The following is a 72089-nucleotide window of genomic DNA, read 5'->3' on the forward strand; positions in this document are numbered from 1 at the left end:
AGCTCAGAGACTAAAAACATGATGAGGCATGTAGCTTCTGAACTAAGTCTGAGAGTAGGAAACGGTGCTTTGGAAAAATGTTAATTTTTACTCTTTTTTGGGGTGCCAAACTTGTGATTTTGCATGTTGATGATTTCTGGCCTATATTTTTTAGGTTTAAATGTGTGAAGTTTTTGTTGAAGTTCTCACCTTGATTCCCTTTTAGGAAAGATTCGATAGAATGATTTATTTAAGAGCAAGAATACGTTCATGTTTTTAGCTATTTCTGCAAACTAGTTGCACTTTTTTTTTCTTTTTCTTTTTTATTTTCTGTTTGAAAGAACACATTTCTAGCTTTTTTTTCTTTTTTTTTTTTTTCTAGGAAACTAAGCTTTTGCTTTTTGCCTTTTTCTGGTAGTCTCTGTATGCTGCCTCTGTGCTCTTCCATTGCTTAATGCGGTACAGGGACTTCAGTCCATTGTGGGCATACTGGAACATTTATATGTCTTTTTATACATGGCAGTGATGTCAGAAATACTGATCCCAAGAACAAGGTGGTTTTAAACAGCATGGTGCAGCACCTCTCCTGGTTTTCCCTAGCAAATGCTGTGATAACATTCATTCCACTTTCACAACAAGCTCATTCAGATGATAGTATCTGAAGATAACTGTATTCTACTTTGCAAATATACCTTTATTCTTCACAGATTTGGGAAAAAAAAAAATATTGCAACAAAGACTGAGCAAGAGTGCAACAGACTTCTTACCCTTCACACAAACTGAATTCTGAATTCAGATTTACAATTTAGTTTGCAATCTTTGTTATAACAGTACGCTTCTATATTGCAGGTATATGTTTGAAAGATGGCAGAATATCCAACTAAAAGCAAGAAAGGCTTGTTGAGATTTCATGGGGAGCAGGGCAAGCAACTTCACTGGCTTATTCTCACACGCCACAACCCTTCCACCTTTCTTACCACCTTCCACTGACTTCTGCGAAATCCTCCTGCTTCTTTTGCCAATACTTTTGCTTTATTTAGTCCACAGTGGCATTTTTTAAGTTAAAGAATATGATCTGACACCCCAAAACACTCTGCAACAAAGCAGATCCAAATTAGACTCTCACCAATAAGCAACAAGTGCAGCTATCTTGTCTGTCTGTGATAGGAGGTAAATCTTAGAGATTAACCACACATTGGTAAGAAATGTAGTTGTCACTCATTCAACATTGTACCCCATCCTTTTTTTTCCGTGGCATGGGTGTGATAAGATTGGTATTTAGGTACCAGCTGCTTTTGGAAACATCTGCAGGCAGTAGAGCAGAAGGTAGAAGTTGTTTTAATTCTAGTTCATCTGCAGAGAAAAGCTGTTTACTTAACTTTTATTTTTATGGATTGAAGGTTAAATTTAGCAGTACCTCAGGTTAATCATAGGTAATTATGTTGTACATCTGCCCCCAAGCATGTCTCCGAACTGTCATTTTCTAAGATTGCTTGTTTTCTGGTGACAGAGTAGGTGTTCAAAAACACAAGTTTTTAGAATTTTTTAAACCAGTCAGCACAATTTAAGTCAGATATAATGACAAGTTGAACATTTATATTTGATAACTGATACTGAAAGGCTAATATTTGCTTAAATATTTTACTTAAATCCAACATACCACATCATTGAAACATAAGTGGTTTATTGTTTAATTAGTTAAAAGTTATGAAAATAGTGGGAAGATGTTATAGAGGCAACAATAAATATTTGCAGTTATAACCTTCACTTATATCATATATCTCAGTGTGATGTTCTTTAAAGTACTGCTTCAGTTTCAGAAACTCTACCCCTGGACAGTTTATTATCTCTCAGCAGTTTATTCTACATAGCTTTTCCTGAGCACAGCAGGTACACTCTCTTGATGACAAATTTATTGTAATGATTAGACAAAATACTTACAAAGTCTTTGACAATAATAAAACATAAATATACACGTTAATAGAATTTTCTTGTGTACCTTCAAGGGTTTTCCTCATTTCTGAAGAGATCTGGGGAGAGGAAAAGAAGGAAGTAGAGGGGACTTCCTAACAAAATCATAGAATCATAGAATCATAGAATATCCTGAGTTGGAAGGGACCCTTAAGGATCATCAAGTCCAACTCTTGACACCGCACAGGTCTACCCAAGTTCAGACCATGTGACTAAGTGCACAGTCCAATCTCTTCTTAAATTCAGACAGGCTCGGTGCAGTGACCACTTCCCTGGGGAGCCTGTTCCAGTGTGCAACCACTCTCTCTGTGAAGAACCCCTTCCTGATGTCCAGCCTAAACTTCCCCTGCCTCAGCTTAACTCCATTCCCGCGGGTCCTGTCGCTGGTGTTAATGGAGAAAAGGTCTCCTGCCTCTCGACACCCCCTTACGAGGAAGTTGTAGACTGCGATGAGGTCTCCCCTCAGCCTCCTCTTCTCCAGGCTGAACAGGCCCAGTGCCCTCAGCCGTTCCTCGTACGTCTTCCCCTCCAGGCCTTTCACCATCTTCGTAGCCCTCCTCTGGACACTCTCCAACAGTTTCATGTCCTTTTTATACAGTGGTGCCCAGAACTGCACACAGTACTCGAGGTGAGGCCGCACCAGCGCAGAGTAGAGCGGGACAATCACCTCCCTCGACCTACTAGCGATGCCGTGCTTGATGCACCCCAGGACACGGTTGGCCCTCCTGGCTGCCAGGGCACACTGCCGGCTCATATTCAACTTGCTGTCTACCACGACCCCCAGATCCCTCTCTTCTAGGCTGCTCTCCAGCGTCTCATCGCCCAGTCTGTACGTGCAGCCAGGGTTTCCCCGTCCCAGGTGCAGGACCCGGCACTTGCTCTTATTGAACTTCATGCGGTTGGCGATCGCCCAGCTCTCCAACCTATCCAGATCCCTCTGCAAGGCCTTTCCACCCTCATTCGAGTCCACAACTCCTCCAAGTTTGGTGTCATCAGCAAACTTGCTCAAAATGCCTTCTATTCCTACATCCAGATCGTTTATAAAAATATTGAAAAGTACCGGCCCTAAAATGGAGCCTTGAGGGACCCCACTGGTGACCGCCCGCCAGCCTGACGCAGCCCCATTCACCATAACCCTTTGGGCCCTGCCCGTTAGCCAATTGCTCACCCATCGTATGATGTTTTTATTTAGCTGTATGCTGGACATTTTGTCCAGTAGGATCCTATGGGAAACCGTGTCAAAAGCCTTGCTGAAGTCCAAAAAAATCACATCAGCTGGTTTCCCTTGGTCCACCATACGGGTGATCTTATCATAAAAGGAAATGAACATGTCTCCTTGCTCTGACCATAATGGAATTTGAGCTACATATGGGACAGGGGAATAACAACTAAAATAAGATTAAAAGAGATTATATATATTTATTTTTCAATGGTGGTAAAAAAAATATAACTCATAGCAATTTATTGTGGAAAACAAATGCACTATTAAATTTTGACTTTTCAAAGAACATCCTGGACAGACTGGAGAGCTGGGTGATCACCAACCACATGAAGTTTAACAAGAGCAAGTCCCGGGTCCTGCACCTGGGACAGGGCAACCCTGGCTATACATACAGACTGGGCAATGAGGTGCTGGAGAGCAGCCCCGCAGAGAAGGATCTGGGAGGTGTGGTTGACAGCAACTTAAATATGAGCCAGCTGTGTGCCCTGGCAGCCAGGAGGGCCAACCGTATCCTGGATTGCATCAAGCACAGCATCGCTAGTTGGTCAAGGGAAGTGATTGTCCACTCTGCACTGGTGCGGCCTCACCTCAAGTACTGTGTGCAGTTCTGGGCACCACAGTACCAGAAGGACATGAAACTGTTGGAGAGTGTCCAGAGGAGGGATACAAAGATGGTGAAGAGCCTAGAGGGGAAGACGTATGAGGAGCAGCTGAGGGCACTGGGCCTGTTCAGCCTGGAAAAGAGGAGGCTGAGGGGGAGTCTCCTCATTGCAGTCTACAGCTTCCTCACAAGGGAGAGTGGAGGGGCAGGCTCCGACATATTTTCCTTAATCACCAGTGATAGGACCCGCAGGAATGGTGTCAAGCTGAGGCAGGGGAGGTTTATGCTAGACATCAGGAAGAAGTTCTTCACCGGGAGGGTGGCTGCACACTGGAACAGGCTCCCCAGGGAAGTAGTCACTGCACCTAGCCTGTCAGAGTGTAAGAAGCATGTGGACTGTGCACTTAGTCACATGGGCTGAATTTCTGGGTAGACCTGTATGGTGCCAGGAGTTGGACTTGATAATCCTTATGGGTCCATTCCAACTTGGGATATTCTATGATTCTATAATATTTTCCATGCAATTTTTTTATGTCAAAATACTGAATGCCTACCTACATATTTTGTTATCTCTGTATTTAATATCCTTCTCCATCTTTTTTATTAATGTTTATCTTACATAGTTTTCTACAAATTATATCCTAAAGCGATGTCCCTATTACATGAGTTGAACCTTTGTATAACAATAGAAGAAAACCAAACTTTTATGTCAGTTGCAATCATCAGTTCATCTGTTGTTACTCAGAATATATTCCCTTCATTTCCTCAAAACCTGAGTACCAGATATGAAGACTATGGAAAACAGTCAGAGTTACCACATTCATCCTTTTGACAGTGCATGTGTAAGATAAAATCTTTACAAAATTTGTGTTTTGAGGCTGTATTTTAAATGGCCTGAAAAACTGATTTCCTGCATGAAAAGAGAAGTCATATTCAATAAAGGAATTACATATCCAAAAGGAAAAGACAAATAACAAAGTTACTGGAAAAAAAAAAAAAAAAAAAAAAAGGAGAGAACAATTTAGATACATTTGTAATTAATAAACAGGGAGGGATTTATCTTTGTTATCTTGTCAAGTTACAGTTATGAATGAAGACATTGAGCTCTATGATGATAAGGGAATTCCAATGAAGTTATGTCAACAGGAGAATTGCTATCCTAACTTATATAAAGAATGACAGTTCTTTCCAATGCTTAATTTTCTTACTGAGAAAGCTCTGAAAAGCACTTGGATTAAATAGCTATATTAACTAATTAAAATCTATGTGTTGCACTTAGATAAAAAAAATTGTGTGTACTGTGCCTCATAAACTCCCATGAATGGTAGAGCTCCTGTAATTATAAACCTCTGTGAGCACATAATCTTAAAACAAATATAAAAATATCATGTTTAATATTGTATTGTGTTTAATCATTTCATCATGAAAAAGAATTTGTGAAACTATTAATTTTGAATTCATTACCACTTTCTCAATATACATGCAAAGTTAGTGTTGTGTTGTTTTTGGTTTTTTTTCCCACTATATATCATTGTGTTCATTAAGATTTTATTATTTAGTAATCAGTATCTGTATACCTGAAACATTGCTTCATCAGAATACAAGTCAAGTAAAAAGACTGTTGGAACCAAAAAAATATAAAAATAAATATAGCCTTTAATTTAAACTATCCTTGCTTGTATAAGTAAATTCGAGAGAGAGCAAATTTAACCTTTTGTCTTCCTGTATAACTCAGTTGTTTGAAAACCAGTTAAAGGTTCATAAATGGCAAATGAATATTAGTATTAAAAATAAACTGAATTTTCATTGAGTTTATCATTTTTAGGCTAATAATACAAAAATTAATTTCATATTTGACTTAGGATGGAATATGGAATAGTCTTTAATCAAATTTTATTTTTCTATTGCCTGCAGACTTGTAGTGCAATGCCCCATATAATACAGTCTCACTGACCACACTGTTTATTTTATTCTGCTTCTGTATCAGTTTTAGCTACACTAGCTCAAATAGATCAGTCACCCACTCAGATTAAGACATTCTCAGCAGTTAGTCATGACTGGACTCAACAAAGATCCAGCTGTCCAGAACTTTTCAACTAACTGTCTCCCAGCCTACATCTTAAACACTGACTTGGGGCATGCAGGTAGCAAGGTAGCGAGAAAAATTTGGACTATTTTTTTTCATTTCAGTTCCCATTTGCTTGCTTTTTTTTTTTTTTTTTTTTTCAATTAATGTTGCTGAATGGTGTAAAAGGACTGGGATTTTAGATTTTTAGAATTAGGTATAATTCAATATTTATCAACTCATTTATGCCTATAAATAAAAACTTGCATGAAGATCAACAAAGAATAAAATACATGCCTCAAAATCATTTTTAAAATAATAATTTTTCAAAAGTAAAATTTTCATGGAGATGAACACAGGCATTTGATTTTGCCAAGTAATCTTTTCTTGACGTATTCACAGTAGATAGACAGCCATAACATTTGAGAATGTGCTTACAGCATGATATAAAAGCTACTTTTGTATGCTGCTCTAAGCCTCTTCTGAAATTATGACCTGAGAGCTAGAAATCCCAGTCCTGTCAGGAAAATCCCAGTCCTACCAGATGCAACTGACCTAATGTTACTGACTGCAGACAGAACCAAATGGACGTAACACAGTTATCCAAGGCAAATAAGCTATCCTGGACACCAGGATTAGGCGAGTCACAGTAGCAGAAAGCATAGTTTACATGAATGTGCCCCCAGTTCGGTGATGCAGCTGTAGTGTTCTTGGTCTCTGGTCCATTTAGAGCTGGTTTGGCTACCCCTGTTCTGTGCTGCTACAGACACCCTCACGGTTAAGGTTTTCTCATTTTGATTAGTAAGCTAACCCATAATTGGTCACATTGATTTCAGAGAGTCTATTTACTCATGAGGGCTTTTGTAGGATAGCTGAATCTCCCATAGCTGTTTAAACTGAATCGCTCCCTTCTTCCTAATTATGCAATTGTAATTGTAATTACTGTTAATGGAGTTGCACCCATAAAAAACCCTGCATAAAGAGCTCAAGGTATTTATATATCTCAACAGAACTGTAGCACTCAAAAAACTGTAGCACCATGTTTCCATGTTTCTTAATGTCTATTTTCATGAAAAACACTCTTCTAAATGCCGAAAATACATTCTCAGAAGAAAAGAAAGATGAACTTGAGTGAATTGAAAGTAATTTGGGATGCTACGTACCACAGATTCCTACTCTTCTTTCATATTCTAGAGATGTTCAGAACATTTCTTTTCTGCTACTGTTGTTTAAAAGTTATACAAACAAATAAAGTAACCAATTATGTGACTAAGTTTACATCAAAAATGTTGCATTTACTTGTAGATAAAATGGTATCAACTGCAAAAGGGGAATGAGAGCAATTAAACTTCAGCTTAAAACTCATAGTCTTAAATACTACGAGGAAGAATAGAAATGTGTATTTAAAGTGCATTATTTTTTCAGGCTTGGGATCCCCTTCAGTATGTCTGATTTATCTTAACTCTATGTTACCAAAGATTTTAGACAGAAAAAACAATTTACACATCTCTGTATGGAAGTTCACAATAGCACTGCATCAACATAGGAAAATCAACCTTTTTTCAACTTCATTTTGTTCTCTTTATTTTGGGGGACACTATGGATGGTCAAAACATTGCTTTGAAACATCAGAAGAACTTATAAATTCAATATTTGGGAAAAAAAAAAAAAAAAGATAAAATATTTAGTTTATGTTCCAAAACTTTTAAATACATAATATCCCTTCAAGAAGAGACAAAGTAAGGAGGATCTCTTTGTGACTAAATTAAGAAACAAAGAGCTGCACAAGATTCACAGGTATCTTATGCAATACATCCCCAAACAATAGATTTCTTCTTATTCAGTACAAAAGAGAGAGCACCAAAAATTTCCTCTCTCACCCACTCCCCACCACCCAGCAGTCCAAGCTGGCAAGTTACTACTTCTCTAAAGGCAAAACATATCCCAGTGCAACCCTAACAACCAGAGGTAAAAATTTGACATATTTCAAAAGAGCTATGTATATTTCATGGGCAAAACGTTCTCTCCTTATATACAGCAGGCACAAACATAACAAGCATTTGTTGACTGTGTTAATAGCTATCTCCCTGAATACATACCTATTGTCAGAAGGCATTGTTTGAACTAACTCTGTGTGTTTGGTTATATGAAATGGCATATGTCTGAACCCAGAAGGTTGTACAGCGAACAATGCCCTGTCATGTGATATGACATATGTATGTATCCAGGCTATAGAGCTGCCACAATAATAAGGGCGTTTTAGATTTAACAGATGAGTTCTCTATTTACATGATACCTTTAAAAGAACATTTTCTGCTTCTTTGAACTTGCTTTTAATAAGAAGAAAAAAATGTGAGTAGAAAACAAGTTGCCTTCTTCCTCCACTCTGTACATTTTAAAAAGTCTATCAGCATAAGAAAATGTATATGATACTTAACATGACTGAATGTAATTCAACAACTTACTAATTACAGTTTCCTAAGAGATGCCATTTATATGATCCTCTGCTATTTTCTGAAGTGATGCAGTTAAAAAGTTCAGTATCTTGTAGAAACTTCACATTACACAGGAGCCGTGTGAGCTAATCTGATGCAATTCTATCATGACCATGGAAATATATAGTAGAATAACTAAAATGTTATTAAAGCATTGCAGAGAATATTTATTCAGTGAGCAATGAGTCAGAGAAAAGTGAAAGTTCTGGATTTAAATATGCATGCTTTCTTCCATCTTTCTTTGAAATGAACAGTTATTCAAGAAAGCATATCTATTAACAGTAAAGTGTAATTTACAAGTAACAAAATCATGGGGAACTACTTGTAGTGTTTATTAGGAACAGCAAACCCCAGCAAGCATTTACAGGGGCCAGCTGTAAAGTACTAAACACATATAATCCTATCTTGCTACACAATTATGTAATTTTAACTTTGTTAATTAAATATTTATTCTGAAAAGAGCAGGAAAGCATCTGCTGTTATGCCTACTCAGTAGGATCACTTTAAAACTTCATTTACCAAGGATTCACAGTATCTGCAGTGGCTGGAGGGGGAGTACTATCTCCCACTCGCTGGCCACCCTTGCATGGGACCTTCTTCAAGCACATCACTTCACAAACTGTTGGGTCTTAAATGTGCCTGGCCAGTACACCACTTTGGATACAGACTGGAAGTGGATGTGCAGCCCCTGATTGTTCAGAGACATCAAGGTGACATCAAAGTTCATTATTGCTGGATGCCCACCTAAGTCTTATTGGAGATTTTAAAAAGACTTGTGAAATCAATTTTTCATGACAGTCTGTTATATCTCAAATAAAATGCATCTCTGAGTAAAGTACTGTAAGAAGAACACAAGAGAGAAGAAGAAAAGAAATTAGTATAAAACTAATGTTGGGGCTGAGTTTTTGATTTCTTTCTATCATTTTTTGCTATGCATTTTCTCAAGCTCACAATTAGAATGTGTAAGTTTCCAGTGTGGGGGAAGACAATTTTCAACATCTGTAGCAAATTTGACTCTAGCAAGATATCCTAAAGGCATATCCTAAAATTAAGATATTTGATATTTTTATTCATATACTTTATGAGCATCCAGGTCTTCTTCCAAAACAAATACATTGATTTAAAACACATCACTCAATACCGTAACTTGTTCCAGTTGGTTAGTTATCGTCATTTTTTTTAAGTTTGTGCTTCAGTTCCCATTTGAATGAAGTCTCCAGTTGAATGCAGCTTCAGATGTGTCCACCTGTCCACCTACTGCATCTTCTTTATCTTTGCACAATAAAGCAGAGGGGAGTGGAAGGGGAAAAGAGAGAGGAGTTCTTCTATTAAGAAACTCCAAGCAAAGAGGCACTACACTGTGTTTTCTACCTGATGCTGAAACAAAAGATGCGAGAGCAAAAAGTAAAAGCAAGATGGGATCTGAGTGTTTTGGAAAACAGATAAAACTCTTTAACGTGTACTCCTCAAGTCATACAATAGACTGTTATAGACCTTTAAATTTCTGTCCCCTGCAAGAGAGATGAACCTCATTCTTTTTACTGCCAGTGATTTGTTCTCTGCATGAAGAAGCCCAGATGGCATCACCCTATTTTCAAAACTGAGGGCAGGATATAAAGCTGACAGTCATCCTCAGGGAAGAAAAAGCCACCTTGCTTCCCTAAGCCACTTCATATTATCAGGAAAGGAAATATGGACAGAGAAGAAGAGGAATACCTGAAACAAATATAATCGCTGAAATTATCTACATTCTCTTTCAGTATTTGTCAGCACCTCTGATTCATATAGTTTAAGAATAAACATTTTAAAATGATTTAAATTTGAGATTAAAATATACAATTACACAGGATAAAGGTGATCAGAACCTAAGGATCATCATTAACAGTGAGATTCTGCCTGGTTTCTTCCTGATATAGGAATTCTGCATTTTCAACAGAACATTTCCAAATTCTACTTAAATGGTAGGACACAGCTTTTGTAGATCCTGGACCTCATTTCTTTTGTTCATGAGAAAGGAAGATAATCCTTTATCCCTTACCTTTTCCCCTTGACCCTGTTTATTTTATCAGTGATTTCATCACTAATAAAATTGAGATGACAATGTTTTATTATGGTCTATAATACTAAGCTCTTATTAAAACTGTATGGCTGTTTTCATGCAGATAAATAGCTGTACTGCTTTCTCAATAGATACATGAAACTAACCATAAGTTTCAAGGAGCAGGACTTATTTCTAGTCTCTTGCCATCAAAGGTTTTACATATTGGAAGGGAAAACAAAATGAAAGCCTGAGTCAGTAAATAACTTGTATCTTCATATTTTTTGAATCAAATACGTTGTCCAAGGACAATTTATTTACGCTTATGCTAAATTTTGAATAGCTGCATATATTCAAGGTTAGCTTCCTGTATGTCTTTATGGAATAAGCCATGAGGCGTATCTCGGGTATAAGGTTGCTAAATACATTATTTGTAATCTCCTGATAACAAGTTAAATGAGAATGTAAAACGTTACATAAAAATAAATTTACATTAATATATTCACAGTAGCATTCTTTCCTTTGTTTTTCTCAGGTTGTCCTTTGTCATTAAAGAGAAGCACAAGCTATTAAGTTGAAGGCTGAGGTACATTCAATGAAGGGCAAAGCTCCAGCACATTGTGAACAATATCTCAGTAAACAAAACTCTTGATGAAAGAATTCTGGAAGTCACAGGTTGGGGTATGAAAAATAGGCCCATTTACTAAGCGTGTATTTCAAAGTAGCTTGAATATGTTATGAATACCCTACTTAAATATGTTTTTCCTATTTATCAGAAGATACCTTAAAAAAAAAACAACCAACTCTTCAAGACAGTTTTTAGGAAATTTTACTTTTCTAAAATGTTTCTGTGGACATCTTAATAAATTTTCAGCTTCTTCCATTATTCCATGGCAAAATGAAGCCAAATAAAGGAATATTAAGCAAACAAACAAAACACACACACACTGAATTTGTTGCTAATCAAACAACTCAACCCAGATACATCCCCCTATGTAGGATTTGAATGTCAGAGGACTGCTGTACCCATATATTAATTAGAGGAAATTAATCTCAATAGTCAAACATATAATACTGAAAGTTACTACCTACTGAGAACTCAAGTAGAAATTTCTTAAAATCAGAGCACACTATGTTACACTGGAGTGTTCCTTTAAAGGTTATTTCCTAGCTAGCAAATGTATAATGCTCCATCTGCAAACCCTACAGCATTGCAGTACTGTCAGAAGTGCCATATGTGGAAAAGTCAGAATGTTGGCCTGTTTATCTAATATATATATTCCATAGAACCTGTGAAATCAAATGTTAACATCTCTCTACAGATCTGAAAATACATCAGGAATGTTTGTTTTTCTGATTCCCTGTTAAATAAGTGTAAGTGATTTGGAATAGCTAGAATGAGATCATGAACTCTACTACTGTATCCTAGGAAGATCAATTTGCTCTCTTAACCATTGTAGACCTGAATTTTCTGAAGAGATCTATACACTAAAGAAATATAATTGTATGTTTATACTTCTAAACCAACATGAATTTTGGCCAAAATAGTATCTGCAACCTCTGGTCTTTTTATTTCTATCATGTATGCATCTGGGTATAAAAGTTTAAATTTCTGAAGCTAATATAAACTAGCAATTGAGAAAAAGCTAAATTAGTCTGAAAAGTCTGGACTAAAAGGAAATGCTGAATTCTACTTGCTCTTGTTTAATAGAGGGTGGGCAAATAGGTTTTGTTTGTGCTTGCCTTTTTAGTGCCTAAATATATTTTTGTGTAGAAGAGAACAGAAGCCAATTAATAACTGCAGGAATATTTCTTAGACTTTACACCTAGCTTTACTATAGGTCAAGTTACTATACATTTTACAGTAGGTTGAGTTACTGAAACAAAATGGTATTGGAAGGAAAAAGGCGTTTTGATTCCAGACTTTACTTTGGGTAACAAATAAATAAATTAATGCAGATTTGATAAAGTTTCCAGATCTTCTACTCTAAGTAGCTGCTTTTCCTGTGATTGCAGTGACTCTTCAAATAGAACCCTTACAGAAACATGATGTCATTTATTGACAGCCTGTAATGCTGCTTTATAAGTTATAATTCAATAAAGCAATTCGTTCTACGCAAATATTATCTTCTTTTAAAAGAAGGTTTATAACCCAAGGCAGCAAATTAATACATATTTGCCCTGCTAATATATTTACAAGCCATTTCAACTACTTTGTTCGTGCATGAGAGAGTCATCTGAATACTAACTTTGTTTAGAATGGCATTATGAAAAATGCTCAGTAGGAATCAAAGCACTTTTTAAAGACACTGGAAATAGAACCAAACTAAACTCACACAAGACTGTCTCCAAAGTAGGTAAAAAAAGAGCACTCAAGTGTTCAAAGGTCCCTTTCTTACTCACATTAATTCATTCTTTTAAGTCTTTATGAGCTGCTGTGAGTAGTTATGAATCAACAGCTGATACATCAACAAGAATAAAAGCCCATCCCTCCCCTGTAACTCCTAGGCTCCATCGCAAAATACCCATCTGCAGTCCACGCTAGTAGTTATCCCCTGGAGCCTCTGAGAAACCAACGTAAGGGCAGCCAATTTTCTGCTCACAGTTAGTTCTTAGGTGTTGTTTTTCTGGTGGACACCTATCACATAGCTGTTGAATTGCCAAATGGCTTCAATGAGGAATACATTACAGTATCACATGGTGCTAAGCTGAGATGCACAAAACAAAGTAACAAGACTTGCTGGGTTTGTTTAACGTTTTTTCATGTCTAGTGTACAAGGACTGTCTTCTACCAAGAAACGCTGAATTCCATTTTCATTTAAGAAGCATTTGTGAGCAATTTTCATAGATTGACATTTCATAATTTATACATAAAAGCTCTCTATATAAATGCATGCATGCACCCACACATTGACAGAATCAGCCTCAGTTCTTTGACAGATAGGGAAAATCATTTCTCCACTCTTGATTATTTGAAACAGTACCTCTCACTTCTGCTTCTTTGGGCATCTGTCCATTTTTTCAATAGGATAGACACACTCCTTCAATATGTTTTAGTACTGACGGTGATTTGAGTTGTACATACAGAAAGAAGAAAGCGCTTTCAGAACTCATCGAACTCATGGTTTTCATAGTTCATTTTCTATTCCAGGTAGTATTTATCAAAGGCTAGATGGACTGATTTTACTTTCCCCCAGAGTGTATTAGGGAACCATGAGTTACTATTACTCATAATCTAGAAATAATAAAAGTTCAAACACATGAAGGGAATCAGCTCCACCCCTCACCTATTCTCTGATCAGCTCCTTAATTCCTTACCAATGCAGGTAGAAATATATTTTTTCAATGTACAACTAGTATATGTCCAACAGCAAATGTGCGATTTAGAGAACAGCTTTGATTCTGAAGTCAGGGAAGACAAACAGGAATCTCTGAGTGTCACATTTGAAGTGACACAATGCCATTGTAGAAATAGCAAAATCATCAACCGAAACATTTTACACTGTAGAAATAATGAAAATCAATGGTGAGATAAACAGAGAGAGCTACATTGCTATGAAGACCAAAATTTCCCCCAAATAATACAAAAATCTTTCACTTATATGCAATAAAAGAATAGAGCTTTGGATGACATCAAAACAGTCTTTTTACCACCTCCATTATTCCTACCGGGTTTTGGTTTGTTTCTCCAACAGATATATCCAGTGCCTTTTCCCTCTCTTCCTAAACCATGTATTTTCCTTTGGGTTGTGGCTCCTTAAATTCTCATTTCTCCTGACATCTTTCCTTCCAATCTAGATGTTCATAAAATACCCAAATGACAAAAAGAAAAGCAACTGCATGGAAGAAAACCTGGGGAATACAATGAAGAGAAAGTTACTCTTGAGCACTTCACAATTTTATAGTATCTCCTACATGATGAACATAAGCAGACTGTTAAAGACTCATAAAATGCAGCCAAAATAAAACATTTATCCCTGGCATTATGAGGAGGCCTTACCACATCTGAATCTGAAACAGCACAGTGGCAGGAGGTGATACAGACTTACTCCTCAGCTTGTACACAATTTATATTTGCTTCATCCCTCTGGCCAAACTCGTACCCTTCCTGACTGGTTCTGTTTGCTTCTCCAGAACAAAGCTTTCTTATTGTCAAACCTTGTAAGTGTCTCAAACAGCTGATAAATCTTCTGTGAGCTTCAATTCCAACCTCCTTCTGTTGTGTGCACTTTCAGGCAAATTCTTCTGGATAGGAGAGAAGGAATTAGAAAACATTGCCAGTTTTCAACCTCTTCCTATTTTCTGCTGAAGTGGGTCCTCGAGAATTGAGCTGGGGGCTTTTTTGTTTGGTTGACTGGTTTACAAGAAAGGGCAAGGAAAAAAAGGCTGAACATATTGCTCTTTTACCTTCCTTCCTCACATTGTTACGAGAAAATAAGGAGAAACGAGACAGGCCCACAGCCACCAGGCTGCTTTCAAACTACAGAAGAAATAGTTCTTCTCCCTAAAAATGCATGCAAGAATAGCAAGAACACCTGTTACTTTGGTTACCTTTGTTACTTTTGTCCAGCAACACCATGCTGCAACACAAATCTGCATGGAAAAGGCTGCCATACCAAACAGCCATTTCTCTTCATCTTTTAACTTCAACTTTCTCTTCGTTCTTTTATGAATCACAAAGCAATATTGCTTTCAGAAATAAAGTAAATGTAAGTAATTAAAAGGAAACCCATTCTGAAAAAAATCACACTCAATACTTTCTCAAAATGCATAATTTGTATGTGTGGCATGCAAAACATTTCTGTTTTCAATTCAAAAAAAAAATTTTTTTCAATAAAAGGTTTTTGAATAACAGTACAAATTTAATACTAAAATAAGGACTACAGAAGCTTAACACTGACAAAGTAAAAAGGAGAACAATGTGATCAGCAGCAGAGCAAAGTAAAATGGGTACTTTAACCTTGTTCTTGTTTAAATTTAATTTTTATTACTTCACCTGTTCTCTTTCTTGTCTCTAAAGAAAAAACTGTCCTCCTGGCAATACGGAACTTGTTAGAAGTTCCTGATAATGTAAATATGCAGCGACCATTCTTCAGAAGAAGTAAATATATACAGGAGTTTAATATAAGTGGTTTATCGTATTATCTAGTGCTGTCTCCTCCCTCAGAAGATTTTATTACACAATATAAAGTCATCATGAAGTCAAAAACATTCACAAGTTAGGAAATGCTAGAATATGGATAGCCTGCAGAGCAGTAATTTAATCCCACTGTGGGTATCATTATGGTAATTCTTTAGATATATAATTACACAGTGCTTTTTTCCATGTCATCATACATCGTTCCTGCTGAGGATGGGCTGTGCTTGATTAATGAACAGCTAGTCACATTCTGCTCCATTTGGATGTGCAGGTTCAGTTACTGCATGGTATCCAATCCCTGCTCTGAACACAGGATTATTGGGTTCTTCATGAACTTTTCTACAAGGATTATTAACATAATGGAAGCATATTTAATATATTTAAATTTGCAATATTATTTTTAATTGTGAGTAATATTGTGATTACAGATCAGACTACAAAACAAAATAATTTTCCATATTTACATAGCCAATATAAGAGTGACAGAATCAAACTTCCCAGATCACTTTGTATTTTGCAGCTTTGTGTATTTAAAATGCATGCATTTCTGTTGCAGTTATCAATTCCTCCAAACTGAGCAGCCAGCAAATGAGAAATATACAACTAATAACTGCCTTTCTGTTAAATGACTTATTGAATGTCACACAGACTCTTTTACAGTGGAGTAGACAGAACTCCAGATCTTCAGAGCAGTAATGAAATATCTTAACTATCCCATTTTTGTTTTCCTCCTGGCTACACTGTATCTGTGTAAGATAGTTACCTACCCGAGCTCCCTATGAACGCCCTGATAAGCAGGAGCTATGAAACCATGCCTCTCAGGATTACCTAGCCACTAGCTGAGCTCTAGGAAAAGCTGCTTCTCCAGTATCACCATCAGGGAATGGGAGCTAGGACTGATGTGCAGTTCTAACCTACTTAATACCCCAGGATACTTCTGGTTATTCTGGTTAAGGATGGTAAATATTTTCCTTAAACAATGGAACGAATCTGACTTTTTTTTTTTTTTTCTCCTCTCAATAAAATTATATTCAGCTGCTTTTTCTGATGTTGGAAGCTGGTTTAGCTACTATGATCCCAATATTGCTTGTGAATGGTCTGTACCCAGTAAACATGTTACAGTGAATTTCTACAGGAAACCCTAATGCAAGCAATGTTGATTTCCAAAAGGAAGTTATTAGGTGAAAAGCCAGTACAAAATCAAGCAGCAAAGAAGAGTAAAAAGCCATCTGGCTTGGCATAATCCTTTTATCAGTTTTGATAATGCTTCTTTGAAGGTGGAAAAAAAGAATAATCCAGGTAACAGATTCAGATTTAAGTAATTTACATAGAGAAAAGAGCTCTTCAAAATCTCTGAATTTCAGTGATTAAATTACAATTTATTTAAAAAGGAAATTCCCATTTCTGATTTTTTCCCTTTGAATTTCATTGTAGCATATATAAGGTTTTATTAAATAAAGAAATGAGAACAATCATGGCTTCTGAACTGGACCCAAACCATTTTCCTCAAATTGGAATTGAACTGAAAAACTGTTCTGAAGTATTTGGAAATCTGGCTTCAAGAGATCAGATTATTTTTTCTTTACTCAATCAAAATAAAAGGTTAACTAAAAACAAACAAACGATTTACCTTATTAGGGATCTATTCAGCAAAGGGCTCACTTGCAGCTGCTCAGGACTTCAGGAGAGCAACAAATAGCAGCCTCTTTGCCTTTTGCTATCTTTGCTTTGCCACATGTACAGTATACAAACTTGTTTCAGTCTCATGGCACTATTGTACTTTGCTCTGCATGGCAGAGCATGGACTTGTTTGGAATATCGGATTTTGTACCTGCCTGATCCTAGCTCTGGCTAAAGAGCTACACAACTCACCAGGTCCCAAAAGGAGAGAACTGCACACCTTTCAGGTTTGCATCTCCATAGTAAACCATCTGTTGCTCCAGCAGCACTCTTCTTCCCATGGGTTTATGTCACTATGCAGATGTATAAGTGCTGCTACACCTCTCTCATGTTATGTGCAGAATTAGAAGAAAGGGAGTGGAGAATACTTCTCATCAGTCCATAACTTCAGCTGCATGGAGAAAACTCCTGTTGCCAGGGAAGCACAGCATCATAGTGTCTTTCAACTGTATTATCTGGATGTGCCAGTGCCAGGGTACTGCGACAGAAATTGAAATGACATGCTAGAAATGTAAATGAGTCTACAACTTCCTCATAAGGGGGTGTCGAGAGGCAGGAGACCTTTTCTCCATTAACACCAGCGACAGGACCCGCGGGAACGGGGTTAAGCTGAGGCAGGGGAAGTTTAGGCTTGACATTAGGAGGGGGTTCTTCACAGAGAGAGTGGTTGCACACTGGAACAGGCTCCCCAGGGAAGTGGTCACTGCACCGAGCCTGACTGAATTTAAGAAGAGATTGGACTGTGCACTTAGTCACATGGTCTGAACTTTTGGGTAGACCTGTGCGGTGTCAAGAGTTGGACTTGATGATCCTCAAGGGTCCCTTCCAACTCATAATATTCTATGATTCTATGATTCTATGTGTGAGCTCTTACATAAAAAAAAAAAAAAGGAGATAAAATCTTTTAACCAGCTGCCCCATACTTTCAGAAGATCCTCCACATAAAATGTAGTCTTTTCAGAATTTGTTAAAGAACTGGTGCTGGCTGAACCAAATCAACTTGATCTGTAACAGAGCTAAAATTATACTGGTATGGTTGTCTGATTTATGCAGATCATTATTTTGGCCATTCCTTTTCCTTGTAGAAAATACCAATATAAAATTAATAGAAAATCATTTCATATTATACTCACAATAAAATAAAGAACATTTTCTCCACTGCAAGTTGAAACAAAGCTGAACATTAAAACAAGAACAAAAACAACAAAAAACAGCACTCTATGTTCCAGTTTGGAAAGAATGCTTTAAGTAGCTGTGATGCTTTTATTTCAGCAACTTGCCAAATAGTAAGTCTACAACAAGAGAAAACAAACAAAAAAAGCTCCTGGACATGTACAGTTTTGCCATTCCTGAGGTGCTTCAATTTTACTTCTTTAGTGACTGATAGCACTCACAAACTGAAACTTTTTATTCATTCATTGATAAGAGAAGACAATGACAGGCAAATGGCTCCTTATTACAGCTCCCGAAGTGCACAAAGCACGGTCAGATCCTGATACAATTACATGAAGTGACCTCCATCCAGTTGTTCCTACTCATGTTTTCAATATTTTTTTTTTTTAAATGCAGAAATATTTAATGTTACTCAAACCTTTACCATGCAGGATACTCTCCTCATCTAGATCAGTTATAATACTAATTGCAGTGATAGTCCCATGTAGCAATCACATATGTAAAATACAAAATCTAAAGAAAAATCTGAAGAAAATAGCAGTTTTTTAGAAAAATAAGGCAACAGTAAAAGTCAAGGAAATAATGTGTCTCTTGCACTGTTAGATGAACAATGCAAGCCTTTAAAAATGTTAATCCAAATTTAAAAAGAATTTCCAAGAGTGAATCAGAATAAAATAAAATATATTCAGTAAAAAGTAAAGCTGTATAAACTAAACTAGCAAGGAGAAGACATAGCATATTTGTGTTTTTTCCTGAACTATTCAGCAAAACAAACAAAAAAAACACACTGCATTATGTTTCAGAAGATGCATTTGTTTTCATAAGTAATACACCATGGTGGGCTTTTTTTACTTTATTTTTTTTAAGTGAGTTTATAGGAAATTCTTGCTTAGGTCTTTGACATTATTCTGCATATTTGTGAAAATTATTTCTTAGTTCACTTAATTGGAGAAATTTTTAAATCCATTAAAATCCATTAAACAGTACTGAATGTCAGACGAAGAGCTTGAAGTGTTTGCCCCTTGATTTAGAGATGGGATTTTCAATACTGCAAGTGAATTAGAAACACAAGCTTTCATTAATGTATTTTTAAAACACTACCCAAGCTTCTGCTCCTTATGAAACACGCTAGTAAACTTTTCCAAAACTACAGAGTAGGAAACTGGTCCAAAGTGTCTAGTACGAAGTCAGAGCCATCATCAAATCTCATCCAATGTATCTTCCTAAAAAAGGGAGCACAACATATAGCTGAATGTTAGAATATGCTGTTAGTCTAAGAAAAAATTGAAGTCTAATAGTTCCAAACAGTTAATATTTGTGATAGCCCCAAACAAGCCCTTGCTAATTAAGTTAAAATTGCAATAGAGAAAATCTCCTCACCATCCTACTGTTGCCTCTCTTTCCTAGTGTTAATACTCATCCCTTGGTAATCCTTCTGGGTCTTCAGGTGGACAGCTTCACTCTCCCTCAGGACAATGAGAGGCAGACTACAAGCCTTCAGCATCCTCAGAGCTTCAGTGAGGTCACAGAATCACAAAACTGTAGGGCTTGGAAGGGACCTCGAGATATCATCGAGTCCAACCCCCCTGCCAAAGCAGGTTCCTTAGAACAGGTAGGCATCCAGACGGGCCTTAAATATCTCCAGAGAAGGAGGCTCCACAACCTCCCTAGGCAGCCTGTTCCAGTGCTCCATCACCCTCACCGTGAAGAAGTTCTTTCTCATGTTGGTGCGGAACTTCCTCTGATCCATTTTGTGGCCATTACTCCTTGTCCTGTCCCCACAAACCACTGAAAAGAGGTTAGCCAAATCCCTCTGTCTCCCACACTTAAGATACTTGTAAACATTAATAAGATCCCCTCTCAGTCTTCTTTTCTCCAGGCTGAACAGACCCAGGTCTCTCAGCCTTTCTTCATAAGGAAGATGCTCCAGGCCCCGTATCATCTTTGTGGCCCTCTGCTGGACTCTTTCCAGGAGGTAAGCTTGATGCTCCTGGATGGAGTCCCTTCCTCCTCAGTTTGGGCACACTTACGTGTATTTTTGTAGCCTTCCTCAACACGGCACATACCACTGACAGTATCACACGGCTCCAGCTCACCCTGGTTAAGTCATTCACTGTCACAGTATGTGCATACCATACTCCAATATATTATATACATTCCATGGAATCCCATGATCATAGACTGGCTGAGGTTGGAAGAGACCTCTTGAGGTCACCTGGTCCAGCCTCCTTGGTAGCTGGGGTGGCCAGTGACACCCAGATCAGGATCAGAACCAGGGCGATCCTACAGGCACCAGACCCTGCATACCCAGGCCACCACGGGGCATCTGCTAGTGTGGTAGTATTAGTGTGGAGTTCAGCTGCCCAGCTGAACTCCACCACAACTGCTCACTCACTCCTCCTCCTCAAAGGGTAAATACTATGAAATGAAAAAAAAGGGCTCAAGGGTGAAACAAGGACAATGAGATCGCTCAACAATTATCATCATGGGCAAAACAGACTCAGCACAGGGAGATTAAAATAACATTGCCTATTACTAACAGACGAGAACAGTAAGAAAGCAAAAGTAAACTAAAAACACTTTCCCTCTATCCACCCTCTTCTAAGTCCTCCCCCCGAGCGGCACAGGGGAACAAGGAATGGGGGCTGTGGTCAGTCCCTGACGCTTTGTCTCTGCCACTCCTTCAAGAGCACTCTCTGCCCCTGCTCCACATGGGGTCTCTCCTACAGGATGCCATCCTTCCCAAACTGATCCTGAAGGGACTGCCCACAGGCAGCAGCTCCTCAAGCACTGCTCCCACACGGCTCCGTCCCACGGGCTCCATCCATCCATCCCCCAGGAGCAAACTGCTCCAGCACGGGTCCCCCACGGCTGGGCGGCAGCTCCCCCGAGACCCCCTGCTCCTGCGGGGGCTCCTCTCCACGGGGGGGCTGCAGCTGCGGCCCGGGGCCTGCTCCTGCCCTGCGGGGGCTCTCCATGGGCCGCAGCCTCCTCCAGGCCACATCCACCTGCTCCACCGGGGGCTCCTCCACCCACGGGGGGGCTGCAGCGTGGAGATCTGCTCCATGGGCTGCAGGGGGACAGCCTGCTCCACCGGGGGCCTCTCCCTGCACAGCCCGCAGGGGAACTGCTGCTGCCTGCCTGCAGCGACCCTGCCCTCCTGCTGCACTCACCTGGGGGGCTGCAGGGCTGCTTCTCCTCTCTTTCTCCCTGGGAAACAGCTTTTTGTTGTTAGTTTTGTCCTCCTTTCTTCAATATGCTCTCCCAGAGGAACAAGCGACATCGTTTCTTGGCTTGGCTCTGGCCAGCAGTGGAGCTGTTATCTAACGTGGGGCAGCTTCTAGATTCTCCTCATGGAAGCCACCCCTATGGCCCCCTGCTACCAAAACCTTGCCACGTAAACCCACCAGAGCAACTCTTTCGGTGAAGAAATTTTTCGTAATAATCAACCAGAACCTCCCCTGGTACAACTTCAGGGGTTTTGTTCTTCTCACTTGGGGCTTGGGAGAAGAGAACGATCCCCACCTCTCTGGAGCCTCCTTTCAGCTTCCTGTAGAGCACAGGAAGGGCTCCCCTGAGCCTCCTTTTCTCCAGGCTGAACAACCCCAGCTCCCTCAGCCGCTCCTCACCAGACTTGTTCTCTAAACCCTTCACAAGCTTCAGAGCCCTTCTCCGCACACGCTCCAGCACCTCGAGCTCTTCGCTGAACACAGTGCTCCAGGTGCGGCCTCACCAGAGCCGAGCACAGAGGGACAACCGCTTCCCTAGTCCTGACGGCCACTCTATGTCTGATACAAGCCAGCTGTAGAGATATTGATATACATATATATGCAGCACTAGTACATGTTCCTTGGAAAACCGGTCCAACTCTCTTCAAACCCCGTACATTGATGGTTTCCTCTAACTTGCACTGACGCTTCAGCTGGATCCTCTAAATCCCATTTTACTGCTTCTGCTTCCTAAGCAGGTGACAGAAACTCCTAAGCGGAGAGCAGAGGAGTTGTAGTTCTGTATCCAGGAAATATTTGGAAGTTTGGAAGATGCTTCCCTTGCTCAGCTGCCATCCCTATGTTAATCAATCACCCGATCTTTTGCCTTCCAGCAAAAGTCTTGATGCAGTTCTTAAGGAAAGTTCTTTCTGAAAATCCTCAGCCACCTCTGTGCACGCCAAACCTTTCCTGGCACTGTGCAATGCGCGGATGGCAGCGATAAATCAGGTCGTGGAATGAATGGCAACGCGTGGGGAGGGACTTTTCAGGTGGCTTCGCGCTGTTTCGCAGGTCCCTGAATTAGAGGTAATGAGGAAACAAGCGGTAGAAACAAAACCTTGAGGGAGGCTGAGATCAAGAATTGGCTACAGTGTTCAAGAGGACCTTTGGGCAGTGGGCAATTGCTGGTTGGCTCCAGGCGCGTGTCTGAGGGTCTCTGACCAACTGGGATTTGGGTGCGTGGACAGCACATGGGGCTACGGGGAGAGGACATGTAGGAGTGAAAAAGGGCAATAAACGCCTCCTGTTCAAGAGCCATCAGGAGTCTGTGTCTTGCGTCCCTTCAGCAACACAAAGATTTGGCTCCAGATCCAAAATGTCATGTATTTGGCAATTTTATTTACAGTAGCAATCCCCACCCCTCCCATCCCCTCTTTTCCCTTCCCTCCACTCCCCTCCCCTATGCTCCCTGTCCCTACACTCCCCTACACTCCCCTCCCCTATACTACCCTACACACCCCTACACTCCCCTCCCCTATACTACCCTACACACCCCTACACTCCCCTCCTCTATACTACCCTACACTCCCCTACACTCCCCTACACTCCCCTCCCCTATACTACCCTACACACCCCTACACTCCCCTCCCCTATACTACCCTACACACCCCTACACTCCCCTCCCCTATACTACCCTACACACCCCTACACTCCCCTCCCCTATACTACCCTACACACCCCTACACACCCCTACACTCCCCTCCCCTATACTACCCTACACACCCCTACACTCCCCTCCCCTATACTACCCTACACACCCCTACACACCCCTACACTCCCCTCCCCTATACTACCCTACACACCCCTACACTCCCCTCCCCTATACTACCCTACACACCCCTACACTCCCCTCCCCTATACTACCCTACGCACCCCTACACTCCCCTCCCCTATACTACCCTACACACCCCTACACTCCCCTCCCCTATACTACCCTACACACCCCTACACTCCCCTCCCCTATACTACCCTACACTCCCCTACACTCCCCTCCCCTATACTACCCTACACACCCCTACACTCCCCTCACCTATACTACCCTACACACCCCTACACTCCCCTACACTCCCCTCCCCTATACTACCCTACACACCCCTACACTCCCCTACACTCCCCTCCCCTATACTACCCTACACTCCCCTACTCTCCCCTCCCCTATACTACCCTACACACCCCTACACTCCCCTCCCCTACACACCCCCACACACCACTACACTCCCCTATAATCCCCTCCCCTATACTTCCCTACACTCCCCTTCGCTACACTACCCTACACTCCCCTACACTCCCCTCCCCTATGCTCCCCTACGCTCCCCTCCCCTATCCTATCCTACACTCCCCTAAACTCCACTCCCCTACACTACCCTATACTCTCCTACGCTCCCCTCCCCTCTACTATGCTACACTACGCTATCCTACCCTCCCCTACCTCCTCTACACTGTCTTCCCCTCCCTCCCCTCCAGTCCCCTCCCCTCCCCTCCCCTCCCCTTCAATCCCCTCCCTCCCCTCCCTCCAATCGCATCGCATCGCATCGCATCACATCGCCTCCCCTCCCCTCCCCTCCCCTCCCCTTCCCTGCCCTCCCTTCCCTTTCCCTTTTCTTTCCCTTCCCCTCCCCTCCCCTCCCCTCCCCTCCCCTCCCCTCCCCTCCCCTCCCCTCCCCTCCCTTCCTTTTATTCCCTCCCTTTCCCTCCCCTCTTGTCTTCTTTCTTTCAGGTAAGTTCAGATCGCTTCAGTCGTTCTCGTAGCTCATATCCCTGGCTGATTCACGCGAACCCATCAGCAGCAACCAGAAGCGCTCCAGCTGCTGTGTCACTAGTTGAGCAACAGTCTGCAACTGGGAATCGCTGACTTTGTTCTGTGGCTCAGACAGGTGCCTTTCCGTTGCACCCTGGCCTGGACGTGTCCTCTTGCTGTGTCCCCACCTACATGGCAGTTCTGCTTAGAAGCAGCAGCAGGCTTTGGAAGATGTCCCACTCCTTCCATTTTCAGTGGTTTAGCTTGGCTAGCCGGGTGGTGTCTGTCAAGAGAAGACAACAAAGAGATTTGGGTTAGAAACAGCTAACTGAGTAGTTCCTTTCCACAAGGGCAAGGAATATTTACCCGTTCCTAATGGAGGCTGCAGTGTCAGAGATAACGACAGGTCCTTCCGAGAGCTTTGAAATATCCCTTGGGGATGCTGTGTCCAGAGGACCAGAGCAAACCTGTCTAAAGTACACCGTGGAATCACTCGGAATTACTTCCTAGCACAGAAGCATGTGTCCGATACGGCTTCGGCTGGTTTCAGTGTTCTTCTGCACCTCATACCTAAATTAAGATAAGAGGTCTCAATGCAGATGGACAGCTTGAGAAACAGAGAAATCACTGATGTGCTTTGAGTACTTCTAAGGACTGAGAACTAAATAAAGCCAATGTTGTAACATTAAGGATTGGTTAGAAAAGTAAACGTTAAAAACAAGTAAAGGAGAAGAACAAGTACGCTTTCTTAAAGTATCTACTGTACTTAAAGGATCTTTAAGCAAGTAAATAAGTAATGAAATATATACGCAGAGAGAGAGAGAGAGAGAGAGAGATACAGAAACCTAAGAAACTGCTGCGCAGCTTAGCTTCTTGCTCTCTTTTCTAAAAGTGCTAGTGAATACAGCATCTGCGTGCGTTACAAGCATTACCCTCAGTCCAGCACAGGTACACACGAGAGGACAGCCTGCAGGTTGCGGAGGCAAAGAAACTGCTCTGGCTGGATGTGAAGAGCCAAGACACAAGTTGCTGTCAGGGAAAAGATACACAGAGGGGATGGATGAAAAACACGGAGTGTGCTTCCGACCTTCACAACTTCTAAGCAAGCGGAGATGAGGTTGTGGAAGAACCAAATGAGCTGTTGATCTAGAAGCAGCCTGAAGACTGTCCTTAAGCAGGGCCTTGCATTCTTCATTTTTATAGCATTGCTTGCCTTCAAGTGCACGATCATGATTTTATGAACTTTCTACCACTACAGAAATGCACCGGATTCTTTCACAAAACTTACGGGTGGTACTTGGAAATATTGGTCAGCATTCTCTATTTCCTTCGTCATCTCAATTCTCTTTTGGCCTGGGAAGCTTTTCAGAGCAGAGGAGAAGATCCACTGTAATACGGAGTTTTGGATCCTGCAAAGGAAATGAAGAATCCTACTGACAACTCTTTTCAACCTCACCTGCAACCATCACAGAAAAGAAGACTGAAAGAACACCGCTTTAGCATGGGAAGCATACATTTGAGCATAGGTGTCCTAGAGCTGAAGCCAGGTTAAGCAGGTTCCAAACAAGGTGAAGGAGCACACCCATAAAGCATTTCCATTAAGTTGTGCTTGCAAACAAATGGTTTAAAGACTTAGATTTTCTTACAAGTGAAGAATGAAAAAATAAAAAGAAAGAAAATTACCAGGACATCCAGTTTTCCTCTAGCTTGCTTTGCTTCTTTCCGAATCTGAGTCTTGAGTGACAATCAGGGAGCAGCATTGTGCAGAAATGCCAAAGCCTCCCCAGCTTGTCGTACCTTCATCGACAAGGGCTTTGATACTGCTGCCTCCTCAGCACCATCAGCAATTTCCTAGGAAAGCTGGTGTCCACCAGGTCAAATAGGAATGGGAAATCCCTCTTGCCACAACTTCACACTCACACCAGAGTTGGCAGGACAGGCCGATGGACAGAGAAGTGTCTGTAAGAGTGTTAGAAAACAGGCTTTAGATTTCCGTCAACCCAGGAAAAATTACTTGCTCATCCCTTCAAACTGAACTCTCAGTAGAAGGAGGTGATCCCAAGCTGCATTCCTGACATCTATGCTGCAAAGTCATCCAATGGGACATGTTACTGTACCAGCCTGTTACGAACAGGAACAGGAGTTTGAGGTTATGCTGTTTGAGTAGAATTAAGCTCAAAGAGTTAGTCCTTTGGTATGTTTTTTGTCTGCAAGTGTTTTCACTGTTTCCCAGACAATGTCTCCAGCAAGCTAGCTGCTTGCTTCATTTGTTCTGTTCTGTTCTGTTCTTTTTGATTCTGTTTTGTTTTGTTTTCTCAGCAAGGATTCTTAGAGAAATGAGATTAAAGTGATCATATTGTATGTCCGTCCCTCCCTCCCTCCCCTTCGCTTGTCCAGAGCTTTTACCTTGTCCACCAGCTTGAATGAACTCGGTCATAGGCGCAGTGTGTCCAAGCCATTCTGTTGCTAGACATGTTGTGAAAACAGACAGCTAAGGAGTGGGGAGCGGACGTGCTGCTGTCTGCAGTGTGACCTCAGCGCTTACCAAACAGTAGGGAATACACAGAGAAGGGCGTTAGGAAAACTTCAAGCCCCAGACACATTTATGTGGAAACCATATTTCCCAAGATAACGCTGGACACAACTGCATAATCAAAATGGATTCGTTTCTTGGTTCATCCAACTCCTAGGTTTTAGTTTTAAAAAGTTTCTGTCTTGGCTTAAAGCACTCTTCCAATCTCTATTTCCAGTTACTATGTTTTCCTGAAATAGCTCATCCCATTTTTTTCTTTGTACAATCTCCCAGCCTCTTTGTTTTCCTCTCCCCAAGAAACTTAGAGCTGCTCTCTTCCTACTTGGCAACTAGATATGGAGCTGTATCAGCCAGAAGGAAGTTTCCTTCACACCTTCCGCTTCTTACGGTATCTGGACCTTTACTCTTACTCGCCCTTCCTACATTAGCACAAAGAAAGCTGTCTGGGAGATCTGATGTCTTGTTTTCCAGAAGCTACCCTGAATCACCTTTACGAGAGCTGTCCCACGCTGCGAGCACACGTCTTGCAGTCTGGCCAGATATTTGCCTTCTAAGTCGATAATCAAACCTGTCAAGTTAAGAACACGTAACCGATGGAGAGGAAATCCTTTTATTTTGCTCCGAATTCACTTTTTTTTTTTTTTTTTTTTTTTTCCTAGACCAAGACTGAATCGTGGGAAACCAGCAAAACTCTGGTGAAAAATGAAATGAAAAATGTTAAGGTCAGGCAGCTTGCCCACTGCAATTGCTACCCTGAAAGCAGATGGAGTGCATCTTCATACCCCACAGCCTGAGACACTAGTCGACAGGCCAGCCCATGTGATGAAGTCCATTGCTGTCCTGAATTTTAACGTGACAGGGGGACTCTTAAGCCTCTTGTTTATGCTTTAGTACTTGCGGTCTCTGGGAGGACCACAGCACACTCTTCTCTGTCTCCCCTTATTTGTTGATCGTCTGTAGGAAGAAGAGAACGTGCAGAGGCCCTCAGCCGTACATTGGGTCTGTTCTCACTCTGTGCAGCTCCATCATTGAGCAAAGTACCAACCTTGGTGCTTCTGTCAGGACTTGACACAAACTACAGAATACTAAAATGAAGCATTCACAACAAAACCGCATTGTTTTCCCCAGCCAAGCATCAAAACACTTACAGAAGGGCATGGTCCCTCTCTGTGCACCTCAAGGGGAGATCCACAAATCCTCACGTGGTTTCATCACATCCAGCACCCTTCTCTGTCCCTCCCAGCTAAACGTGCGCAGAGGCAGCTGTTGCCAAAGTGCTGTGGTGACACAATTCAGTTCTGTTTCTGAAGTCATCACCGCAGGCGCCTCCCAGTGACGGCACAACACTCTCTGTTGCTAACGCGTATGTCTCAGAAACAGCTAGAGAAGTACCACTGTGCCCAAACTGACTTGAATTAGAGTAGTTCAAACATTATTCCCTGCTCCCCTACATCTGTGGAAGGTGTGTGATCAATCTTTTCCTTGAGAAGGGATTACAGACCAAAAGAGCTTGATTCTGAGACGTTGCCCGTCCTTGTAGAGCAGTTCACCTTTTATTTCCATGTCAGAAAAAAGAAGGTGAAATCAACAATTCTCTTCCTCCGAGCTGGGAATATGAAATAACCCCAATCATTCAGGAAGCCTTAATAAGGAAACTATGCACTTCCTTGTTAAACATCTTGTTTCTTGGGAAAACTTTTCCAGTCCTTTGCAACTGCGGTGGTCTGAATCGGCTGGGCAGCCGAGTTTCAGCACGGCCGCTCTCTCCCTCCCCCTCCTCCAAGGGAAAGGGGGAGAAAATACGATGCAAAGGGCTCAAGGGCTGAGATAAGGACGGGGAGATCACTCAACAACTATCGTGACGGGCAAAGCAGACTCAGCATAGGGAGACAGTAAGAGTGATTGCCTCCTACCAACAAACTAGACACGTGAGAAACAAAGGAAAGAAACCCAAAACATCTTCTCCCCATCTGCCCTCTTCCACCTCCTCCTCCTGAGCAGCGCAGGGAAACAGGGGACTGAGGGCTGCGGTCAGTCCCTGATGCTTTGTCCCCGCCGCTCCTTCTCGCTCCCTCCCTGCCCCTGCTCCCCGTGGGGTCCCTCCCACGGGATGCCGTCCTTCCCCAGCTGATCCCACACGGGCTGCCCACAGGCAGCAGCTCCTCAAGCACTGCTCCCACACGGCTCCGTCCCACGGGCTCCATCCATCCATCCATCCCCCAGGAGCAAACTGCTCCAGCACGGGTCCCCCACGGCTGGGCGGCAGCTCCCCCGAGACCCCCTGCTCCTGCGGGGGCTCCTCTCCACGGGGGGGCTGCAGCTGCGGCCCGGGGCCTGCTCCTGCCCTGCGGGGGCTCTCCATGGGCCGCAGCCTGCTCCAGGCCACATCCACCTGCTCCACCGGGGCTCCAAAAGTGTTTAGCTCCATGATTCAAATTCATGAAAATAAAAGCAAACTGCTAAGTCTAGAAAGAAAAGGCACCATTTGGAAATCAGAAATTTAATAAGCTACAAATTAATGAAAGCTGGGATGGTGTCAGTGTATTCACACTGTGCTGCTCTTTTCTTACTCTTAACTAAGGAACTGCTGCAGACAGAATGTCAGAAACATGGTAGTTTGTTTGGCAAAACCTGGATCTGACATATATAACTTTTTGTCCACTATTTTTATTTGAAGATATAAGAATGTAACATGTTCTGTAATAAAGCTTCTAGTATAATAAAATAATTGGCAGTGTATTCAAAATATATTTCTTATAGGTGCTGTTCATAGTTCTTCCCCTTACATGTCTGGATTCACAAAATTACATAAAAGCAAAATCTTATCCCAAACTGCAAGTGTCCAGGCTAATACAGTGGTCAAGTACCAAATGAGACAAAACTGCTGGGAGCAATAGGATAACTATGTGGTCTATAATAAGCTTAACAGAACAGAAGAATTCTGTGTACAATGAATAGTGCACTCACCCTACTTACCCAGCTTTGCACATTAAATTTCCATTAACTAATGGGGAAGAACAATGAAGTCCATATACTTTAAATTCTGGGAACAACAAACAAAAGCTTTACTCAATTTACACCATTGAAATCAAGAATATTACATTGCTGAAAAATTGAGCACAAGTAGGACCAGAGTTGGGACAAATATTTTAATGTTACTCTGAGTTTCCAAAAGGCAATTTATGTTAGATTAACTGTATTCCTGTTACAGAATATGCAGCTTGTGTGCATATTAATTGACCTATAATATTTCAGATTTATGAAGACTTCCACTTGTCCTAGACATGCAGAGAAAAATACAAGATAAAAGGATTGTGTTTTAATTAGGTTTCAGTGTATTAATTCATCCAAGAGCTATCTGCCAGTAACTCATACAGTGCAGGTCATGATTCATTTTTGTTTCTATCTGGCCAAGAGATTGTCATGAGTTGCCTTTGTCCACCTACCCACCAGTCAAATAACCACTTAATATGAAGACCTATCATCACAAGGCACCTCCAGATTGTTAGTCACTTGCCTAACAGTCAGGTGAATTTAACAACAGTCAGGTAGTTAGCTGTTTCCCTAATAGGGAAACAGGCAAAACATAGATGCACTACCTAACAAAAAAAAGCACAGCCATTAGCCCTTGGAAAATTCAGATAACAGTTGTGTTATTTCAAAACAAATTCATTCTGTCTTTATCCTGAAATTCATGCATTTTTTGGATCATCAACACCCTCAAAATTTAATTGTTCCCCATCCTACCTGATTGCTGCAGCATTTCAGAGCACTTTAGTCAGGGAGAATTATTTCTCCCTCTCTTGTATCTCTTTGTCTTATAATGACTACAGTCATGTTACGTGATGTGGCCAGAATAGGCCTGTTGCATGCACTAAACACATACATACTAAGCAAGATCCAAGAAAAAATTACTGTCTTGAATCCAGATGGAAGTACACAAAATAGTGTAACTGGTGACAAGGTGTAAATATTCTATGACATTTTTATATGGTTCTGGAGCATAGCTAAGCTATAACTGCTAAAAGGAAAACAGAGACTTCTAGTGCAGTTGCATGAACTAAGAAAAATATATGCCAGAGAAAATCCACAGGCAGGAGGGAAGACCTTATAGTGGCCTTCCAGTTCCTACAGGAGGCCTATGAGAAAGCTGGAGAGGGACTCTATCAGAGAGTGTACTGGCACGAAAAGGGGTAATGGCTTTAAACTACATGTAAAAGAAGGTGAAGGGACATCTATGAAGATGGTGAAGGGACTAAAGGGGAAGACGTATGAGGACCAGCTGAGGTCACTTGGCCTGTTCAGCCTGGAAAAGAGGAGACTGAGGGGGGACCTTATTGTGGTCTATAGCTTCCTCACAAGGGGGAGTGGAGCAGCAGGTGCCGATCTATTCTCCTTAGTCACCAGTGACAGGACCCACAGGAATGGTGTCAAGGTGAGGCAGGAGAGGTTTAGGCTAGACATCAGGAAGAGGTTCTTCACCGAAAGGGTGGCTGCACACTGGAACAGGCACCCCAGGGATATAGTCACTGCACCAAGCCTGTTGGATTTTAATAAGCATTTGACTGTGCACTTAGTCACATGGTCTTACATTTTGGGTAGACCTGTGTGGTGCCAGGAGTTGGACTCGATGATCCTTATGGGTCCCTTCCAACTCGGAATATTCTATGATTCTATGAGATTTAGATTAGATATAAGGAAAAAATTATATACTATGAAGGTGGTGAGGCACTGGAACAGGTTGCCCAGAGAAGCTGTGGATGCCCGCTACCTGTAAGTGTTCAAGACCAAGCTGGACAGGGCTTTAACAACCTCGTCTAGTGCAAGGTGTCCCAGCCCATAGCAGGGGAGCTGGAACTACATGAACCTTAAGGGTCTCTTCCAACCCAAACCATTCTGTGATTCTACAAAATGGCTTATAAAAGTAATTTTGCAGAACAAGCAAGAAGGTGCATGGTAGAATTAGGATAATACCATAGAAGACACAGGAAAGACTTCAGAATCTTACAACTACAACAAAGTCTAGCTCAGAAGGGACCTCTCAAAAGCATCTGATCTAATTCTTTTATAAGCAGGGTCCTAGATTATTCTATACAGGGATCTATCAAGCTAAGTCTTAATTATTTGCAACAAGAAAGATACTGCCACTTTTCTCGAACAACCTATACCATTGTTTAACTCTTTCCACAGTTAAGATTTTTTTTTCCTTACATCCATAGAAAGTTTCCCCTGCAGCAGCTTGTGCTCACATCTTCTTGCCCCATCAACTCATTCTTGTGAAGGAAATACATCCATCTTCTCTGTAATTACCTGTTAGGTACTGAAGTCTGGGATAACTCCCTCCACATGAACATGGCTTCTCTTCTCTAGGATGAACAAATTCTTTTTACTTCCCCTCATATTTTAACTTTTCCAACCCTCCAAACCCTCCAAAACTTGATGAGTGTCTTTGGTGACTCACAAACCCTCTCCAGCTTTACAATGTCTCTAGATCTGGGGGGATCAAAACCAGACACAGTATCCTAATTGCAGTCAAAAAGCATCAAGTACAATGGAGTAATTACATCCCTTTATCTGCTGGTTATACTCTTATTGATTTAACCCAGGATACAATTAGCTTTTATTGCTCCAAGGGTGCTTTGATACTTCTGGTTCAACTTCTGGTCCACCAAGACCCCCAGGTCTTTTTTTTCCTGTAGGTGCACTGCACTTGGTCAGACCCCAGCCCTTACTGCTGCTTGGGATTATTCCCTCTTTGTTAAACATCATGCAGTTTTTGCTTACCCAGTCTTCCAACCCATGTAGGTGTCTTTCAATGGTGTCTTTTCCTTCTAGAGTATCTACCTTGTCTCCTAGTTTGCTGGTCCATATGGCTGACACACACGTGTGGTTCATTCAGTCCTTTCATCCAGGTCCTCTAAAGATAGATTGAATAGCACCAAACCCCTACAGAACTCCACTCATGACCAGCTGTCAGTCTGATGGAACCAGAAAAATACTGCAGAATAAAAGAAACCAGAATAAGTCTGGATTCCAAAAATAGGATGTCAAAAGCAGATGAAGTCACCCCCTTTTCTTGTGGGGGTGGGGCTGAAACAACACCGAGGAATGACAATGAAAAAAGGACACAGCCCTCCTTCAGGCATTTCTATACTGACTTCCCTTATTAACAGACTCTTAAGACCAATCAACTTGACCTTGGCAATGCAAGACCACGGATATCAGTTCAAAGTACAGTGCCTCAAGCTATATGGTATTGTGTGATGACAGATAATTTATGTTAAGTGTCTATCAAACCATTGCTTTGTATATGTAGTGATAATGATTGATAGTGATTAAGAACAGAATACTGCAAATGTGTATCCAATCCATTAAAGAGTTGTTCTGAAGTTTGAAACTGTTTTGTTAGATTTAAACAATTTCATCAGTGACATCTACTTTCTTAACAGATATGCAGATCTCAGTGTTCAGTTGCAACTGCAGTAAAACACAACTGTGCAGTGTATGCTGCAGGGGAACCGTGAGAGGCAGGCCTTTTTAGCAGAGTGATTTCCAAGCAGCTCAAGAAGCGGATCTGTGTCATTTTTCTACTTAATTACAGTACAGATAGAAATGCCATAATTGCTCTTTGCAGATGGAGTCCTATAATTTCACTGATACAATTTTCACATTAATCCCAGACCATTCAACATTCTTTTTGTCACACTTCATGATGTAAGATTTACTTCATGAATGAGAACCAAACATAAACCCAAACATAAACTCGGTCTACCTGGCTAGGGATCCATTGCCTACAGGTTGAAATACTATTTATAGGGGAGATTAAGTCTTCAGGTCTTTATCTCTTTGTTATAACAGATTCCTTCAACTGTGCTTAGTCTGATGTGTGTCACCATTGATGTATTGGTAAAATGCATGATATAGTGCCTGTACATGTTTACCAATTCTCCAATTATTCTCCAATTACGATAAATTTCTGCATTCCAGAACAAAGATATCTTAACAAAGCTATATATAGTATCAGATGTTCTACGTTAATCACAGGAATATGTTAAAATACCTGCCTCTATGTACCACAGTAAACAGAAGCAGGCTATCCACCACAGAAAGTTCAAAGAAGAAGTGAGACATCATATTTATTCTGAGATGCTGTGAGGTGGGAGCATGCATACAAGGATGCGTGTGGGATTTGTAGAGAAGCTAATACACAGAAAGGTCATATCGCAGTCGGATATCCAACAACAGCCATACTTTTCCCTTGTAACATTCCACTGCAAAAAATACAAACCCTAAGACCTCCTCCCCCAGCAGGTTGAAGATAACTGTACATAGAACTGATAGAAATTCTTTTACTATACATTTATACATCACAAGTAGTTAATTGCCTTCTCTGTCAATCCTCTGATGTGCATGCATGAGTGTGTGTGTGCCTGTGTTTTCGTGAGCTCTCCACCTATCACTGTCTGAAAGTATTCTATTATTTAAGTACAAATTCTCTGCAGCCACAGGTTTCTATCACTTCTTCAGCTTATCTATGCTATGACCTTGAACAAAATACAATGCCAGGCTTCTACTTAATAGAAATGGAGAAGGTGCTTAAGTCTTACCCCAAATAATGGGGATATTTCTGGGAAACTGCAAAGCAAACTTCATTCTCCAGGTTGCTGTTTCTTGAGCTTGTTCATACTGGCCATCTGTCCCTATACTTCGCTAACAGACCTGCTCTTTGCTTTCAGCACCATGGTTGAAAGTTCATGTAATTGCAAAAGACTTTTGCCATCTCCAAAAATCTGGCTGTACCCTAAGGCTGCATATATATGAAAAAAATATCTCACTTCTTAAGGATAACCTTCCCCAAAGGCAGTGTTCTCTGTGTTGTACCTATTTTTGACTAAATCAATCTCCCCTATCTGGGGTTATCCTACGCAGAAGAATCCCCATTCTAATATGCTCATTAGTCTACAGTGTCTTTATTTCTAAATACTCTAGTGAAAGATTATTTTCCACTTTGGTGATGAACACATTAACAGATGTTAACTATGTTAAAAGAAGTAGTGTTCTAATGTGAGGAAAAGCCAAATCAGGAGTATTAATCTTGTAGCACTCCAAAGAAGGAAGGGGGGGGGGGGGGTCAACAAGTCACTAACAAGCTTTTTGCTAATGCACATTTCAGTAGCTTTTCAATTATTTTTAATCCTTCTCCTAATTAGAAATCCCTGGATTTACTGAGATTTGTTCTTAAATATAAGCACATAGTCTACATCTAATAAGGCACATAAGGATCCTGGTCCAAATTCACATCTCCCCAGGTAAACATAGCATCAAACACCAGATAGAGGAGAAGGAGCAGGAAAGCCACTCTGATTCTCCTCTAGAACTGAGATTTTGTCATACAACAACGTACACCAGACAAATCCAGATAGGTGAAGTCTGTAGTGCAGCAAGCCAACCACAGATTCTGTAAGGAGATATACTTTGACTTAAATCAAAAGTAAAACTTGCAAGACAACCTGTTTTCTGGCCTCTACATCCTATTCAGGTTCTCCAAAATCTTAAAGCTAGTATACAGCTTCCATGCTCACCTCACTGCTAACCACCAAATGAGAGAGACGCTGCCACGTGCTTCTAATTCACTTGAACATACCAAATCGGCAAGATGCTTGACTGACACCAGGAATGCCTGAGTCACCTCATTGATTTTAGCACTCATGCTCACTTGTAGGTATACTTCTAAGTACCTTGTTGAATCAGGACCTTAAAGTGCATTTAAGAAGTTCATAAACCCTGTTAGCACTGGAAGTTAATATCAAATGCATCAATAAATGATGAAAGATAAGATGGCTCCTTAATACCACATTACAGAGCAAAATATTTCTGTAAATGAACTCAGCCTTCAGAATGGGTGGACTGCAAGAGAATTATGTTAAATAGCCTAGTATTATATAAAATCGAATTCATTCTGGGAATTTGCCCTGTCAGGCATGTATTTCTCCAGTAAAATGGGTGTATTTTTATTGAGACTAACATTTAAAATATTGCCCACTAATGTGATTTCATTTCTCATGCAGAATCCAATATCTATTTATTCTGTACAGAGGTTACAAAAGGTGTCTATTTACTGCATTCAGTTCAATAACTGAATGCAGAAACGTGTATATTTACATCTACTCACAGTAATCTATCATTTAGCTGTTTGTACCACACAGACCCAGTAACTGAAATATATTGCTTTTTCTCCATAATTTTCTCCTGTCTTGTTTCATGTAGACTTTCTATTACATTTCTTGTACCAGCCACCTCCACCCCTCTAATTGCTTCTCTTACCAACAATCGTAGTGTTTAAAATGCGGTAGACTTTTTCATAAAGATCTGCTGAGAGGGTTCGTTTTTCCTTTATATTTTATCAAAATTTCATAGATAAGAATACAGGGGTAGGCCAGGGGCAGGCTATGTAAAAGACTGACATAGCTGACACAAGAAATATATTTTTAAGTGTAATGTTTAGAGCAGTGCTTCGCACCAGTGGAAGGTTATTACAGGAGCTCTTTGCTCACTCGGGTCAGGATCCAGTAAGTACCAAATCAGAAACTCACCAGGGAGGTTTTAAGGCTCCCTGGAGTGCCTGACCTCATACGGAATACAGGAGGAAATCTGTTACCGGGATACACTCACAGAAGTAACCACTTAAAGCACAGCCTGCACACATTCTTCCTGGAACTAAAAATGGCTTTCACGAAGAGTAATCAAACACTCACTACCTTAAGTGCTGACTGACATGAATCATTTCAGTAGGTGCAAACATGTTGCACTCTACTAATTTATTTTTTAAAATGCTCGTTTGATTTATAAATGTTCCCCAGCACTATTTTAAAGCCAGTATAAACTTATAACAAAGTATAACCAGAAGCTATATATTGAAAAAAATAAATATGTTCCATTTAGCATTTCAACTAGCCTTTTGATAATACTGGAACTTTTTCCACATAGAATTCAATATATTAAATATAGTTTCTCAGATGTTGCTGGTACATTTAAGATAAGTATTTACAATACTTCCCAGCATGTAAAGGTAGGTAGGGTACTCTCACAGGCTCTATTATTTATTGTTACTCAGTCACATGGTAGCATAAAATGAAAAGCAAAGGTGATCAGAATAAACAACAAATGGAACAAAATAATTCAACGCACTTCTGAAGCCATAATGTAAGGCTGCAAATATGGGTAGCTGATCGAAAGCAGAAATTACTTTTAACCTTTATTTTGTGCCATCATTTCCTTTATTGACTTCCACTGTTCAGATAAGGTTTTGCCATTTTTGTTGTATCTTGTTCCAAAAATCATAATTTGAATTAATAAGAAACAATATTCTATTCATCACATATACACATAGGTGGCAGGTGAAATTTTTCTATTACATGCAGACAAGGCGAATCAACTGCACTATATAAACTGTTTCACTGAAGAACTCCTAGTAACTGTGTAAAGGTTAAATTTCTCATACAACAAATGACATTCAACTTGCACTTTTCCTGCATATTGGGACCAGTATTACTATTGCTTGAATTAGTTATGTTTACAAAGGTGAGATCCACCTCTGCCTGGGAAGGGAAAAGTATTTAGCTGCGTAAGTACAGTTCATATGGATTAATACGGAATTTTGTTCATATGGTTATGATGTGACGCAAACAGATCTGTTGTTTTACAATGTTGTCTATGAAAAAGGGAAGAACTCAAAGAAACGTTGAACTCTCATACATTTTTCTATGACTAATCACTGTTTACTTTTATCCAAAACAGACCCAACTCCAACCTTGCTCAAGCTGCTGTAAATTAGGAAAAATTCTATTTAACTGAGTTACACTGACATGAAATCACCTAATCCCACAGCTCCTTTAGGATAAAATGCCATTATTTCATATTTCTAAATTCATCTTCACTAAAAGGCAAGGAAAACAGCTAATAGAGAAAATTCCGAGTGTATTTTATATAAAATATTTCCAGGTTGGCAATTGACATTTTGATCTTTTTAAGAATTTGTTTTGGCTTTGGTAACATTATCATATAGGCTCCAGATAAATGGATATTTTACTGTCACGAATTGCTAGCACAGTAATGAACTGCCAGGCTGGTCTTAAAATATTCCCATTTGACTTTCCTTTAGCTATTAAATTTACTAATTGCTTTCTTGTACTGTGGGTTACCAGCTTTGAGTATGTGTTGATTAAAGATCAGCATGCCCAGTAGTCGATCACCTGCTTTGTAATTATACCTCTAAGGCTTTGTAGCTGAATGAACAGTCTGGTTCTGAATATTAGAAGTGATTTTATTTTCACCTCCCTGGAATATGACTCTCAAGAATTGAATGGACATCCAAAGCCAGATGTAGTTTGCTTCTGGCAACAAAGAGTGGAGGAGTTGTTTTAGCAAGAAACAAATTCCATGTGCAGGGAAATTATGCTCTACAACAGAGTAAATATAGAAATTTACATCTCCAAGGTCAGTGTCAGAGCCTGTCTTACACTCCTTGCATAATTGTCTTATGAAAGCTATGGGTTCTGATGATAAAGTCCTTTTTCTACCATCTGCATAATTTTGTGAATTTGCTAGTCCCTTTCTAGCCCGAAGCTGCTTTTCTACCCAATTGTCAATGCATCACCATTCTTTCTCAAATTTTAATTATTCTTTAAGTGATTCCCCAGTGAACTCCACATATGCTATAGAGGCAGAAGACTGGAATCTTTCTGAACAGTGTTCATCCAAATCCAGTCTGTTTTCTGTATACCAGCTGGCATTCACTAGCCAAGAGTATAACAGGGAAAACAGGAATAACTTGCAACTACCTATTAAGATATCATTATTCAGTCTGCCTAAAATCAAAGCTCCAGGAATTTCTTCCTGTCAGTGCAGGTTTTTACTTTTGGCTTTTTTTGCTGCTTAAAGAGAATTCATGAGTTCGTGATCTACTATTTGTAAGAACAGAAATAATGCAACAAATATGTCAAGTTGTGAAGCTACAGACACTTCATCAAAAAGCAAATATGTTTTTCACACCAAAGTATAAAGTAACTCAGAATTCCATTGTCATTTCCAAAGAAAGTAAAGAAAACTCTTCTCATACTGCCACTGGAGGCATAAAATCCATACAGCAGTCCTAAATAAGACAGGACAAGTTCCTTACCAGTCTGAAACTCAGCAGCCAATTCCATGCTCACTCTAAAAATGGACTCAGGACAAATGTCAGCCTTGCAGCACAGAGGGCTTCCTAAATGTCTGTGACAGTTTGCCAGATATTGCTCATGTTCCATGAACTGCTGGCTGAAATCAGTGTCAGGCAGATATCACTATCGTAATTATTTGGGAAATACTATTATTAAACTAGCAGAAACTAAAAAACAAACAAACAAACAAAACACATATATTGTAGTTTATAGAAAAAATATTTCAAAATCTATTACCCTTTCTTCTGCTGGCATTTACATATTTAACAATAGCATAAGAAAACGAAGGTGAACTTTTCACAGAATTTGAGTCAGTATCTGAAAACAGCATACAAACATGAAAAAAGACTTAAAATTATAATTTCTTTATTTTTCAATGTTTTTGTTGTCACTGTGTACCATGTTTATTTCATTGTGACATATTTATCATATATCATAGTGTTTCTTTCGTGTCAAATCCTGAGGCACTGACTATGTTTCAGGTGCATCTCCATTAACTTTTGAGGCTCAACTAAAATTTGCTAAGTGGCTTAAGAAGAATCAACAACAACAACAAAAAAATAATACAATCTTCAGATTCTGAAAAGCTGATTTATATTTTTTTTCTAAGTAATCATGTCTCCTGCACAGTTGAGGCATCTCCTTTATCAACTAATGGGAAATAATGAAATGATTCCCTGATGACAGTGGATCTTGGTTGAAAGTTTTTAAAATGTATTGTTCAAGTGTTTTCAGCAGTTAGCCAGCTTGTGGTCTCTCTTGTGGCTGTCAGCCGAGAGACACAAGTATATGACAAAGTGACAAGAGAAGTTAGCATCCCCATTAGGCACAAAAACAAGACCAAAACAAATTGACTAGTAAGGTGTTGAACCTGTCTCTGGCTATGAACTCATAACAATCAAGTAGCTTCCAAGGTGTAACACTGTGAAAAAATCCACATTATTCTTCAAAAATGTAATTTCATTGATTTAAATTGTTATGTTAGTTTATACCCTATGTATGTTGCTTTTTTGTTATAAATCATGCAGATGGAGAAGGTTTGCCTACTTCACTGATGTGTTTAACTTCATCACTGAATTTTAGCAGAATATTCAAAGGAAGAAAAAAGCTGTATTTGAAAGTTTTCTACTAAAAGCTAGTGCCTGTAAAGTGAGAAAACAGTATTTTAGACAAGTGATTCATTAAATCTTACCTTCAAGATGATCTTGCTCTACTAAATCAGTAATATACATATAGTGTATTTAAGATAACTGTGGGATTCAAGTAGCAAAACTGAAAGAAAACAATGTGTGCAAAAAGACTAGCCACCTTATCTAGAAGTCAGATTACCTGGTGAAAAATGTAATATGAAGTAATACTGTTCTGTAACTATTACATGCAAAAATTGCTGGAATATCAAGCTTAACATAATAACATAATATTTTTCTTTTTTATTCTGATAATTTTAAAATGATAAAAATGATAGATTTTATTCTGATAATTTAAAAATGATAGAAAAAGCTGGAAGAGACTTCTTTAGACCACCCTATGAAGTTGTTATATCTAGACTGATTTAAGGCATAAAATAGAGAATATAAATTCAATCTGAATTTTGAATCTAGAGTAGAGTGTTTCAGAATCCCTGAGAAATTCCTTCAGTGGTCAACTATCTTTAACATTAGAATCTGCATCTCATTAACAATAAAAAACTTCCAAGCTATAAAATCCCTGTGTATAGAGGTACTATTATTAGCGTTAAGTTGTGCAATACTGTTCAAGTAAGCGAAGTTAATTTAGTTTTACTACAATGTACATGGTATGCTGATTTTATATATTAGAAGTTATTTCCTTTCGCCTTGAAGTTAGTTAATTGCACTCTTTCCAGTTTGCACTATATCTGGGTATCTGTACTGGGTTTACATGGCAAGGTTTTGGTAGCAGGGGGCCATATGGGTGGTTTCTGTGAGAAGCTGCCTCACAGGGCCCCACTGCTGACCAGAGGCGAGCCAATAAGCGATGTTGTTTTGCGCCTCTGTGAGAGCATATTTAAGACAGGGAAAAAAACGCTGTGCCACACAGCAGGTGGGAGAGTGAGAGCAGGTGATATTAGCAACAGTTCTTCTGTATTCATTCTTTTTTTTTCAGACGAGGAACGCAAAATAGTTGGTGATCATTCCTGATTCAAAAATGGAATACAGTATCAATAGCTAGAATTCGCTAGCTATTTTTTGTATGAATTTGTAATATGACTCACGAATTGTAATATGACTCACAAATTCATAACACTCTATTTCATACTCTGCTACTGTTAGAGAAGCAAGCTGTTTAGAAACATCATTCAGTTTTGCACCCCTCACTACAAGGACACCGAGGCCCTGGAGTGTGTCCAGAGAAAGGCTACGAAGCTGATGAAGGGCCTGGAACGAAAGTCCTGTGAAGGAACTGGGGTTGTTTAGTCTGGAGAATAGGAGGCTCAGGAGAGACCTTACTGCTCTCTGCAACTACCTGAAAGGAAGGTGGGGAGCTGGCGGTTGGCCTGTTTTCTCAGAAAACTAGCAATAGGACAAGAGGAAATGGCCTCAAATTGTGCCAGGGGAGGTTTAGGTTAGAAATCGGGAAACATTTCTTCTCAGAAAGAGTAGTCAGGCACTAGAATGGGTTGCCCAGCGTGGTGGTGGAGTCACCATCCCTGGAGGTGTTCAAGGAAAGGTTGGACGTGGTGCTCAGGTACATGGTTTAGTGGGTGACATTGGTTGGACCAGATGATCCTGAAGGTCTTTTCCAGCCTTAATGATTCTATGACCACGAGGAAGGAACCAGGAATCCTTTGATCAAAACTTAAAACTTGGGTACTGTGGGAAAATCTCACCAAATGATATGCAATCTACCTGTGATCACTGGTACTGAACAAAAAAGGCTAAGATGCTTGTCTCTAATTAGCAAGATTTTTCATTTTAATGGATTTAGACTGCTGCTGATTACCTAGCAACTATTTAAGCAAAAAAGTAAGGCAACTTACATCCCCTGCTATGATCATTTGATAGTTCTGTTTATGAGTTTAAAACAGGAGACTCACAATTTCACAGCTGTCTTTCCATCAAAAGATGGACTTTTGGAAAATATACACGATGTATATTATATGCCCCCATGTTACATCAGGAAAAAAAAAAAAAAAAAAGAGAGAGACTGGAAAGGGAGGAACATGTCATTTGTAGCTCTTCCATTTAAATGTATTTTACCTCTTCTGCCTTTTAAACACTTAAAGAATAACTCAATCCTCTGATGTAATGAAGCTCACATAATAAGATAAGTACCTGTGCTCAATAAATACTAAGAATGTCCAGTGTACTAATGAAATCAGCAAGGTTCAGTAGCTTTTTGCTGTATAGAATGAAAGCTCCCTTCTTGAGACGTAACCTATGCAGTGTCCAATTATCTGTTGGCAAAGGTATATTTACCTTTCAAAATTTCATTTCACTTGCAGTGCTATGTAACCCATTACCTGACAGTTTCTGTTAGATCCACCATGGAAACAATTCACATTTAGATCAGGTCCTAAACTTTACTACATAGAAAATAACTGTTTTTCCACTCTATTAAATTATCACTGTAAACAGGATTTTGGCAGCACGTTATCACAGAGTTTCAAAATACTTTTTCTACAATCCATGTTTAAATTTAAAGTGATACACAAGCAATGATTCTTAGCTAGATAGTAAGAAAAGCTACAGATTTTCTTACCATAAGAGATATATTTGAAGGTTCACAGATGGCCAGTGAATATTTCTAAAGAAATTTAATACAGCGTACCAAGAAAAGTTTGAAACCTGACTGCTTAAATTAAGATTCTGTAGTGATGTTTACTTCTGAAAACCAATAAATACATCCTTTCACAAAACTGCTGAGCGTGTGAAATTTGAAGAAAAATGAGTTATAAGTGCTGAGCACTTTGGAAAACCAGACTTAAAATACCTTTTTCAGTAAGGAGGCACAGCAAGTAGCGCAGTACAATTAAATATGGATGAGCCTAACTTTAAGCACATGGCTTTAAAAATCTTTGGCTGACATTTTCTAACAAAAAAATATGATTCACATATTTAAAATTCCTTAAATTGAAGTGAAATGAGGAGATAGCATTTACAAATATGCTTATTTCTAATAGCCTCAAAAATTATTTGTTGGCTGTTACCTTTTCAAAGCCTAGTCTAAACAAGTTAGTGTCCTCCAACAGGTGTACAACCAAGTTTTCTTGGGTCCAGAACATTCTCTTTATTTTAACTCTGTAGATACACATGCATGTAATTTATTTTTTTTTCCTGGGAATGTCTTTTATGACTATTTTCATTGGAGTTATTTTGTCACAAAACCAGATGTATCCAGCTTTGAAAAATCTCGTCAGATGTATGAGGGGAGCTCTTTTGCAGGAATGGCCAATTAAGAGGTAAAGTTTGACTAAGGACATGAGTTCAGTTGGATATGACAGCTCATGAGAAGGTGGCATAGAATACTGACAACTAATGCAGGGGCTAAGAACACGGCATGAAGTGCAAGGCAGAAGTGAGAGTGACAGGACTAAGCCACAGCAGCTCCTGGGGGCTGTGCAATTAGGCTGGAAAGGAAGTTCTGCCTTGCATTGCACTAGTTGTGACAAGGCAGAGGCCGAGTGCAGTCATTTACATTGTTCCTCACACTCATTTGCATCCCTCCTTGCTGATATTTGCTTTCGCTGACCCAAGCAAAGCTGCAACCGTCTCCTAACCTCCAGAGCAGGCAGGCACCCTGAGATACACAGATCTCCATGCCAGGCAGTTATCCACTGGGCTCCTCTCATCTCTGTCATCTGTGCGTTCCACCACAATGGCCTTTAGACCTTAAACCACATCTGGAAGCCCCAAATCCATGAGAATTTATTTAGTTAGGTGGTCTCTAGAGGTCAGCCCTACCCAGCATTTGCCAGGAATCACACCTGCCTAGCACAGCCTCTGTTCCACTGTTGATTAAAATATCCTCACTGGCAGAACAAGGTGAGATGTCAAAAGGTGAGTATGTAGATAATGAAAGCAGATCATCAGGAAGTTTTTACAGAACTGGTCTCCACAGAGAGGTGGCATGAACAGGGAGTTCAGGAACAGAGCAGCAGGAAGATGTGTGTTTGTATGCGAGGGCCTGATTCTCTGGAGTAATGCAAGTAGTACTGGCAGTAGACTGAACTGGGAGAAGCTTTGCATCAGGAGGGCCAGGGACTGGTGGTCTGAATTGGAGACTTAGCTTATATACCCACACTACAGACCTCCCTACTTGGAGCCAGGGTTCAAAGAAGAGAACTTCCAGTGGCAGACAAGAATCAAGGGAGAGATTACTGCAAGAACTCAATATGTAAAAGCTCATGGGGCCAGACGAACTACATGAAGCTATATCTCAGGGTGCTGAGAGAAAAGGCTGACTCTTACCAAGTCTGCTATCCTCTTTGAAAAATCATGAAGATGCAGCAGGTGCCCTTGATGTTTGGAGAAAAAAAAAATAAATCTTGCAAACACCTTCAGAAACCCAGGGAACATGCCACTTAGCCTCACCTAGGCCCCTTGGAAAATCCTGGAAGAAGTCCTCTGGGAACACATTTCCAAGCACAAGAAGAAGGTAGTGACTGGGAACAGTGAACATTGGCTTACCAAGGCTAAATCATTCCTGACCGACCTGATTGTCTCTTGGGATGCTATCACAGACCAATGTCCTTGGGCAGGAGGCTGAAGTGGGGTCCACTGCTGGGCAGGGACAGTAAGAACTAATAGTGCCCTCAAGTCCCAGACATCTTCTTTCCCTCAGCCTGCTCTACTGAGCAACATGAAACACTACTCTGTATCAAAGCCTTACATTCCAAATACAGTTATTTTCACTTTAATTTTGCAATACAGTTCCAGCTTCTGCTGCTTACTCATTTAATCTTTTGCCTTGTTTCTGACATAATGACAAAACTTATGAAACCCCGTGTGTCAGCATCTCCAAATAACGAAACAAAATCAAAAGGTACTCACCAGTTCAATTCTAGTCCAACAGATAGCTATATAGTAGTTATTTAGTTCCCCCTTGCTTATCCACTACTAACCAAGAAGCCAACTAGCACGGTCTACAAGCAGAGTTCTCTGAGATCTTTTCTACAGGCAAAACTCAATGTAGCTTTGCATGAAAGGGATCTTGACTTTTTCTTTTTTCTATTGATATTTGTACAGATCATAACTAGATCAGACAAGTTTTTGTACTGGGTTTGTATTGTATTTTACCTGGACATTTGTACATTCTGATTTTAGTTACCTTTTCCTCCTTCACCTTTCTGTATCACTGTAAAAAAAAAAAAAAAAAGGAATATATTTAAAATGAAAGCAAAGTATGTAACAAAGAACTAAATGCTTTTTTAAAAAATAAATAAAGTAAGGAGTCCTTTCGGAAAATAGCACAAATTGTGCTGGCAAACAGGGTCTATGTTGTGTGCATGAAAAACCATTTTGCCAGCTGGAACAATGAAAATGTTTACAGTATGTTCACAATATGATTTATTGGAGTTTACAGCTCTGGGATGGGTATGTTCTCTAAGGTACTAGATTGCCTGGAGCTTACACATTTCTCCATGTTCTTAAATCATTTCCAAACAACTTTTAAAGTATATTACATATATTTGCTAAGCCTTCTTGTTCTCTGACAGCCAGAACCACACGTACAATCTGTGGGACCTATGCAAACAGATGGATGTTAAAAAAAAAAAAAAAAAAACGAGCTTGCCCAAGTGAATTCACCTCAAATGCATAACCAATGACTTGTAGATACCATTTCTACAGTAAGTGGCAATGTGTTAACACTTTGATATTACTGGAGGTAGTGTCTATTTTTTTATTTTTTTGTTTGTTTTTAATGCAGAATACATCCAGAAATAGTACATTCATTTTGGTCAAGAGGCAATGCTATAAAAGACTGATTAAGAGACTATGAAGTCCATGGTATGATGTACAGCCCAGATTCCCAATAAATCAAAGTGCATACATGACATAATTTTTGCACCAAACAATCTATCTTCCTTAAACAGTATGGGTGAAAAGAGGATCTACAGCATTTTGAAACAAAATTCTGAGGTCAAGTCTATACAGGAGGAAGGGAGTAGACAGACATTACTTTGTAAGATTTATTATCTGAACAATTTGTATTTGTATTGTGATGGCACAGCCAAAAAGAAATTTTCTTTGGTATGACCTCATAGGGCAGAATTCCTGCATATGCAACAGCTTAAGTCACTGCACCGTGCAGGCTGACCACCACGACAGGCTGTGGTGTGGCATTCTCCCCTGAACTCCCAGCTCCAAATCCTGTTGAACAAGTGATTATACCACAGACTCACACAACCAGAGATAAAAGGGAACAAAGAATGCAAGCATTGTATATACAAGGACTAAAAACATTCTAGCAATAAAATAACTCCAAAGGGAAAATCCTGAATCCTTTTCTGTGACTGGAACATGAGCTGAGCACATGCTCCTCATGAGTACTGGACTCATTTTAACTGATTTGAAAGGACCGAGCACAGGGAATAAGGAAAGGAACACATGAAGAAGCCCCATATGCTCGGTGTGGATGTGGACACACTGTCAGCTGACCTGCAGCTGACCTGACAGGACCCACCTGTCAGCAGGGGGGTCACCCCTGACACTACCTGACAGTGAAGATGTGATTCAAGCCACCACAGCTTGAGCACGGTGTGCACATGATGGGGGAAACTGTTCCTGGATCATAGGATGCAAATAAGAGGACTAATTCATGCACACGTTACCCAGCTGCAGTAGATAAGAACTAGATAAACTTTTCTTTTTTTTTTCCTCCCCTTTTTCCAGTTTTGCTTGGTTACATTTTCCATAAGTGATTGCTTGGTAAATCCCAGAATATAAAAAGAACCCCAAGTGCCCTTTAACTGGTATGCCAAAATAAATAATATCTTTAAATATGTATTTTTTTAGGAAAGCCTTTTAGTCACCCTTCCTTTAGAAGCAAAGAGTAACTGCTGTTACAAGGCCTCTATATCACAAGTGGAATACATCACATGAGATAAAGAAGGAAATGCACAGCCACTACGATGATTTCAAATGCAATAAACAAGTACCATATAAATACGGCTTATATGGTACTAGCACACACTGAGCTTCCTCTAGTACATCCTGTTGTTCCAGCTTCTAACAGATTATTCTTCAGTATTATATTAATGTAGCATTTTACTCTGCTGATGGGCTACAGTGTAGTAATCTCACTAACCTGCATCAAGCAGTTTTCCAAAATCTTCTAAGAAAACAGCACTAAAAAAAAAAAGAAATAAAAAAAAAAAAAGAAAAAGAAAAAAGAAGACATTCATCGAGTAGGTATAAATCTAGAAACAAAGAATGCAAGTCATAATTGTACATATGGCTGTACAGGGTAAATGCTAGTTAAGTGAATCACTTCTCGTGTAATCCAGACAGTTCTGTTGAACTATCTTGTCTTTATTAGATTTAATTCCACTGACTTTTATGGCATATATAAATCTCTCCAGTGATAGTTTTTATATTTATTTCCATATCCCCCATTTAAAATAATAAATAGCACTAGTATCAGGCCCCGCAGAACCTATTCGAAATACTCTCATTTGATTATGGTTTTCTTCAACTGACACTTGTAGAGATTTGACAATAACAAGTTATTAATTAATTTAGTAATGGCCAATGCATTATCTAGTCATTATCAAAGGTTATCGTAGAAGCAGAAAAAGTCATGTTCTCTTTTTGTTATAGGTGAAACATGAGCCACTCTTACACAAATCACTATACAGTTAATTATAACTCTTTTTCACATATGTTTACAATTTGAAGCAGTCTATACTTCATAATGCACAATGCCTGAAACAATGCATACAAAAACAAGGGCACAGAAGTTGTACGCGTTATCTTATAATGGCAAAATTATTATATTAAGGAGTAATCTAACTATGAAAGTACCCTGGGACTTGCTGTGATGGGATTTGAGTTCTTCAAAAGTACCAGTATCTTTGTTTGCCCCTCTCCTTCCCTGTCATTTGAGGAGCTGAATATATATTGCAGAAGCTTGAAAAGCAATTATAAATAGCAGTTTACAGAATTAGGTCTTTCATTATTTCTCATCAGTTATATTTGCTATAGAGTAATTGGTAACTGTGAAACTGTGTTTTTTTTTTATACTTCATTTAAAGGCTGTGAGTCTCCATACCTAAGAACCTGAAGAATAAGGCACAATTCTAATGTATTAATATACTTGTTTCACTTTTAGTTCCTGTGTCCAGTTTTATTTATCACAATTGTCATAATTATGCAGCTATACAGACATTTTAGTTACATTGCAACAGTTGTTGTAAACCTGCCCTAGTAACCCTATTTAGTTTCCATATGATACAAAGATATGTGAACATTTAGTTCTTGATTTTAAATATAGAACATGCATTTGATATGACTGTCATCTAGTAATTCTTCCTTTTTTAGTTCTTTAAGCGAGTGCAGCATGAATAAAACTCAAGATTCTAGTAATTTCTGTATATATTTACATATTCATTTCTGTCAGTTACATTAAGTCAAATATGCCCTACAGTAAGATAAATTGTCCTCAAGCAGAGATTTGATGTGAAGTCCAACTCATGACTCTCCTGGACACCAAAGCTGGTTAAATCTTCACACATTCTGTTTTGTTGTTGTTGTTGTTGTTTTTTTGGTTTTTGTTTTTTTTTTTTCAGGCGAAGCTACCTTGTCCTCTGTATGCAATATAGCCATGGGCTGGCATTATAGAACAGAATGAGGAAGTTACCCTAGGAAATATGGATAACAGAGTCAGAGCCCCTGTTGTTTATGCATTTCAGTTCTCTGTTGTCAGTGCCAGGAGATGCCTTTAAGCATACAGATCAGCCTGAGCATTAGAATACTTGAATACTTGAGATCTGAAGTTATACTTCCCTAAATAAAAATTACATTTTTTTCCACCAGTCTATGTAATTTATTTCTTTCCCCAGTATCGTCTAGCATTTTAGTCTACTGTTACACCGTTAACATAATGAGGGCATTCCTTTCCCATGAAACTTCCAGAAACTACAGTAACAAGTACAACCGTTCTTGTTTTTCCCCCTAAAGTTTGTTAAATATACAACTGAAATAGATTTTGTTAATATGCATGATAACTGATATTCTAGGTACTTGCATTGAAGAATAGTGTTTAATTTTGGGAAAATTACAAATAATAGGTACAGTGGAAGTACACTGCCATCTTAAAAAGTTGAATACCAACTATGTATGTGTCACTGCACTTTAATATACACTACAACATTTAAAATAAGCATTAAATATTGGAATCCATTGTATATTACCAATATATTGGGTACATTAAGATCGCTGTTTGGATATTGATGTTTGTAATAGTTCTCGACATCTCAGCCAACTCAAGCTTCGATGGATCATTATACTGTTTATAAAAGTGCTATGTCTTATAGCTCATAAACACTTACTATCTGTTAAAATAAATGCCAAAGGCCTTCCAACTACTGATTTCATCTTTTTCCCCTAAAATTGTATCATCGTTATCCTTTCTGATTCCTTTACTTACATCCATCAAAAATACCATGGAAAAAAAAGGCAGTTTGGGGACATGCAATCTATTTTCAATATGTCTCATCACATACTTACGATACAGTACATCAAATGATGTCTTTTAAAAAGTGTGGTGGGTTGACCTGGACTGGCTGCCAAAGTCCCACCCAGCTGCTCTTTCGCTCCCCCTCCTCAGCAGCACAGGGGGAGAACATTAGATGGAAAACCTCATGGGCTGAGATAGAGACAGCACTCACCACTTACCATCCCAGGCAAAACACACTCAGCCTGGGGAAAAGTACTAATTTACAGCCAGTTAAAAATAGACCTGAATGGTGAGAAACAGAGCCCCTCCCCCCGTCCCCCTCCCAAAAAAAAAAAAAAAAAAAAAAAAAAAAAAAAAAAAAAGTTAAGCACCTTCCCCCGACATACTGCCATTTTACCAGGCTCAATTTTACTCCTCCACCCTCTGTCCCCTACTTTCTCCCCACCAAGCAGCGCACTCACACCTTTCCTCTGCTGCAGCGCCGCCTCCTGCCCAAGGGCTGCAGGGGGATCTCTACTCCGGCTCCGGGAGCCCCTCCTGCTCTCCTCCTCCTCCTCATCCTCCCCCTCCCCCCCGGGTGCCAGCAAGGCTGTTTCTCCCCGTTTCTCTCGTTCTTTCTGCCAGCTGCCTGGCAGCGCTGTGCCCTCCTCCCTTCCCCAGGCTGTCCCTGAGGCGAGGCGCCGCCATCTTGGTTGCTGGGCCCAGCCGTGCCCTGCTGTTGGAGCCGGCATGGGGCAGCCCCGGCACCGCCCCGTGCAGCAACAACACAGCCACCCATGCCATGCAAAACGTTACAAAAAAAAAAAAATCAATACATGTAGTGTGTAAGTTTAGCACTATAATGAATGCCAAGCTGCAGTTTCAAAATTCAAAGGAAAAAATATTTCTGTAGAAATCTCAATGGTTTGCATCCTGATGCTCCCTGGACCCAGTTCTCCCTTCACACCTTTTTCTCTTTGTCTTTTCACATGTATCTCCTTCCTTTTTTCTTATTTTCCTCATTTACAACATTGTTAGAACAGAAATAACTTGTATTGGTTGAGATACATGCTGTTCTGATAGATAATATTTTGTTATTAAATTTTAAAAGTATTATTATTAACGTCTAGTTGTCTTTATTGTTTTGTATATATATATATATATATTTATGAAATAAGAAGAGAAAAATAAACCTTCTTTTTACAAAGAAAGAACTTTATTAAATACTATTCCAGGATGGCTTTAGCAAATCTTTGCATTTTAAATCTTTTTGACAGGCTCTTAAAATAATCTGGTTATTGGTAGGGTATAATTATATCAGTCTACCATCAATTTTCACTTACACTGCTGCAGTTCACCAGAATTAAATGGATTATATGTGATCATTAAGAACTGCTAAATTTAATGCCATATTGGGAGGTAAATTACCTTACTCATATTTTAAGCCTTGGTGAGTGCCTTAGAGATGGTGCAAGTCAAACTATCAAACTACTCAAACACGGCATGGGAGACAGCTCTTTGTGCCTGCAGAAATCACCACCTTGTGATTTCTTCATTTGGGCCTCTGAAAGTTTCCAGACTCTTGTTCTTTGGGGTTATTTTCTAATTTTAATGCTCTCGTATTATTTATTTATTTATTTATTTATTTATTTATTCATTTATTCATGAGAAAGGTGAAAAGGCATATCAAAGGCAAAGGTGTTATAATACTTTTCTTTAGTATTTTCAGATTGGAGATGCTAAACTGTATTAGTAAGAATGGTCGTTGCAGTATCGCAGTAATTGCCATCCATTTTCAGACATACACTTTATTTGATTCAGAATGTATGTCGTTTGGAAAGAGATGGCATTTTCTACTTCCATTGCTTCATAGCAGAAAACAGGAAAACAGCTTTTTTTTTTTTTTTTTTTTTTTTTGATGGGGGGATAGGGACTGGAGAGGGACAAACATCCCAGCTTCAGAAGCAAAACTCTCCTTGATTTTATACTTGTTAAAATTAACCTATTGCATCTGCGGTGATGCTTTGTGCAAGCATAAATGATTATGAAAATAAGGTTTATCTTTACACAGACTTTCTTTACAAAAACATGATTAATTACAACTTTCTTGTGCATTTTAGTATACGTTCTACCAGCTTTGTAAAATCCTTTAACCTACCTATGAAAATTATCGAAGTAGAAAGACTGGAAAATGCAATAACAGAAGGAAACACCAAGTTTTCAAAAAAAAAAAAAAATTAAATTGAAATGAAAACAAGATAGAATAAGTAACAGGTCATTTGGGGAGAAAAAATTCTATTGGAAAACCAATCAGCATTTTAGGATTAACATTCTAAAAACCTCCCCATATTACCTGCATTTTCATCTTAGACTTGTGTTCTTATATCAATGTGATTCAGAATCGAAATTCAGTCCTAAAACTTGGAAGGCGAAATTGAATCTGAATTAGTTGCTGATAGGAACCCTATTCATTTAACATTTGAGTTTATCCTTGTTTCTAATAATATAGGAGGATTATTTCATTAAATTAAAAAGAAATCTGTATGTTATGTATACATGCTATGCATGCAATTACAGCTGGTTTAATATTTGGAAAATGCTTGTTGATACTTTAATATCTTAATGTTATACAAATTATAATAACTTTGAACTGATTCTTAACTGCCTGGGTCTTAATGCTAACAGGGCTTCCAGGCTGCTTTTCAGTACTCTTCAATGCTCATACTGAGTAAGTGCCTTTGATCAAGTATAATGAATTCTCATAGTGGGTATTAAGTAGGCTTAGTGACTTTAATTATTGATTTTATAGCATATAATTCAATGCGATATACTTAAAAGTTAGTTAGCTAATTGATATTAACTGGGGATACTGAAATAAATGATGAAATACCATGTAGACTTCAAAAAAAAAATCAACCTGGCTTGTAATATTCTCTGAAAAAAAAATATATATATGCATATGTATATATATATGCATATATAAACATATATATACATATGTTTGCTAATTACAAGCTACACAAGACATCTAAATACCTCCAGCATTCAAAACTTATACTATATATGTTATTATTTTTAATATAAATGTAAAGTTTCAGCTTAAAAAGTGTCTAGAAGGAATATGTTATGTTTTTTGGTTTCTCTTTGACCTGTGTTGAGAAAATGGAAAGGACATGGATGCACTGAGTAGACAGAAAAGGTAGGCAAACCTAGGAAGAGTGTCAGGTAATGGCAGTTTGTATATGCTTCTCACGTATGTTTGCTTTGATAGAAGTTTAAATAAAATACTGTGGTTTAGCACACCACTCTGTCTGAGGATCACAGTCAGTATCATTCATAAGAACTTATTCCAAATCTGAAAAGAAACAGGAGACGTTGTTGGATCAAAAGGGAAAAGGAAAAAAATAAAATAAAATCCAGAAATGGAAAACAGAATTCTTGTGATTCTTGTTCCATGTGTCACCAGGCACAAACCAGACCTACTTCTCAGAACTGCATGTATGTGAATGCACATATAGGCTCACTGTTATGTTATATAACTTAAATTTGAGATATGTCAACTTGTGAAACTTTGTTGCAACTTTTTTTAAGTTGCCATTATTGATTATCATCCTTAAAATACACTGTCACCATGGTTACTTTCTACTGCTGCTTCTTTAATAGCTAAATAATTTGTTTATCACACAGAATCACAGAATTTCAAGGTTGGAAGAGACCTCAAGATCATTGAGTCCAACCTCTGACCTAACACTAACAAGTCCTCCACTAAACCATATCACTAAGCTCTACATCTAAACGTCTTTTAAAGACCGCCAGGGATGGTGACTCCACCACTTCCCTGGGCAGTCCATTCCAATGCCTAACAACCCTTTCAGTAAAGAAGTTCTTCCGAACATCCAACCTAAAACTCCCCTGGCACAACTTTAGCCCATTCCCCCTCGTCCTGTCAGCAGGCACGTGGGAGAATAGAGGGTAGGAAGGCTCTGCAGGAGGATCTGGATAGGCTGCACCGATGGGCTGAGGTCAACTGTATGAAGTTCAACAAGGCCAAGTGCCGGGTCCTGCACCTGGGGCGCAATAACCCCAAGCAGAACTACAGACTGGGAGAGGAATGGTTGGAGAGCTGCCAGGCAGAGAAGGACCTGGGAGTGATGGTGGACAGTCGGCTGAATATGAGCCAGCAGTGTGCTCAGGTGGCCAAGAAGGCCAACGGCATCCTGGCGTGTATCAGAAACACTGTGACCAGCAGGGCTAGGGAGGTGATCGTCCCCCTGTACTCGGCTCTGGTGAGGCCGCACCTCGAGTACTGTGTTCAGTTTTGGGCCCCTCGCTACAAGAAGGACATCGAGGTGCTTGAGCGGGTCCAAAGAAGGGCGACTAAGCTGGTGAGGGGCCTGGAGAGCAAGTCCTATGAGGAGCGGCTGAAGGAGCTGGGCTTGTTCAGCCTAGAGAAGAGGAGGCTCAGGGGTGACCTTATTGCTCTGTATAAGTACATTAAAGGAGGCTGTAGAGAGGTGGGGGTTGGCCTGTTCTCCCATGTGCCTGGTGACAGGACGAGGGGGAATGGGCTAAAGTTACGCCAGGGGAGTTTTATGTTAGATGTTAGGAAGAATTTCTTTACTGAAAGGGTTGTGAGGCACTGGAACGGGCTGCCCAGGGAGGTGGTGGAGTCACCATCCCTGGAAGTCTTCAAAAGACGTTTAGATGTAGAGCTTAGGTATATGGTTTAGTGGGGACTGTTAGTGTTAGGTCAGAGGTTGGACTCAATGATCTTGAGGTCTCTTCCAACCTAGAAATTCTGTAATTCTGTGATTCTGTAAGTCCCCCATGAGAACAAGTGCCGACGATTTTGCAACTTCTGTCAGCTGCCTCTAGAACTCCTCATCCGTCTCCTCATCCTGGTTCGGCAGTCTATAACAGACCCCCACCAGGATGCTAGCCTTGTTGGCCTTCCCGCCAATCCTAACCCAAAGGAACTCAACCTTGTCATTTCCAGCCTCGAGTTCCACAACATTGAGAGATTCTCTGATATAGAGAGCCACACCACCACCCCTTCTGTGCTGCCTGTCCCTTCTGAAGAGCTTATAGCCAGTCATTGCAGCACTCCAGTCATGAGACTGGTCCCACCACGTCTCCGTGATGGCAACCAAGTCGTAGCCTGCCTGCTGCACAATGGCTTCCAACTCCTCCTATTTGTTACCCATGCTGCGTGCATTGGTGTAGATGCACTTCAGCTGGGCCATTGCCTTATCCCTCAGCCTTGCCATTGTTCCCCCTGGCACAGCTCCAACAAGCCTTGTTTCAGTCCCATCCCCCATCTTACCTAGTTTAAAGCCCTCCAAATGAGCCCCACCAGCTCCTGGCCCAGGATCCATTTTCGCCTTAGAGATAGGGACCTGTCTGCGGCCATCAGGCCGGGTGCTGAGTAAATTGCCCCATGGTCAAAAAAAAACAAGATTTCTGTGCTGGCACCAGCCTTTGAGCCATGTGTTTATCAGGTGGGCTTTCTGTGTCCTGTCTGTACCCCTCCCTGCCACCGTAAGGATAGATGAAAATACCACCTGTGTTTTATCTCATAGTTCTTTCATTTCAGCCCCAGAGAGGATTTCAGGCTTGAACCAATCTGTCTCCCATCAACACTGTTATTCTGAAAACTGGACGTGGGTGCCCTTTAACAACCCTCCAAAATTCTTAATGTTAGCAGTGAGAAGGAGATCTGACACAGGTCTTTCTACCACAGGAGCAGGTCTAGTGTGAAATCTGTAGCCTAAGGTTAGGCAGTTTTAGAACACCTAGCAGTGGACAAGCCACTGCTGCAAATTTACCTTGATTTCTTTCATGTTTCCCTTGGATAAAAGGATTTCTCAAAGTTGACAATGTTTTCCTTACATTTTTCAAGGTGTTAAATGGCTGCTCAGGTGGCAAATTTCCTGGTAATATTAATAGTTAAAATAGTTAAAATTTCAGTTTTAGTAATTACCTGATAGACAGATGAGAATTGGCAGCAGTGCATGAGCCTGTAGCTCTCCAAAGGAGTTTATAAACACACCTTCACTGACTGCTAAGACAGTTTTACAATACTGAACAGGAAGGAGCAACAGTAATGAGTACCCAGTTACTATTTGTGAAAATACCAGTGTGCACAACGTAATTTGAAATCCTTTTTGTCTTCCCCTTGTTGGCTACAAGTTTCATAGTAAACCCCATCTCTTTCTGAACTTTCTGAAGCCTCTGAACTTCAGAAATCAGCAGCAATCTGTTAGCCTGACAATTAGCAGAACACCAAAATCAATGGGTGACAAATAACTGTTACTTGTAGGGGGAATTATCTTGCAGCTCTGATTTTTAGCAAAATCTCCTGCACATCTGTAATGTAGCTCCACATGGGATTACAATGTCATTTCAGAAAGTCGATTTGGCATGTCAGAGGCCCAGGCTGTGACCCATGATAACATCCCATCATGAGCAGGCCAGAAGTGAACTATTAATGTTATTACTGTCCAGCACCAAGGTCAAAATAGAACATCAGAAATTTTATTATTTTTTTTCCAGCTTTGATTTGATTTCTTTTAGTTGAAGGCTTACTGAGATTCAGAAATGCTCACACCTTCAATTTTTCTGCATGACTTCAGCTTCTATATATTCATAGACAAAACCTTTAAAGGCCTGGCACTTTTACTTATGCAATTACTTTAAAATTGTCTAATGATGCTGAGTGGAACTGTTGGCGAAGAGGACAGCTTGTTTATTTATTCATCACAAAATTATTCTTCTGCTTTGAAATTGGGTATATTGCACTTTTCTCTGATAGCTTACTGTTTACTCTAACAAATGTCTGCTTTTTTCCCATTTCATCTTATATTTTGAAAATGTACTAAAATGTTTTCTGAAATTAACATCTCATTAGAGCCTTGGCAGGTAAAAAAGTAAAGTGTTGCTACAGTTCTGTTCTAATAGCATAATGCAAAGTATTGCTATAGGTCAGAAAAAAAAAATGGTCAGTTTAATCCACCGGTATTATGATTCTGAAGTGGCAGATTTTGAAATGTTTTAATTATCTTGCCCATATGTTTAAATGTTCACTGGCTTAAGGCCAGAAAGAAATACATTGTAGCTGAAACACTGCTAAATAGAATGCACTGAATATTCTTCATATGAATACTAAGCCACTTATAGTGATAATTTAAATTTCATCTCTGTCAACTCACAGCCCATCAAAATTATTTAGAAGTAGAGTCTGTCTACTTCTGTGGAACTGAATCACGCAGAAAAATAAAAATACTTCACTACCACTTGAGAAGTCTAAAGTCTAGTGATATCTGCCATTCCTAGAATCAGGAATTTCCCCATGCTATTACTAATATACAGATTTCCCCATAGCTACTGATAATTCCAAATAGGAGAAAAATACAGGCAAATATCTGTTGGATAGAAGATCTTTGCTTTATGAATATGCTATATTCTTTAGGTATGCAAAAGCATAAAAACATGCAAATTAACATGGGAAACAAATTAACACCAGGGTCCTAAGTTGCACCAGTAGAGGTTTAGATTGGACATTAGGAAGAACCTTTTCATGGAGAGAGTGGTTAAGTATTGGAAGGGGATGCCCAGGGAAGTGGTGGAGTCCCCATCCCTGGAGGGGAAGAAATGTGTGGATGTGGCACTAAGGGACAAGGTACAGTGATGGGATTCAGTAGGTCAGGTTGATGGTTGGACTTAGTGATCTTAAAGGTCTTTTCCAACCTAGATCTATTGTTGTTACAATGTGAATCAGTTCTATTGAAATGCAAACAAGATTTTCTTCAAAAACAACATAATATAAGGTTTAAGTCAGTAGCGGTGTTATTTCTTTTGTTTGAAACTGTACTAACTAGGCCTCTTGAGGATTGGAATTTTTTAGATTGTGTTACTTGTGCACTTTTTCCTCCAGCAATTGCCATTACTGCAAGAATGAGATTTCTAATTCAGCAAACACTGTGTAAAAAGCGAACAGTATAGTGCAACTTTGACCTTTTCAGTGTTCTTTGTTTTAATGGCTGTTCATGTACCCTGCTTTGACAGCTCTTACAAACCAAGGATAAAAGAGAAGATGGTCAACCAATCACATTACATTTTAAAAGTTAGAGTGCATATTTAGGCTTTATGAGGTATTCATGTTCTATATACTTATTTTAAAGAAAATGAAAAATTGCAGAAAATCTTGAAAAAAAAAAAGTTCATTTTTTTGTTGGAAAAGGTTTATTACAAGTAATTTCCAAATTAAAGCATACTTTCTTTCAAGAAACATATTCATTGTGATGAAAATATTAATGTAATGCATTTGTTTGAAGAAATAATGCATACAGAAATGAAGCTGAAAAGAAGTGTTGAAGGTTACAAAACATGAAACGGCAAAGTGAATCTCAGAAGCCTCATGTCATGGTGGTTGAAAAAGCTCTTTTAAGAGTGGTCGTGCTGTCAGTTTGAAATACAATTAAAGTTATCTTGTATTTATGGCATTACTCTGTTACTACTATGTAAGGAAGAACATTTTTTTACTGTGTATGTATATATATATTTATATGTTAATTAAGAGATTAGTAACAAACACTACATTTGAGAATGCAATTCATTTCATCCTAAGGTAGATATTTAAAATAAATCAGATTAATTATACTTTGAAAATGCTTGTTTTTACTCATTGACTGAAAAGGTAGTTCAGATGATTAGTCTGGACAAAAATGCCAATATTTCACACTTTAAAATTAGGCAGGATGAATCCTGATTTTTAATATAAAAGCTTAGAAATTTAGACCATAGTTAATCAAACCTATCTGTATTTCCATTCATACATTTTACCACAAAAAATGATTTGGTTTCCTTTTCCCATTGCTTTCACTGGAGGAGGGTTTCGGAACCTCACTACCCTAGTGGATATACTAGGGTATAAAACTAGGATATACCTAGTTTTACCTATGCTTTTTTTGTTAACCAGTCTTCCCCTATAAACTCCTACATTAAGCACTGTTTTCCCCAAATAAGAGCATGTGAAAACTTTTGCTCAGGTCAGTACTTTTTGCTATTTCAATTTCTAATGCTTAAACATACCCTGAAGTTATTCAACAATTCTGATGTTGAATAGAACTTTCTTAGAATATAAGACAGTAGAATATGAGAATATAACAAGTATATAAGAATATAACAAATATTTTTTTGTTGATATAAATTCTTTTCAGTGTTCTTTAATTTTGGCTTCTCTTCCTTGCCCCACCCACCCCTCCATCCCCATTCTAATAAGTAGTATCATCTGGATAATATCATTCAAGATGATCTGAATTAAAATTCAACATGTTTCATCCAACTTTTATCTCAAAAGCTTCCCAGATTTTGCAACAAACTAGGCACCTGGTGCTTCCAGTTCCCATGCTTCTAATAAGGCACGCTATCTAGGGATGATTCTTTGATTCAATGGGTCAAGAGCTCTCCCTGAGTGAACATATAATTTCCTTGTTAGCTGAAGTGAAAATCTGTTTTGTGTTTTGTTTGTTTGTTTGTTTTAAGAATGTATTTCCCATCTAATGAAGATTCTGTAAATTAGTTGCCTTGTGTCCTCATACCATAGCCAGTAATTTCAATTTAAGTCCTGTCAATATATGATTAATCTCCAATGCAGGGCAAAGACCCCAGTAAGATACTGGTTGGCTTTATGAACTTTATCATCTACCTAGCAAAATTTTAATCGTTGTATGTAGAAATTTCTTTTCTAGGAAGGTTAAGTTTAGAAGATGATAAGATTCTGCTTTGGAACACTATGATATGAACTAAAGCTGCTTGATAAAAAATACCTACTCAGGATTATATACTTTTCCTGAAAGAGTTTTAATTGAATTCCCTTATTTGCCATTTTGAAACAATCACAGAATCACAGAATCACAGAATTGTAGGGGTTGGAAGGGACCTCAAAAGATATTGGGTCCAACCCCCCTGCCAAAGCAGGTTCCTTAGAGCAGGCTGCCCGGGAAGGCGTCCAGATGGGCCTTAAATATCTCCAGAGAAGGAGACTCCACAACCTCCCTAGGCAGCCTGTTCCAGTGCTCCATCACCCTCACCGTGAAGAAGTTCTTTCTCATGTTGGTGCGGAACTTCCTCTGATCCATTTTGTGGCCATTACTCCTTGTCCTGTCCCCACAAACCACTGAAAAGAGGTTGGCCAAATCCCTCTGTCTCCCACACTTAAGATACTTGTAAACATTAATAAGATCCCCTCTCAGTCTTCTTTTCTCCAGGCTGAACAGACCCAGGTCTCTCAGCCTTTCTTCATAAGGAAAATGCTCCAGGCCCCGTATCATCTTTGTGGCCCTCTGCTGGGCCACCAATTGCCACCCTCTGAGCTTGGCCAGCCAGCCAGTTATCAACCCACCTTACTGTCCACTCCTCTATCCCACACTTTCTCAGCTTTGCTAGACGGATGTCATGGGAGACAGTATCAAAAGCCTTGCTAAATTCAAGGTGCCATAAACTTTTTATATAAAAGGTTCTTAAGGTCATCTACAATATTTACTTTGCACTAGCAAACCATGTCTCCACATCAGAATTTAAACTTCTTTCTGTCAAAAGCATTGACCTGTCTCTAGAACCAGTGTCAAAATGATCCATGCATTGCATTGTCTCAAGTGTTTCTGGTGGCATTAACTGACTTGTGTTATAATCTGAAACGAGACAAATAAAACCCTGACACATAACATTTCTGTAATTAAATGCATAACAATAAGAAATTGATAGAAGTACATTTTATATATTTCGAACTACTACTACATAACATGAACTTCCAATGATCCTGTGACAAGAACATATGCCACACAGGATGAAAATATGCTATGATTGTCAAGAAAATACGTATGAGAAAACTTAGTAAGCAGCCATCTCCTCAAGAATATCAATTGAACTGTCATAAGTTTATAGCAGAAGCCTTGGAAGTGCTGTTTTAGGATGACACCAGAGATTCTTAAGGTGTAAACAAATGCAAATTGGAGAGGAACAAGATTTAAAACTGGTCACTCATATTCTGTACTATACTGCTATGTGCACTTATTATTATTAATGGCAATTGGAATTTCAGCATTTGGCTAAGATTTTGTTGTCTGTGTTTGACCTGTCTTTGAGGAGGGACTATTAAGACTGGGTGCAACAGTTCATCTCTGTGGCAGTTTAAGACTACACGTAAATTGGTTATCTACTGTACAGTAAAAAAATTCTCTTCAAAATTCCAGACCAAGTGATAAAAAATGCATATCCAAGATACAGTCAAGAATATATTGAGTTTCTTTAAATAAGATGCAGGTCTTTTGACATCTTTTCATTATGTCCTATCATCATAAGTGAATAATACTGCAGCCCAGTAATTATAATTTTGCCATCACTGGCAGAAGCCCTTCAACTCTGCAGTGCCACAGAGGGTACGGGGCCTGGTGTCACTGGCCACCCCAGCTGACTGGGGATGAGTTACTCTTACCTCCCAGGGTGAGCTGGGGCTGTGCAATACCACTGGTATGGGCCATGATGAGGAAAAGGTAACACACCTAACTGGGCCCAAAACTGAGGAGGAAGGGACTCTGCCCATGAACATCAGTCTCCTCCCACTGAAGTCCTGAGAATGCCAAAAGCTAGTGATTCTTCTGCCACTGTCCTGAGGGAGGACAACTATAATGTATTCACTGTACTAGTTTGGATTATGATTACTATGGCAACTAGACTAATGATAACTGCTTATTTTATTTTGTTTAGATTGATTAGATTTGCTAACAAATATTTGACTCCATACAGAAGGTTTTTTCCCTTTTTGCTCACAAGTTTAAGTGTAACATTCATAAGTCACACATATTTATCAAAAAAAAAAAAAAAAAAAAGGAAAAAACAAACTTCACCAGCAATATTCTGTCCAGATAATATAGTAATGGTCTCTTACACCAGCCCACTACATGTCCTCTTGGGAGCCTTCAGGGAATTGTCAGGGAATGATGAAAAGATTGTATATCTTCTTTTAACAATATTTTTTTTGGGGGGGGGAACCACAGGTAATATGAGAGAAATACATGGTTTTAATGAAAAATACTGCAAGTATCATGTATAAGATATATGTATACATATATTGTCATACCTATCCCGATTAGAATATCTCAAAGTGCTACAGTTACATTACAGTTAATAACCATTATCAACTTGGGAATTTATCTTGTAAGAGGCACAGAATTTCCCTGTAGGGACACAGAGATAACAAGTTATTCTGGAAGAAGGCCATGAAGTAAGGTAAGGTAAGGTAAGGTAAGGTAAGGTAAGGTTAAGGTAAGGTATGAAAAAAACAGCATAACATCACATTATATAAAATAAATTAGAACACAACACAATGGAAAATAAGGTTGTCAGCCACCACAGTTGCAGCTTTCACTTGATATGAATGTTTACCTCATTTCCTATAATATGGTGAGATTTCAAAAAAAGTGGGGAATTCTCATTAATCATCTGAAGAATTATAACAGCTTTATAGCTGCAGTAGAGTCAAACAGACATGATGTTGCCCCTATGCTCAGAAAAGATGTAGGAGATGAATTGGAGAAGAAAAAATCTTATGGTTGGCCTTCCTTGAAAAGTAAATATACAGGTCTGTGAAATAAATAAATAAATAATGTATAATGATCAAATGAATATTGTATATATATATACATATATATATACATGTATAAACAAAACATCACAATATAAAAACAAAACAAAGCAAAGGTATTCTACAATTGTGTTATAACGTGTGAGCTCTTCTGTCTAAAACCAGGCCGGACTGCTGTATTTTCAATGGAATATAAGGTCCGATAACTGTTTTTTTTTTAATTCTAAGTAGAAACCCAGCTTTCTTGTTTCTCTCCTTTATCTTAATGTGATTGTAGCACAGATCAAAGCTTTCAAAAGATCAGTACAGTTCCCTGAAAGGAGAGCTAATAAGAACCATCTGCCCCAGTCCCTGTTTTCCCTCTGAAATTCGTTGACAATTACTAATATCATATGTTCTTTGAGTTAAGCTTCAGACTTGGGTTTGATATAAGAAATTTACCTCTGTTTTCCTTGCTACAATACTTTATGTCAAAGTAAGTCACAGATGGTGAGTTATGCTTTTATATTCCTGTAACATCAACTTAGAGCCAAAATTGGCCTTAAGAAAAGTTATGGACCTACATTTGAAACTTATTGGAACTGAGCTTCTTTGCCAGCTCCATTAAGTTCTTTAAATAAGGTCCATAATTAAAGTCAAAGACATGTCTACACGTACTTTCAGAGAGTACCAGTTATTTCTCCCTCTGGGAGCCAGTGGTTACATTATAGATTTGCACTGTTCAGAATTACTGTATTAGAGGTGGTCATGTATCTATTGACTTTATGTCTAGATGGAAAAACTGAAGGCTATTACAATTATTAAAGTGTAGTGGAAGAAATGAAAGCAGTTTGACTAGTCTTTCAGGACTTACACATGTGTTATCTTGCACCTTTTACAACATATATCCATAGAATGTAAAGTGTCTCTCAGCTGGATTGAAACTGTTACTGGCAGCCTTCACAAAGTACATTCAAGAACTAAGTGGAAGAGGGGCATGTTCTGCATCTTTGGCTTTGTCTTGTACATTTCTGCTTTAGATATCTAGATATAATATAATAATTTATTTTAGATACTTCAGAAACCAGAGAATATGCCAATGTCTAGAGGGCTGCAAAGATAATGAAATAAAAACAACTTTAAACTTGTTAAACACTGAAGATTTAATACTTACTTTTAACTCATCTTAACAAATATTTTTAATTAATAAATAATGAAAAATATTTTTCAGACACAATGGCATTTTGAATGCTCAGCTTTTTAATGATACCCAAATTCGGCGTTTTAAACTCTGGTTGTGCCTACCAACTCTAAAAGCTCAGTGAATGTTTTATAGCTGACAGTTATAGTTGGCCAACACATTAAAATGTCAACATGAGTTTATCTATGATCAATGCCATTGAGATTACTCTGCATACTTTTTCTTTAGTTTGGAAATTAGCCAGTTTTGTCTTTTACGATTATAGCTGAACTGCAAAAGTGACAAGAAAGCTTTGGTATGCCACTAAAACCAAGGAAGGGTTTGTGTATATGTGTGTGTTATATGAATGTCTGCAAGAAACAGTGCAATCTTGGTCTTGTTGTTGTTTGTTTGTTTGTTTGCTTGTTTTTATACAAATATAATGGGGCTTACATGTATGTTTAGTATAGGGAAATAAATGAATGTATGTCATTCGTTCCTTTACAGCTAGAATTTTATGGCAAAATCTGGTATGTAATGCCTGTCATTTTGCAGCTGATTTGTTTTGGTGGTGGTGCCTGCTTGGTTTTCTGCACACTTAAGTGGAAAACCTGTAACCTGAATTCTGTCCGGGATATATCCATGATGTCTTTAATATGTGTTTATTTGACAACAGTATCTTTCAAATAGTTCAGCGTGTATGTTGGTGTATGTTTATGAAATGGAATATCATTTTTATTCTTTTTCAGAGTGCCAAGTATGTTTGGTTACTACTTTATGTAATAATTAGATGACGGTGTTGAAAAATAACCACAAAGAAACTTTTAAGGAAGATTTTTAACCTGATTGCTCTTGAGTAAATTGGAGTAAGTTAGTGACAGCACATCAAAATAAGCCATCAGAGCACGTTTGATGATGTCTGTCTCCTTTTCTGAGTAAAAGGAAGTTTGACAGTCACATAGATTGCAAAAGTATCACTAGCATCCATCTTAGAAATTATCCTTTTTTCAGTCAAATTTATCTAAGAAAGTTATTTTAGCAAAACTACATTAAATGGGAATCAATTTTGCATTTCTTAAAATTCCCTTACTCTAAGTCACTGAAAACTATTCCAGCAAACCATGTAATAGGATATTTACTATTGATGAGTAACATATTTTTCAAATTCCATACAAAAATCACATTTATAAGCATGAAACCAATTCAAATGCAACATTTTATTAGATGTTATAATGTGAAGAGTGCGGCAGTGGCTCCTTGGGACTGGGAGCACAGGCTGTCCTGCAGTGGGCCAAGACAGGGCCCACAGGCAGGGTCTATCCCAGTGCCCCACCAGGAGCAGGGCACCAGGGGCACTGGGCAGCCCCAGCATCCTCCATGGGGAGGATGGGGCCCAGCCATGGGCCCAGCTGGGTGTGGGGCATACCCAGGTAGGGCAGGGCTGTGGGGAGCTGGAGCCCAGCCCTGCTGCGGCCTTGCTGGGGCAGGGTCTAGCAGCCTTAGGGCTGCTATGGGGCCTAGGCATGGGCTTGGGCCTGGGCCTGGGCAGAGACCAGTGGGGCTGGTGGCACCCTTAGAGAAGAAGCTATTGTATTTGGTGGTAACATAGACAGAAAACACATGACTGGAAAATGAAACAGAAGCATAAAGGATCTCGAGTCCCACTTTGCTTCTATTTTCTTCTTAATTATCATTTGACCAGCTGATTTTGAAGGTGTTTTCCAACCTTAATGATTCTATGATTCTGTGATCCTGTCTGGCTTCTCATTCATGCCCTTAACTGAGCTGTGATTTTAGAGTGTCTGCCAGTTCTCCTTACGAGTCCTATAAAAAACAGAGCCATTGGTTTTGACAAAGACAACAGAGTTAGTGGTATTTAAGAATTATTTGAAGTGAGAAGGGTTTCTCTCCTTTGGCATAAAGAATTTTAATTTCTCATTTCATTCTCCACATATGGAGCTCAACAAAGAATGAGGCTGGAAAATGCTTGGCTTTCTCCAATGGCTGTTACAGATTGCCTGCAACCATGTAAAAATATGTTCAAAATTCCTAACATTTTCCTTTTCTTATGTGCTCATAGATGTCCATGATTAGAGTATTATTTTATATTAAATAAGCCAATAGTATTAACATCAACCCACTATGCACCTACGTTTTTTTTAGTGGAGATTTACTTCATACTTTGCTTTATAAGCAAAACTACAGCAAACTGGAATACACTGTAAATCAATCTTATTTTCCTGATATTTATATTATATATATTAGATAAATGCTGCTGTTGTATATAGCTAGCAATACTCTGTATGTATTTTTTTTTCAAAATGTGTTCCACCCTGAACATGTCTAAGGAATTTGTGAAGCTCAGCCTAATTTCCCTACATGTCTCTCACATTATCTCCATGGTTTGGACAGCTGCACTCTCCAAACTGTTTTGATGCCCCACAGAATATTAAAAAATGTAACTACTGGAAAAAATATCCGGTAAGAACTCTAGAACCCTTTTTTTTTTTCTTTTTTTTTTTTCTTTTTTTTTTTCTGTTCATCACAAACCTTTCATCATTGGGAACCTCCCACCTGAAAGTCCATGCCGACTGTGAGTTCATGAAAATCTAGCATACAGTTAGCTAGGTAACAGGTGAAACAATTCAATATACCAGAAAGAATAGAAACAGAACTTTGTCCTGGACCATTAATTCAGGATGCACTTCTAAATTAGGTTATCACTTTCTGATTTGCCTACCACACATGCAGCATTATTTATGATTTGGAAACTGTTACATAATTAGAGACATGATTATTATTTGTAATCTGCAGATATTTTCAGTCTTAGTAAAGAATAGTTTATTACATATTAAAATTCATAGCCTCATACATTTCTTCAAAGTACACTTGCAAGAACATAATTGTATTATCTGCCAGAAATATCTCCCACCAAATGTATACACTCCTGATAAAAAAATATATGCCAGAATGTATTCTTTTTTTTTTTTATTCAAAATTGGGCATCAATTCCTTTCCCATATTGAAACCAGAATTCATTTGCCAAATTCCCATTCAGACAAATTAGTTCTGCATAAGATATGATAAGATATCACATAGATTAATGCATCTCCAGCACATTACCAATAATGATGGTCAAATTAATTCATTAAAACTTTGACTATCGTTAGAAATAATGTGCTCAAGAAACATTAATCAAGCAGATACTTCATATCATATTCTATACAGCATTGAGTGTAAATTATATGAAGTAATTCTATAAGAACTTCAAAACAATAATTGGTTCATATTATTGCTTAAATAAAAGTAATTAAACAGTGTTAGATAATTAGACTAATATTTTGTTACATAGAGGTTACTGTCACTTAACACATGGTATGAGGAGGACATACCAGATATTGGTAAAGTAGAACAGGTATGAATGCACTTTAACATTAATAATTTTTTATATTCTGGATGAAAGCATTTGATACTCTAGGGAACAAACACAAATAGTTCTAAAATGAACTGAAATACGGATCAATAAAGTAATTCAGGCTGTCATCAGAAATCAAGATATAATGTACTTCAATGTGCAATCCTACAAGAAACATAAGATATATAGAATTAGGATTTCTGGATTTGAATTATGCTGGTGTGGCACCTACTGTGTTCTTATTAACAACTTTAAACAATCAATAGAACTTGTTTCTCAAGGAATTTAATTAGGTGGGTGTTTTTTTGTTTGTTTGTTGGTGTTTTTTTTTTGTTGTTTGTTTGTTTTTTTTCAGTTATTACACCTATAATAATGTAGCTTTAGGAAAACTAAATCATTATTTTTCCTTGCAAACTAAAATGACTCAAAACAGTGTATCAGCTCAGAAACCTAAATTTGCTTGTGTAATAACATATTTTTCACATTCATCACAACTGGTTTAGCTTAGAATGAAAGATTTGATAATTGCCTTCCTTTAAGCAGTATAACTTTCAACAAAGCCAGTAATGACATCTTTGATTTGAACTAAAGACATTTTGATGTTTGACACACACAAAAGAACACATACCTTTATGTTGGTTAGAGTTTCACAACATTTATTTTCATTATATTGTTACCATTATATTCTCATATCAATGAGAAATACTGATATGAAGCTTCTAGTTTCAAGTGACTGAGTCGTCTTTCAAAACAAAAGTTTGTTTAACAGTCATGAGATTTAGGCAATCTACACCAAAATCACAGGAATTATTATTCTATCAGTGTTCTGTTTGCCTGGGCAGATAGTATCCCACGCTTGCAAAAGATGGTAGCTTAATTTTTGCAGTCATCTTCTCATGGCAGTGCTGTCAAGTTAAATGGAGTGAGTGGTACTCTTTGCATAGCTTTGCAAAAGCTGCAAAACTACAAAAGTTTTTGCACTCCAACTGCTATCCCTCTTTGCTAATTTATCTATGCATGATAAGGCATATGGGATTTGAATACAACAAGTAAACTCAATCAACATGAAAAGAAAAAAATCATTGGTTTTTTAATATCACATTCTCTTGGGGAAAAATGAAAGAAGCACAGAATTATTTTCCTATTTTATGTATAGATAAATTTGTCATTGTCTGAAAGAACAATATTTATCCCATAGAAACCAAAAGGCCTGCAGGAAATTTTTGGATGTGATTCCAAACTCTAATAATAGCAGCAATATTTTTATAATAAAATATTAATTTAATACTTTTACATGATCATATGATTGCTAAAACAACCAGATTTTAGAGATACAATTTTTCCAAAGGTTTTCTAGTAAAACCTCCTACCCTCTCAAATTCATGCTCAGTTTTGTCAGCTAGGTTCTGAAAAATATCTATATTATGAGATAGATGGTTGAAGATATTAAGATAATTTTAGACAAATGCATACCAATGCAAATAACATACAAAGATAAATGTTATTTCTCCAGTAGTATTAAACTATCAACTTGACTCAAATACTAGAAATGCATTCACCCAGTGTATGACAAAGCTTTTATGGAAGTTATTTATATTTCTTAGTTTCAGATTAATCCTATGGAGCTATTCAGTCCATTCAAACTTACCTTTTAAAGCAATGTGAGATTTTCAGCTATTTTAGCTCAAGTCTATTTTAATTCTTAAAAGGTGAATAATCAATTTTTCTGGTCTACCCAGCAACTTTGTTTTACCAGAGATCAGATCAATGCTGCATTAGGTAGCTGTCCTGTCCATACATGTACAGTATGCTGTTTTATAATGAAGCAGCCTGATAATGGAAATATGGCTTTTAAAGTAATTTCTCTGCAAAGCTTTCTTAAGCAGCTGATCTTTATTCTAAAACAAAAATAGGTGGTGATTTTTTGGAAAACTACTCTTTCAGAGGCCTGATCTAGCTAACAAGTGTATGTTAAATACATAAAATTCTAAATTGTGGTTATTCTGGAGAATGAGAAGCATTATCCTCCATAAGCATCAAATTGAAAAGCCCTTTGTTTGCTGATGTAAGTTATTTCTTTTAAAGATCAAATGAACAATGTGACAGAACAGGGCAGCCTTTTAAAGCCACTCTATGGTATTATAGTGTTATAGAATATTTACATTCTCAGAGCTATTTTTAAAATCCTGTAGATAATATATCACTTCTCATTAATTTTTACTTACAAATTATTCATTTGAATTATGGATTAATAAATCAATAGTTGAAATTAATAAAAAGTATTAAATAATTGTCATTTTTAGGAATGGAATGCAATGGAAAGTTTGAAGAATATAAACTACCACAATTTAGAAGCAAATCTAATGTCCTGGAATGTAGAGGGGTTACAGGTAAAATAATCTAAATTCAGATGGAAAAACAAAGCATCTCATGATTCTGGATTAATATGTTTCTGAAATGCCAAAGATGTCTTTATATGCTATGGGCTGGACAAGACAGCCTCCAGAGGTCTCTTCCAACATCAGTGATTCAGCAATTCTTTGCTGATAAAGACACATAAACACTACTTGTAATTGGCTCCAAATGCCAGAAGCACTACATTTTTTAGTTGAGGTTGTTAATGATCATCCATTACAGTGGGTCATCCACCCATGAACAGTGGATACTAATACTCCTCTGGTTATACTTCCTTCTTTTCCATACAATCAATAAGTAATTAATGTTAAAATAAAATAAAATAAAATAAAATAAAATAAAATAAAATAAAATAAAATAAAATAAAATAAAATAAAATAAAATAAAAACCTCAGTCCTCAACCTGACCTTTTTGAAAGAATACTAATAAATATTTTTCTTTGGATTTTATTCCACAAAAATATATTTGCATATGCTATTAGCTGCAAAATAGCATAAGCCAATCAGACTCATCCAGTAATATTCTGTATTTATTTTGATCCATGTACTGTTTATTTTGATCTGTACTTCAGATTCTTTAGTCCAATTCCATAGTGAATAATCCAAATTAAAATTAATCAAGCAATCACTTTGCTATGTAATTGAAGCTTAGCATTGGTTTTCCAGAAGAAATTTCTAATAAATTCGCAGAAAGATGGGACAAAGGGAATACACAGTTTTATTTCATCTTGTTCTTAAAAGTCTCCATTTATTTTGGTGGAAAATATTGTTTAATACTTCTGCATACCAGAACAGTGCAATTACAGAAATTTAATTCATTCAAAGATCAAGATAATGTTTAGCCATTTCTCTCAAACTACTGGAGGTATCTATTAATAGTTTAGAAAGGCAAATAAAAAGTTAGCTTTTACTAAGTAAGTAAATGTCTTCCAGTAAGAGTATTATAGCTCTTCATATTCTTTTAAAATTATACCAATATCAACTGTATAAATAGTTAACTGCAAAATTAGCTTTATGATTAGAAGATGATTGCATCTGTAACCATTGCAACCCAATCAGAAAGTGATTATTTATATCAGTCATCAGCTTGGCTGACATCATCCAAAATCTTGTACACTTTTTGAATGTCAAAGAAGTGTAACTTATTACTGACAAGTCAGGAATTTATTATTTTTAATAGTATATAGTATTAGGTTGATATCTGTTCTAACAAACTCAGGTAGTTTTCCTTTCCAAGGTAGTTTTTCCTCTATTCAAGATACAGAAATTTCCAAAACTCTTCTGTAGCCATCTCACTATATTTCAATCTATGAAGTTATTTCATTTTCAGCTCCCTGAGCTGTATTCTCAGGGACAGGGTATTTAATTAGTTGAAGTGAGGCAGGTATTTTTGCTTCATTCTCTAGCTATTTCTTTGGCACAGAAATTTATTGCAGTGCTTCTTTCACTACCTTTCCAGATAATAACCTTCTTATAGTTTGGACATCAGTGCTGTTAATCCAAAGATAAAGCAGATTAAATACACTTTATAATGGTTCCTATAACACTTCATAAGAATACTGTCTCTGTACCCTAATATAAGCAATAGTGGTTACTATAATACAATCAATGATCATAGAATTATAAAACAAATTAGTTTGGAAGGGCCCTCTGGTCATCTAGTTCTGATGACTTGTACAGAGCAAGTCTAAACACATCAGATTGCTCATGGCTATGCCTAGACATGTCTTGAACATCCTAAAGAATGGAGACTCCACAGCCTGTCTGGGCACCTGTTTCAGTTTGACCACAGTCACCGTATAGATACTTTTCCTGATATATAATCAGAATTTTTGATATTCCAACTTGTTGCCTTCACCTCTTGTCCTATCCCCGCACCTCCAAAAGAGATCTGGTTCCTTCAAGTCTGTATTTTCTGACAAGGTCGTTGTAGATGGTGATAAGGTTTCCCCTTGACCTTCTCTCTCCCAGCTGAACAAATCAGCTTCCTTAGCCTCTACTCATGTGTCCTGTGCTGCATCCCCCAGCTACCTTGGTAGCTTCCCATTGGACTCACTCCAGTGTCAGTATCTCTACTACTGGGGAGCCCTAAACTGAATGGAGCACTACAGGTGCAGTTTCACAAGTGCAAAACACAGAGGAAGGATCACATCCCTCACTCTGCTGGTTACGTTCTTACTAACACAGCCTGGGATGTGGCTGGCCTTTTTTGTTGCAAGAGCATATTGCAGGCTTCTGTTCAACTTGTCCTCTAGTATACTTAAAATATGAATCTTTGCTCTTGTCTCACTTCTGGCATTCCTCAGTCTGTCATTTGGGGAAAAATAAAGGAAGCTACCATTGAAAAGTCTTTTTCTAATAAGTGTATATTTCAAAGGTCTGTACAAATATACCTTATTTGTAAAAGGGTCTGACATGATATCTCTCTGTTTCTTACATCTCCAGCCTTTGTAACATGAAAAAATAAACCAAACATGGCAATTATAAAATTTTATTGTGTTCTGCAATAAAGAATTTTGCTTTACAATACAATACAGTTACAGATTAAATGCTATTTTTAAGGAAATAAATATATTTAAAACTTTTCAAAAAGATAGGGAAATATCTGGTCTTTTTGCTATAAATTATGATCTTCCTTATTTGCTACATAATAAGAAATTCACATTTGAATATTGATTATTTTAGGAATCTGTTATATCTTTAACTATATAGTCATTCA

The 72089-nt window shown here is 38.7% G+C and overlaps 1 long non-coding RNA gene across 2 annotated transcripts; it reads right to left on the minus strand.

Annotated features, from left to right (window-relative positions):
* Positions 1 to 24334: 24334 nt before the first annotated feature.
* On the minus strand, positions 24335 to 26326 carry LOC119716102 (uncharacterized). 2 transcript variants are annotated; one of them, XR_011807762.1, is made up of 5 exons: positions 26054 to 26326; positions 25659 to 25779; positions 25303 to 25399; positions 24737 to 24940; positions 24335 to 24653 (listed from the first exon to the last, which is right to left on the minus strand). It is a non-coding gene; the product is annotated as an uncharacterized lncRNA (long non-coding RNA). The 2 variants fall into 2 exon arrangements; XR_005263803.2 differs by lacking the exon at positions 25303 to 25399.
* Between the last annotated feature and the right edge of the window lie 45763 nt (positions 26327 to 72089).

Source organism: Anas platyrhynchos, chromosome 2 (assembly GCF_047663525.1).
Source record: "Anas platyrhynchos isolate ZD024472 breed Pekin duck chromosome 2, IASCAAS_PekinDuck_T2T, whole genome shotgun sequence".
NCBI lineage: Eukaryota > Metazoa > Chordata > Aves > Anseriformes > Anatidae > Anas > Anas platyrhynchos.